The sequence below is a fragment of the Humulus lupulus genome, chromosome 4, assembly GCF_963169125.1.
Source record: "Humulus lupulus chromosome 4, drHumLupu1.1, whole genome shotgun sequence".
Taxonomy (NCBI): Eukaryota; Viridiplantae; Streptophyta; class Magnoliopsida; order Rosales; family Cannabaceae; genus Humulus; species Humulus lupulus.
Window position 1 is genome coordinate 23,354,972 of NC_084796.1, and position 72,089 is coordinate 23,427,060.

A 72,089-nucleotide genomic window follows, 5' to 3' on the forward strand; every position below is an offset into this window, starting at 1 on the left:
TTCATTTTCTCATTTTTCAACAAGTTTTATGAAATTTTTCTGGTGTTTTTGCCTTATCTTATATTTGTATGTGTTTAGTGTGGGTTTTTGTTAGGCCAAAAAAATAGCACTAAATCCGACTAGAAATAATACATAAAAAATGGGTCATTTTCTGGGTTTAAAGGACGAATGTTTGAATTACTGTGTTTGAAGATTCAAGGGTTTTAGGTTAAATTTTGGGTACCTTAAGGGCTACTTTAATGGGGCAGTTTTGCATTAAATCGCCCTTCAAAACCACTACGTCTGACATGCAAATCCCAAAATTTTAGCACCTTCCCGAGATTCAGACGCGTGAAGTAGAGATGCACGTGAGAACACACACTGAGACACCACAGCCGCTCTTGAATCATAAGAGGTCTTAGGTCGACTAATGAGGCCTTAGAACTTTAGGTCACCATTTCTGCTATTAGAGTTAGGCTATATTCCTAAGTCGCCTCTAATGAATCATTTTATAATCAGGCTAGCTAAAATCTTTGTCATGGCCCCTAAGAAAAAGATTGTGACAAGCTCTTCTTCTCGAGGTAAGAAGAAGATGGTCGCCCCAGAGACCCCCATTCCCCACTTCAGCCCAATGGTGGAGAAGGAAGCTGAGGTAAGACCTAATAGCTTCTATGAGGCCAAGTTGATCGTGTCTCGAATAACAACCCAGGACAAGGTCAACAAGATTATGCTGAGTCATAGGATAGAGATGACCCGCGAGTTTTATGCCTGACCTCCCTTGGAAGGCAAACGAAGTTGCGCCCGGTTGGAAGATGACTTCAAGGCCTGGAATGACGAGAACCTGAAAGCAGGTGCCTTCCTCGTGCTGGACTAGTACCTCATAGATTTCCTCAACTATGTTGAGCTCACTCCATTCCATCTCCCCCCAAATTGATATTGCCTATTCGTGGGATTAAAATATTTATTCCTCAAGAACAAGTGGGAGGTCCTAACTCCAGAGGACATTATGTATTTTTTTTCTGAAAGCCAACCCATACACTAAAACATGATGTGAAGGTTTTTACTACCTCACCCATTTCCTAAATCTGACGTCATCGACCTCCCCAGCCACCTGAATGACTATAAAGACCAATTCTTTATGTCAAACGGGTTCAAGAATTGCACTCACCGATACTTCAATCGTCCTCATAAGTTTCTCAGCATTTTGAACTTGGTACTTGAGTTCTTTATCTTAACCAAGCTAAAACTTATTCTAATCAAGTTGTTACCTTGTGTAGCTATATACAAGAGAGCGAGCCGGTCTGAGACCCTTGGAGGTCAATACTAGACTCTGGCCAATGCTTCTGCCAAGGAGAAAGATTTCGGGATGGTGGTGAATGACGCCACCATGGTGGCATGTAAGCTTATGAGAAAGGATCAGAATTGGAAATCAGGGCATGAGGTCCCCTATCAGAGCTCCCTCCTCCCTAGGAGCTCCTTCTAGTTGCTAAGAAGGTTTAGGAAGAAGATGAGGTCGAACCATTGCTGCGTAAAAGAAAATTTTTTGAAGATAGGCAAGATTCTTGTCAAGGCCATACTGAATCGGGGGTAGCAGCCAACACCTCCAACCAAGGTAATCCATATAAATAAATAAATCGATGTGCTGCCAGTTTTAGGCTAGTCTGATTCAACCCGAGGCAGCTCGTAATCCAACATCCGGTTGATCCGAACCTGGATGTGACCCTACTCTAGTGTGCTGACTAGCTAGTCTTACACCATGATTATGGTTATCCCATATGTACTGTAGTTGTAGATAATACCTTGCATTTTAGGTTCACCATGTTTTATCAGTATGGTACGAACCTTTTGTCATGGCCTTCCCTATGTCATGGTATATTTACTCCGAGTATTAGGTAGGCCGAGCACGAGTCTAGTCCAGATGAAGAGCCTAAACCCCGTAGGTCCCACAATGTAGTAATGCTAGAATCTTCCCCTCCTCCAATAGTCCAAGTGTTAGAGGTTTTACCCAGCCTGGTCTATAACCCGGAACTGATCATAAAAATTTTCTCCTCTAGTTTAGAGGATAGGGATCTTGTTATGTTACTCTTTGCTTTGTGTTATCTTGACTAACATTTCCTAGTTTTGAATTTTTTGTTCACTCTTTTGCAGACGAAGACATGAATCTAAAGGACGCTCTCAAAACCGAAAAAAACGTAAAGAGGCAGAGGATTTTGAAGAAAACCACTCCCAGAGCTGGAGCCACCACTGGGTCTCCTGCTAAAGACAAGGGTGCCAGCTCCATACAGAAGCAGTAGTAGCCTCAGCCCCACAGTAGTCATGAACCTACTAGCTCCTCGCGATCCCACTCCTATCCCACAGGTCACCCAAACCAAGGCCCCGACAGGCACTATCCTAGTTCCCCTCCTCGAGGTGGAGAAATATCTAGAACCTCTATGCGGTTCATACCAGGAAATCATGAGCCACATGATGAAGCACACGAGTGTGGTCAACGTCAAAGAGTTGCAGGCTATTGAGTTGAAACCATCAATGACCATCCTCGACTCTGCGTTGGGATGACTTTGACGGTTATTATTATACTAACCCTCTTCTTCTAGTCCTATGCCTTCAGAAGCTGACCCCTCTTTATTCATTGTTTGTAGTTCTGCATGGCTCAAATTAGTGGCATCACTCGGGTCCGAGCTAAGGTTGATGAGGCCAGGGCCGCCTTAGGGGAAGCAAAATCCACGAAGGTTGTCATGGACGAGGCTAACAATGCCCTGGAGACACCCCATGAGAATGAGCAGATTACAAAAGTACAAGCCTTGGAGGTAATCCAACAGTGTTACTAGCTTTAGCTGGAGGTTAATGTTCTTAAATAGAGGCTTGCGGAGGTTGACGGTCCCAAGAAGAGGCTTTAGAGGCCGAAGCCAAGGCCAAGGAGGACGTTGCTGAAGCGGATAACTATTTAGAAGAAATTTTTTATTGGGTCTAGGCGTATAACCAGAAAGGGTATCTCTCGTTACTGAACGCAGATCTTTGGGGGCACTACCCCACCAAGTTCCAGCATCGGTTATCGAAGGATCTCGAAGATGCAACTGAGGCTTCCGTAGCTGCGACAAAGGCCGAGGAGGAAGAGGTGTCATCCTAGGGGCAAGTTATCGGAGCTAAGGGATGAAGGGGGACCTCTTTCATATATATATATATTATTTTAGTCCATGAGCCTTTTGTATGTGGGCCCTTTAGGCCGAGACAATTGTCATTGGGCCTTTAATTCGAGGTTATTTTAACCCTCGATATAATTCACATATTTTGGTATATCTCTAATCTTTTTCTTTACCCCCCTTTTCTATCAAGTATTTATGTTTGTGAACCTTCAACATCATTATACATCCAAATAGTTATTGGAAGTAATTTTATATCAAGGTATTGTTTCCCGATGGCTCGTCCAGTTAATTTTTGGTTGATGACCTGGTTATTTCCCTGAGTTTAATCGCTTATTCGCGTATACCCTTTAGGGATCAGTCCTAGGACCTGATTTAGTTCTAGGATTTTTTGTACCTAGTTATGTTCTAGGATTTTGCTTATGCTTTGAATATTATTAACTTAGTTCGTATTAAGAATTTCTTTGAAAACTCAAGCTTTAAGAAGTCGTAGAGTGACTAATTTTCCAAATTCTAAGTTACAAAAAATTTTCCAAAATTTTTGAGGGTTTTATACCCCAATTGATCAGAATTTATAAATATTCTTTATCATTTTTACATAATTAACTCACGCTGAATTGCGAGAATAAAGTGAAATAACGTTAAAAATACGTAGCAACCCTTTATTATTCAAATTTGACCAAAATGAAATGGCTTTTATAACTAAGCCTTACAAATAAAGATGTCCTTTCATTGATAATACTTTTTTAGATGTAGAGCGTTCCAAGTTCGTCGAACCAATTCTCCACCTAATCGAGCTAGTTTGGAGGTTCCTTCCCATAAGATCTCCATGATCTGATATGGTCCTTCTCAGTTCGATCCCAATACACCTTCTTTAGGATCTTTGTTAGCCATAAATACAATTCAGAGCACCAAATCCCCCAGCTTGAGTCTACGCCTTCTGACTTTTGAATTAAAATATTGAGCTACCCTTTGGTGGTAATGGGCAAGCTGCAACTGAGACTATTCTCTTTGCTCTTCAATTAGATCCAGGGATCCATAAGCAGATCATGATTCTGATCCTGGTTGTAGTTCCTTTCCCTATGTGTCATCACTAGAGCCTTTACTAGGAGCATAACCTCACTTAAAAAGGCCAAAGAGAAGGGAGTATGCCTAGTAGAGGTGCGATGTGATATCCTATAGTCCCAGAGCACTTGCAGGAGCTGTTCAGGCCACAACCCTTTAACATCTTTTAGTAGCTTCTTTAAGCTTTCCTTTAGGGTTTTGTTTACTACCTCGACCTACCCATTAGCCTAAAGGTATGCTATGGAATATAAACTCTTCACTATGCTATATTTCTCACAAAAGATGGTGAATTGGTCGCTGTCAAATTTAGTTATGTTATCAGACACCATCTTTTTTGGGAGTCCAAAATGGCATACGTTGTTTTTTACGCCGAATTATAGCACTCTTTTTGAAGTTATAGTCACACGGGTTTGACCTTAACCCACTCATTAGGCAACAATTGCATAGCGAACTCCTCCTTTTTCCAGTGGGCAACAAGCCGATTAAGTTGATCCCTCATACAACAAATGGCCAAGTTCTGACATTTATCGCACTTTTCGACATACGAGGCCGAGTCTTTCTTGAGTGTAGGCAAGAAATAGCCTTGCCTTAATACCTTTAGAGCAAGTTTTTCCCCCCAGCGTGGTCTCCACAAAAACCTTCGTGTATCTCTCAAAGGATGGTTTGTGCTTCCTTGGGCAGAACACACCGTAGACGGGGTAAAAAATGAGCTTGTCTATAGAGAATTCCATCGACCATAACATACCGCGAGACTTGATACAACAACTTTCATGCATTCTTTCGATCTTCTGGCAGTTTTCCAGTCGTGAGATATTCAGCAATGGGAGTCATGCAGATCAATTTTTCACAAATCATTCCAACCTCAGTTGTCTCTTCATTGATGCTTGGTATATCCAAGAATTCTACGTGGACCATATTTAATTTGTCCTCTTCTTTGGTTGTGGCGAGTTGGGCTAAAGTATTTGCATTCGTATTCTGCTCGTGGGGAACTTGTTCGATGGAATAAAACTCAAATTGTGATAGTTAACTTTTAGCCTTAGCAAGATAAGCTGCCATTTTTATTCCTCAAGCTTGTACTCCCCTAATACTTGATTAACCACGAGCTGAGAATCGCTAAAGCATTCAATTGCTCTTGCTTTTAGCTATTTTGCTACCCGAACTCCAGCCAATAATGCCTCTTACTTCGCTTCATTGTTGGAAGCATCAAAACCAAATATGAGAGTCGTATAAAAGCGATGTCCTTCAGGTGAAATTAAAATTGTTCCAGCTCCAAACCCATTCTCGTTTCATGATCCATCGACGAAGAGTTCCCACAACTCTCATACAGGTTCTCTCATAGGTTCGTTCTAGAACCTTGTACATTCAGCCACAAAGTTAGTGAGCGCTTGGCCTTTGATTGTTGTTCACAGTTTGTATAATATCTCGAATTGACTGAATGTGATAGCCCACTTTAACAAACATCCTGATGTCTCAGGTTTTTGTAAGACCTGCCATAAAGGTTGATCAGTTAAGACGTGTACAATGTGGGACTAGAAATACAACTTGAGTTTTCTCGAGGCTAGGGTCAAACATAATGTGAGTTTTTCAATAAGAGGATATTTGGATTTAGCTCCCATAAGTATCTTGCTCACATAGTACACTAATTTCTATGTTTTGTTTTCCTCTCGAACTAACACAGTTCTGGCCGCATTTTCTGTTATGGCTAGGTATAAGTATAAACGTTCCTTAGCACCTGGTTTGGACAACACAAGGGCTTAGTCAGTTGAGTCTTCTGATCCTGAAATTCCTGTTTGCATTCTTCTGTCAATTCAAAGCGTCTATTTCCCCTAAGAAAGTTGTAGAAGGGAAGACATTTGTCTGTGGAATTTGATACAAATCGGATCAAGACAGGGACCTTTCTAGTTAAGCTCTATACATCTTTTTGCGACCTTGGTGAAGGCATTTCTAATCGCGACCTGATCTTCTCGGGATTTGCTTTGATTCCCCTTGTGTTGACTATGAAGCTTAAGAACTTCCCCGATGATACCTCAAAGGTACATTTCCAAGGGTTCAACTTCATGTTGTATTTTCTCATCACACCAAAACATTCTTCCATATTGGATACTTGGTCATTGGCAGTCTTTGACTTGACAAGCATGTCATCAACATACATCTCCATGTTTTTCTCGATTTGGTTAACGAACATCTTATTGACCAGCTGAAGCACACCATTTTTTTTATTAATTTGCGTGCTATATTTTATTATTAATTGTTAAGTGTTAGGAATTTACTTTTAAATTGTTTAGAAGAAATTATGTGAATTAAAATTTTTTAATTGTTTTATTTATTTTATTTTATGAGTTCTAGAGATTTGATTATGTGCAAGGAGGTGCATGCTTAATAGTGATGGACTAAAGCGCTTGTGTTTGTGCATGTGCGTGGTATGTATGGTGAGCATGCATTAGTTTCCATGCATAGTGTATATTTTCCTATTGATTAATTATTTGTTTTTTTATTTAGTTAATTTAGAAAAAAATGAAATAATAGGTAAAGGGATTTTCTCTTATTTATATTAATTTGATACAGAAATATTGGTGATATGGCTATTAGTTGTCTTCTAGCTATTTTTGGTAAGTAGACTTGTAAGGAATTGATGGTGTGTGTGCTATTCAAGCAGAGAGAGATAGGGAAAGAGGGCGGGGTGGGGGAGGGGGTGAGTGTGGCCTTAGTTTCCCTTTTTTAGTTTATTGACACATCTCTTTGATTTATTACCTTTATTCCCATTTAATCCCAAGAAAAAAATTAAGGAAATTTGAATTTTGGCCACTAGGGCCTTTATAAAAACAAAGAGAACTAGAGGGTTCTCATTTTGTTGGTTGTCTAGCATAGAGAGAAAGCATAAGAAAGGGAGAAAGAAATAGAGAAAATGAGAAGGAGAATTGGATTTTGAAAGTCCCTAGGTAAGAACCTTTCTTTGTGTTATGAATCCTGTAAGTTCATCATCCCATCTTCTTGGTTCTAAAAATATATTTTTCTTTTATGTGGTGTGTTTCGAAATCCCTAGGGTGCCAAATGATTGATCAATCTTGTGTTTGTGATCACAATTAAAGGAAGTAAGGAATTTCTAGCCTTTTTGTTGTATTGATGTTGTTATATTCTTCTTTATGACTTTGAAAGGTTGTTTGTTGTTTTAAGAGGGCATGTTTATGATGTATGACGATATATTGCTTTTGGTATTCTTGATGGGCTTGTTTTGATGATGGGTTTCGACTAAGCATGTGTAGAGGTTCTAGTGTATATTTTTATAAGGTTGCTATGTTGAATACATGTTTTAGGGTTCTTGTGATTTCTTTTGAATTTTGATAATCATGCTTTATGGATTTGAGTGGTGGTTATATTTTAGAAGCACGATAAGTTTTGTGGTATATTTTTGTTATTAGCACTAAGCATGTTTCAGTTTATGCATGTTATTCGTACTAATTCTCTTAATACTCTGAATAAATAATCATGGTGAGTATGAATGATAAACCTTGCTATTGAACTCTATGTGTATTTTTGCCATGACATACATTAGGCTTTAGGTTCCTTTGTTTTATTTAGATTATGAGTATGAAAAGTTGTTGTAATAAGGAGCATGTCAGGATTTCCATTGATATTATATTGTTGATTATATTGTAATGCTTTAGTCTTGAATATATTAAGGTGTATGTTTGAGTTAGGAAGGATGGTAGTAATGTCTTAATCTGTTTTGCATTTTCATTTATGCTTGTTAATGTGTCTTGGACAAGGCATCTCATGTAACTTTCTAATTTCTCATAGATTACCAAGAACACATCGTTGGATCATAATTCATAAATATTGCTCTTTTATTGATTAAAAAGTTTAAAATAAATATATGGATCCATAGTTTTACAAAAATAAAATAATTGTCTTTAACATAAAAATGAGCAACATTTAAATAAAAATTTAAAATAAACATGCTTTAATAAAAAATAAATAGGCTCGCTGGATCTTCCTCGACTATATGATCCCCATGAGTACATCACGAAGCTTCTAGGTCCCACTTGCCACCGCCAATTTTATCATCAATTTTCTACACAACAACATCATAAGGAGTGAGCTTCTAAGCCCAGTAAGGAAAATACAAACAATAGTTAATCATATAATCAAACACATCATAAATTTCACAAAGGTCATAACAATACTTATCTATACTAATCATACAATATCATAAAACCCTAGGTCATATCATAGTCTAAGTCATAATCTTAAATCATAATCTAAGTCATAAGTCATAATCATCATAAGTCATAGGTCATAGGTCATAAATCATAATAAAAAGTTAGATATAATAAAAAGATAAGTGCTTATACTAGGGGTTGAAACTAAGCCCCGGACATAAATTCGTCATACACTGGACATCAACTTAGGTCCATCATAAAGTTTTAGCCACCAAGCCTACCAGACATAGGTCCGTCATACATCATTGGACACCTTAGGTCCAGGCACACTTACCCCTTTATTGTACTTGAAATGTTAGGTCATACAAAACATAAACTAGATCATAAACTAAACTACCTAACTTTCCTTACCAAAAACTAGAATATTGGAGACAAGAGTGGGATTGGAAACTCCTAAAACCAAACATAAAATCCATAAGTTTCTAAAGAAATGAAATTTAAGAGAAGATACAAACCATCAGAATAAAGACTTACCAAAAATCTTAAGTTTTAAAGAAATTGAACACCTAACCAAAAGTCATAATAACAAGTTAAGTTTTGAAATAAAAGGAAAGAATATGAAGAATGGAAATGGACTAGACCTCAAGATTAATGATACCTTAGATAGCTTAGAGCTTCGATTTATACCTCAAACACCAAAATCACACAAAAGCTTACTTCCCAAGTGTTTATAAAAGCTTAGATTGAAAAGCTTTTAAACCAAAAACCCTAGTGTTTCTCTCTAGAATGAACTTAGCAGCTTGAAGGCTCATAACTATGCTTGAATGATAAAGAAAATGGCTGAGTGATGGGTCCTATTTATAGAGTTAAAGGAGTGAAACTGACTCCCATTTCAATGAATAAATAAATTATTAAAAATGAATTTTTCGCTCAACAGATGCCCAAAACTTGGTCAAAAACGTTCAGGAACGAGTCAAAGTTGTTGACGGTGGTTTCTAGTTCAGAATTCTATGAAAATGCAAAAATGGCCACTGGAGCCGATATATCACCTCATATAGGCGATATATCGCCTACACCATAATCCCAAGGGTCCGTTGTTTCGTTCGTGCAAAGTCGACATGTTTTTCGTATCAATCATTGGCGATATATCGACCCTTATAGTTGCGATATATCGGCATGCGATAATATTTCAAACACGTTTTTGCACACCTTCAGCATACTTGAAGTTTGTTTAAACCACTTTGACTGAGTAAAACGTAATCCTAACAGCTGAATGAAGTTTCTAGACTTCCTAGACTTATCCATGATTATTTTTATTCACCAAAAACCTTAAATCTTTATTAAACATACATGTGACAAGTGTCACGCTCTTATTTAGTCTATCTAAACCTTAGGTTATAATAAATAATATTCTTAGGACTATATTCATTAATCAAACCTTATGATAAAATTAATATTTCTAAACTATAGGCTAAATTTATAAAATCCATAATTATTTCTACGAGTTTCCAACTAAATCCCGATTTGAACCAATAACCACGAAAACTAAAATACTAAGCTGCTACTACTACTACTATCTAGCTAAGTAAAATTCTGGGATGCTACAGTAACAAGCTGAGTCGTTGCTGCATCATCCGTCACCACTCCAGCGGGATGAACGAGGGTCTGGGTGATTCCTGTGACAACAGATTCTGCCTCTTCTAGGTTTATCCACTCTTGTGCTCTAGCCAAGAATTCATCTACACTTTGCACTCATTTTCTTTGGAGCTCCTTCCATAAATTTCTTCCTACAGTGATTCTTGTTATCATGGCCATGAACTTGTCATTGTGATCCGCGTCTCTAGCTCGTGCCACTACATTAGTAAACCGGTTGAGTTAGGCCATTAGGGATTCACCGGGTTGTTGCTTAATGTTGGTCAGTGAGTCCGCCTCCACTCAAACCTCTTTAGTAGCTCGGAACTATTTCTTGAACTTAGAGGATAGGTTTGTCCATGAGGTGATTGAGTGTTCTTTTACTTGTTGAACCACAGCTTAGCTGGTTCGGTTAAAGTAGCCGGGAATAGATCACACCGTAGGTTGAGGCTCACATTGTGGGCCATCATCAGAGTCTTGAAGGTCCGAATGTGGTTGGACGAAAAAGTGGTTCTATTATATGTGGGCATAGTTGCCATCCTGAAACCAACAGGATACGGAGTTGCTGTAGTATGAGGAGAAAAAAGCTCAAGCTCCTCATCGGAATCGCAATCATCTATATTTTTTCTAGACAAGAGCCTCTTCATAGGCTTCTGTGTTAGGGCCAGTCGATCTAGGTTTGAATCCTTCGTCTCTAGGTTATTTGGGAGTTGGCTACCAACTCCCATCCTATTGTGCGTGTTTGCTAGGTTATTGTCCCTCCAAGCTTGAGCTCGGTTAGGCGGGACGTTCCCTTTGTCACATACGATAGACCAATCTCCCACATTGTTGTAGTTGACTGTCCTCTCTATGTGTTTAGATGATCACGCAGGTCGGTCGGTGAATTGGAGCGCAAGCTTTGAGCTAAGCTCAATTGATTTTTCAGATCGCTTTCATGTTTGGGAATTTGTGTTTGCATTACGGGCATTCCCAGACCAGCCCTGGACTGGCTCTTTGTCCAATAGCTCCCATCCGCAAAATTTACAGCTTGTGGTTGGGGTCGAGGAGCTGAATTATTGGCGCGAGAATGTGGGAAATAAATGTCTTCTGAGGGAGCAAGATTTCTCCCGCTGTTTCCTCATCCTGGAGCATTCCTTTGTGGGTGTGGTGGTGTTGGATGACGAATGGGCGATGGAGGGTGCCTTATCAATGAGGCAATATGTGTCCTATCTGAATGGACCAGATTAGCACACCCGTTATCTACTCCAACTTCCCGACTTTGCGACACCACATAGTTATTTTTTGGTGCCCGAGTGGCTGGTTTAGGTGCTAGTGGATTCATGGGGATGTCTCCTCTCCTTGAGACGGCTTCAACTCGCCCTGCCTGGCCAAGCTGATTCTTGGGAGTGTGAATTGAATTATTATTCCTGGGAGGATTGGAAAATTGAGTATTTTACGAAGTTTCGTTCAGAAGATACGGAACTTGGAGTTGCAGTTCAGACAGAACAACTGATGTTAGGTTGATTATTCTTGTGGGACCCACTTTGCCTCCTTCTGACATTAACATCGGTTGCAGGAGGGGGTAATCAAGATAAAATCTCCTCAATTTGCTTATTGGGCAAAGTGGTTCCTTAGCTGGGCATTTTCTATCTCGATGGCTGTCAGGTACTCAAGAATGGGATTCAATGGGCGTGAAACCGAACTTCCAGCATCGTCCTGTTCCACATGTTGTTGCTCAGGGCGATGTTGTGCAAATGTACCTTCTCCTATGGGGATGGTTGTTTGGTGACATCCCTGATCATGAGGTTGTTTCGTTTCACTGCATAGAACAGGTGACCTCCATGATGATTGTTTGGATGAAACTTGTGTGAGAATTCAATCCTAATATGCTCTCGACGAAGGCACCAATCTGTGTGACACAATTTTTCATCAACATGGAATTTAGAAATCCAAGATAGAGATTAGGTTTTTTGTAAACTGAATGTATTAGAAAATAACAAAAAAAAAACAAGAACACGAAGCACTCACATGATTTTACGTGGTTCAGTGGTTCAAATTTACCTAGTCCACGATTCACTCTTATTGATTTGATTATGAACTCTTGATGAAATTGTTTATGACTTCAGCAGAGTTTTGGCATTCAAAATATCAGTCCTTTTTACAATCCATTCATGTTATATTTATAAGGAAAAAATGGTGGAAAATATTGGGTAATCATTCATCAATATGGTAACTGACAAAAACGGGTAACCTCCTAATTACATAAATACATACCTGCCTAATAATTCTATATTTGTTACATTGGGTAATAAATGCATAGTAAAGTCTGGGAATTTATCAGGCGTTTAAGGAACCTCAAAGTCTTTTGGGATCCTTCACTGTGTGTCATAGTCAGGCTCCTGTGACCTGAACATGTTCCTCGAGGTAGATGTTGTAAGACTAGTGCGAACTGACGTGTGACACGTCCGGAGTTTCACAAGGGCGATTTGAACGTTATGTACCTCGAACTAAGTTGTTGGTGTAAGAGGCGATCTATAAACTTGGGTTGTCACAGATAGTCAAGTAAGCTCGAGCTACTCACACCAAAGTTGAGAAAATACTTTATATGTATATTTTCTTCATGTGCTTGTCTGTCAGTTGTACCTCGTGCTGAGTAATTCAGCCCGTATTTTTAGAGTACAACGTTTCATTTATAATAAAATGATATAGTGTAATAATAAATAAAAATTCATTTATAAATATAGTAAAATTTAATTTAGGGTGTGTTGACCCATAATTTGTTCAACGACATTGAGTCAAATTTACGATATAGAATAAGAAGTAAACTTAAGAATAAGAAACGACACACAAAATTATAGTGGTTCGGCCCTGCCGATCAGTAATGATCTACGTCCACTTAATACTCTTATCTATGTAAATTCACAAAACATGTGATCAGATGAGCTGAAGTCAACTGAGTTTCACAAGCTGAGAGAGATGATTCAAAACGTGGATAATAGATTTAGATCCTTAGAATTATCTGAAAATAAGAATTACTGGGAGAAAAACAAATGAATCTTGAGTCTTCTATTTACAGACTCAAGAATGTACATAGATGGGCCATGGGCCTTGCGTAACTTATGCAACAAGTAAATATAAAATAACAAGTAAATAATACACTAAATACAAATATCTCACAAATATCTACATATTATTAAACTAACTTTGAACTTTAACTATATTTAACCGAGCAACTATGGTTGTATGTCTTTTGTCAACTTCTTTTCTCGTTGCTCCGTATAAGTTCTGAATTCATCTGATAGCATGTTTTCTTGTCTTATCTAGTCGTGAGTCGATGAGTCCTCTATAAATGTCTTTTCACGTGTTCCGCATGTGCCTTAAGCTTGGGTCACGTCATCATGCTAATTTTTTGGCAAACATAGTGCAATATGATTTCCTTAAATAATAATATGATTTATAATATAATATATTATTTTAGACGGTTAGGTTATATATAAATATTAAAACAAATAATTATCGAAACAAAATATTAATAGTTTCAAAACATATAAAAATTTATTTATAAAAGATAATGTTTTTCACTTTTTAAAATAATTTTATTTTAAGCTGATTAATTTTTTTTAATATTTGATTTTTAATTATTTTAACATTTTTTTACTTCAATAATAAAATTTCTTTTAAAAAGTAAAATAGCATATATTTTTTTACAATTTTATTTTATTTAAATAAACTCCTCGAAATATTTCTATAAAATATTTCAAAATATATAAATTAAATAATATTTCGATTATAAAAATATTATTATGTTAGAATTAGTTATGTTTTAGTGTTATTTAAAAATTATTGAATTAATGTTCTAAATTGTAAATAAAAGTTAAAATTTACAAAAAATAAATAAATAAATAATATATCATTAAAAATAATGTGTAATGTAAAAAGCCGTAAAGAATCACAAACTTCAACAAAAGAGGACAAAAAAAGTACTTGTTTAATGTTTTGAAACAATAGAATAGACACGTAGTAGGAGAAATGACACATAAAAAAACAACAAAAAGTAAAAAATTACTAAATAAATCTGATTTAATTTAAAAATTAAAAGAGAAATATAATAAAGAAGAAAGACAAAAATGGTACGTAAAATATCCTCCAGTTATCCTGCTTCAATATATTATAGTTGATATATATATATAAGACAATTTTCTTATTGGGACTTCACTTACTCTTCAGTGTTCTCGACTTGTATATTGTAGTTGTTTAGAGCATCCTGCAAATTTTCAGAAAACTCTGAATAGTTTACAGTACCGAAAACTAGGTTTAAACATGTTGCTTTCCACGCGCATAAAAAAAATTAGCCACATGTGCAACAACATGTTTGAAGCTAGTTTTCGGTACTGTACACTATTCGGAATTTTCTAAAAATTGTACTGATGCTCTAAATAGCTACAATATACACGGTCATAAAAAATATCGCGCTTAAAATTGTTCAAAGGTCGAGAACACTGAGAGTCTCACCAGTAGGGCTTAAAGTGAAGCCCCTATAGAAGAATTGTCATATATATATATATTATTTTATATTTTAAAAATGCTAGTTTCATCACTACTCACTACACCATTAATGCAGCTTAGGCCTCTATGACTGAACTGATATGATGTTGCCACATAATTACTATTGCTACACCCAGATTTTGAGAATGAAGATTTTTTATCTCAAAACTCAGGCTCGTAAGATGTAAGCTCGAAATAAGCATACTTGTCATGTAATCAGCATTAATGAGAAATTCAAGGACAGTCTCACTGGGCAATAAATGTGACAATATCATAATTGGTGAGCTCGGAAACTACGTAGTCTTGGAGGTGTTCCGAGGTTATAAGTCAGGCTCGAAGCTCATGATGGCAATAGTTCAACACTTGTAAAAATCTCCTAATTCATTTCCTGCCATCAGACAGGACAGTTCGAGCTCAAGGATTGCGAGCTTGAAAATGATGATATCGACAACATTACTTGTTGAAAACCTAGGCGAACCGAGGTATCGAGCTCGCGATGGGTGAACGATCTCAAAGGTGTGTGATTCTAGTCCAAGCTCGTAGGTTGTGTGTTAACATGTTTATTGTTGTAAAATCCCTATGTTTACGGGATTAGATGTAATATGTTATTAAATCCCAAATATCATGGGATATATACGCGTACGTAGTAACTGTATGCGTTTAATTGCATGTATTTTAATTGATTTGTATCATATCTCCCTGAATTTGTGGGAATATATTCGGTAAACCACTCTATAAATAGAGTGGAACCATTCATTTGTATGGACGGAGAAATTTGTATTGGGAAGACTCTGTGTAATTGCTTCCAGAAAGTTTTGAGAGAATTACAAAAGGTGAATAACACAGACTCGTGGACTAGGCCGATTTGAACTGCTGAACCACGTAAAAAATCGTGTCTATATTGTTTATTTCCTCTGGTATTTTTGTTTAATTGCTCTTGATTTCTAAGTTGACGAAAAACGGCGTCAATAGTTTGGTGCTTTCATTGAGAGACATTAAACAAGACGTGAGCCTGTTTAATCAGAAAGCCTCCTGAATCATCAATGGTCGCTGCAAGTAACCCGAGTACTGGCGAGCGACCATTGCCATAGATACTTGAGGAGCAGACTCCTCATGCTGAAAATTACCCTCGACGGCGTAGAAAACAACCCATGGTGGATCCAGGTCCTGAAGAGTGGAGTGATTCGTCCAAATCTCGTCGACCACCTGCCCCTAAGCCTGACGAGGATTTGTATTACAATCCTGAAAGATATGTTCCTATTGTGGAACTTGAAAATCGCCAACTGCACAAACAGTTGGCAGAGGCAACAAAACGCAATGAAGAATTAGCCTGACAGGCTACTAACGCCCAGGCACCTCCTCGAGGCCTAGGGGACGTCCCCGTGGGAGCACGACCGCGAGGAGGGTGGAGCAAGAGTCGCAGCCAAGTCAGGGAAGGCCCCAGAGGAGTAACCGGACTGAGGACTACCAACCAAACTACATAAGTACCAATAGGAACAGGTAATAACCAAGCCCCCCTGACGACTTGAAACCCGAATCCTGATGTTGCGCAAAACAACCCAGAGCCTGACCGAGCAAACTCTGGACCATCCAAGCCCGACAATGGGAGACAGCCACCATAACCGATAAGGCACCCACCATCACCAATAAGGCACCCCTCACCAGTCCAATAGGTCCCACGAACTACACATCAGAGACCATCTCGCGGCGGCAGTCGGGATGGAAACCGACAGGCTGGGCCTGGACAGGGGAACAAAAGAGTGGCTACTCGAGATCGCATGGCTCCTCAGCCTTTGGGAAGCCAAGTGTCCAGGTCACAAACTGCTAGAACAAGGAGGATAGCATGCGACCCACCTCGTAATCATCGAGGCACACATCCAGAAAGAGATGTGCGTTACATAAATGAAATCTCGGACTACACTTGTTCCGTGAGCATTTATAACACTGAGCCAAGGAATACATGGAATCGAGGGGATCACCCTAATCTGTGAGATCATCTAAACCATAATCGGGGTCGAGATAATCCCCTGAACCCTGATCTACATGACTGTCTGAATGGTCGTAAACAACAAGCCTAGAACCCAGTACTGAGAGAAGAAGCTAGAGCATTCAGACTCCTACAGAACGAGCGTAGGAGGGACAAGGTTGAAGAGTCCGATGAAGAGCTCTAGTCATTTGCCCCGCATATCTCTAGCACTCCGTTTCCTCAAGGATTCAGGATACCTCATGTCCCGCCATTTGATGGAAACTCAGACTCATATAGTCATTTAAGCAATTTCAACACCATCATGTGAGCCAACAATGTTGCCTACAAGCGCAGATGTATGATGTTCCTAGCCACACTTACAGGACCATCAAAAACTAGTTTGAGAAGTTTAAAAGGCATTCGATCTCGTCCAGGGATCAATTATCTATAGACTTTAAGAAGAAATTTAAGGCAATGATTGGCATCAGGCCCGAGGCCTCAGCCTTAACCAACGTCCGATAATAGCATAATGAGTCATTAAAGAGTTACCTCATGAGGTTTAACTTAGAAGTGGCCTGAGCTCGAGATGTCGATGATAGCAGGCACCTAGTGGCTATTAGAGCGGGTATACTGCGAGGAAGTCCCCTCTGGGAAGACTTACAAAGGAAACCTATAAGGTCGCTATCTGAGTTCAATCGGAGGGCCCAGAGGTTTGTCAATGTAGAAGAGGCGAGGTTAGCACTGAACATGACCTCTCAGGCCGTAACTACAACAACAAACGTAAACCCTTCTTTAACCTCGACGACCCGATCACCTTCAAAACCCTCTGGGGATAACCCTTCTAAAAGGAAGAAGAACGAAGGGAATAATCCCGATGCTGATGGAGGAAAGAAGATGAAATGGGACAGATATTTCTCCGTATACAAAGTGTATACCGAGCTCAACGAGTCTCGGGAGAATATCTACCTGGCAAATGAAAACTAGGTCCCGTTCAGACAACCTGACCCCATGAGGAACCAAAAGGCAAAGATAGATTCAAATAAATACTGTAGATTCAAAAGAGATATCAGACAGACAACTGATGAATGTCGACAACTGAAAGATGAGATCGAAGGTTTGATCTCGAGGGGTTATTTCAGACAATACGTCAGGAACCAAAATCCCAATCAAACTTCGACAAGCCAAAGGGTAGCAGCTGCACAACCTGCCCAAAATAATAACTCCCGAGCTTGGGAGGATGAGCGACCCCATCTGATTGATGGAGAAGATGTAATAACCATCTCGGGGGTCCTCATATCCCAGATTCGGCCAGGAACGCCCAAAAGAGATACGTGAATGAGCTCAACACAGGGGACGGTTCTCCCTATGAAGTTGAACCACGAGCTCCAAAACAACAGAGGGTTGAGACTCAACCCATAATGTTTACTGAAAAGGACGCATCACACATCCAGTTTCCCCATAACAACCCCCTGGTCATAACCCTCGAACTTGCGAACAAGAGGGTACGCCGAGTCCTGATAGATAATGGAATCTCGGTGAATATCCTTTATAAATCCACTCTAGAAAAGATGGGACTCGCGCTTCATGATATGAAAACATGTGTAACAACATTGTAAGGTTTTTCAGGAGAAGGGATTGCCTGTATGGGATCCATTGAACTCCCCGTGACCTTGGGAGACTATCCAGTCTCAGTAACCAAGATGATGGAGTTTGCCGTGGTGGACCTCCCATTGGCCTACAATGTACTGCTCAGGAGACCCAGCCTGATTGGGTTGGGGGCAGTGTCATTTGTTAGGCACTTGGCCATCAAGTTCTCGACTTCTAGTGGCATTGGGACATTAAAAGGGGACCAGCTCGCGGGAAGGGAGTGATACAACATCTCCATGAAGGGAAAGAAGCAAACAAGTGCACAGGCACTTGTACTTATTCAGAACAAGGATGGGACGGTCTTCGAGATAGAGGAAGAGATCGACCCCAGAATAAAAGAAAGAGGTGACCTCGAACCTCTAGAAGAGCTCGAGGAGGTCAAGCTCGAAGAAGTGGATGCCATGAAGATGGTAAAAGTGGGAAAGAATCTTTCAAAAGAAGCGAGATAGCGATGAATCAGTCCGAATGTCATGAGTCATACACTTAACATTGACAGCCGAAGCAGCAAAAGCGAAGACTCCTGGACGATGGTAGAAAGAAGGCCCTCAATGAAGAATTCGACAAGTTAAAGGCAAACTGATTCATACAAGATGCCTTCTATCCTGATTGGATTGCCATTCCAGTGTTGGTTCCAAAACCCAACACCAAATGGCGAACTTGTATCGACTACTCAGACCTTAACAAGGCATGCCCTAAAGACTGTTTCCCCTTACCTCAGATAGATCAGCTCATAGATGGCACAATAGGTCACGTCATCATGTCATTCATGGATGCTTATTCTGGATATAACCATATTTCCATGCACGCACCGGACCAAGAACATACAAGCTTTGTAACTGATAAAGGGTTGTACTGCTACAATGTCATGCCTTTCGGGCTCAAGAACGCTGGAGCCACGTACCAAAGACTGGTGAACAAGATGTTCTCTGAGCAGATAGGGAATAGCGTGGAAGTTTATGTTGACGACGTGCTAGTCAAGTCCAAACGTAACAATAACCATGTGGATGATCTCGCAGAATGATTTACTGTACTACAAAAGTATAACTTGACACTTAACCCACAAAGTGCTCTTTCCGAGTGTCTTCGAGAAAGTTTCTGGGATTTATAGTAAGTGCTCAAGGAATAAAGGTTAATCCAGACAAGATCAAGGCATTGATTGATATGCCCTCACCTCGAAAGCATAAGGATGTCCATAGCTTAATTGGACGGATGGCGGCACTAAGTAGGTTTATCTTGAAATCTACAGACCGTTGTCTTCCCTTTTTCAATCTTTTAAGAGGGGGCAAAAAATTCGAGTGGTCAGAGGAGTGCAAGCTTGCATTCCAAAACCTAAAGAAGCACATTGCTGAACAACCAATCTTTTCGAAATCTATCACAGGAGAAGTCTTGTATTTATACCTCGCTACAATCGAGCACGCCATTAGTGTCGTGCTCATCCGAGAAAAGAAGGTACAAAAACCAGTATACTATGTTAGCAAAACGTTACTGGGGAAGAATAGAGATACCAGTTAATGGAAAAATTGGCTCTCAGCCTAATCCACTCATCTCGAAAGCTCCGACCTTATTTCCAAGCACACCCTATTCATGTGCTAACTAACCAGCCACTGCAACCTTATTTACAAGCACACTTATTTCCATGTGCTAACTGACCAACCACTGCAACCAGTTAATGGAAAAATTGGCTCTCAACCTGATCCACTCATCTCGAAAGCTCTGACCTTATTTCCAAGCACACCCTATTCATGTGCTAACTGACCAACCACTGCGACAAGTTTTATCTAAACCAGAAGCTTCTAGAAGATTGTTAAAGTGGGTTGTCGAACTTGGAAAATTTGAGATCACATACCACCCGAGAACGACCATCAAGGGACAGGCCCTGGCGGGTTTCATTGTAGAATGTACTAGAGTGTCTAACGATGATGTTGTAACCCCAGCCCACGAGCTGTGGAAACTTTATGTCAACGGATCCTCTAACGAAAATGGATCGGGGGCAGGCATTATACTGATCACCCCAGCAGGAAATCGATTCCATTTCACTTTAGATTCAACTTCGAAGCATCGAATAACGAGGATGAATACAAAGCATTACTGGCAGGACATCGAATAGTCAAGGAACTCAAAGCAAAGGCTACACACTGCTATAGTGACTCACAGCTGGTGGTGAACCAAGTATTAGGGGAATATCAAGCTCGTGGCATAAAAATGGTCGCGTAGTAAGAGAAAGCCAAGAATGCGCTCGGACAGTTCGAATTCTACGCTATAGAGAAAGTTCCACGAGAACAAAATTCAAATGCAGACGCGTTGGCCAGGCTCGTTACAACCAGCGAGGCCGATACATTGAACGTTGTTCCGGTAGAGTTTCTATCCACCCTGATTATCAGCGAACCTGACGAAGAGGGCGTATGCATGATCAATTCTCAACCTACCAGTTTGACCCCAATAGTCGATTACCTCAAAACTGGAATTCTCCCAGCCAAACGGAACGAGGCTCAAAAACTGATATATCAGATCCCGAGGTACACTATTGTGGAAGGAAGGTTGTATCGAAGAGGGTATTCTATGCCATTACTTCAATGTGTAACTCCACCCGAGGTGAAGAAAATTTTGGAAGAAATTCATGAAGGATTTTGTGGAGATCACACTGGGGGCATAGTCTATCAAAAAAGTTGATAAGACAGGGGTACTTCTAGCCCACAGTCAAGGCAGACGCGTTCGAATATGTCAAAAGATGTGATAAGTGCGAGCGATTTGCCTTGATTCCACAAGCTCCACCTACCGAGCTTACCATGCTGACCTCCCCATGGCCATTTGTAGTGTGGGGAATCGATCTTATAGGCTCCCTACCAACATGGAAAGGTGGAGTAAAGTACGTTGTGGTTGTGGTCGATTATTTGACGAAATGGACTAAGTTCGAACCCCTGGCCACAATTACCTCAAAAAAAAATTTAGACTTTGTGGTAAAATATATCATCTGCCGATATGCGATACTCAGAAAGATAGTTTCAGACAATGGTACCCAGTTCGACAGTGACATGTTCACCCATTTTTTAGAAAAGAATGGGATAATAAAAAGCTTCTCTTCCGTCGCCCATCCCCAATCAAATGGCAGTCAACAAAACCCTAAAAAGCTCCATAAAGAAAAGGTTAGAGGAGGGTAAAGGAAGGTGGCCCGAGGAGTTACCTTAGGTCTTGTGGGCTTATCGAACCACAGCTCGAACTTCAACAGGGCATACTCCCTTCTCATTAGCATATGGATGCAAATCCATGTTGTCGATTGAAGTCGAAATACCTACAATCAGGCCTCAAACCAGTCCCAGCTCGAAGAGAGTCTAGACCTCATTGAAGAAAAATGAGTTGAAGCTCAATAGAAAAATGTTATATACCAGCAACAAGCTACTAGGTATTTCAATAATAGGGTTCAAGATAGAAAATTTGGTTGGGAGATTTGGTATTAAGACGTGTATTTTTTGCTACACGAGACCCGTCTGCTGGGGTACTCGAACATAACTGGGAAAGACCTTACCAGATCAAGTCTATCATCCAACCTGGGGTGTATAAATTGGCGAGATTGAACAGAGAGTTGGTACCACGAGCTTCGAATGGTGAACATCTACGACCTTATTATCAATAATGTAGGAGAGGTGTTTTATTGTAACCGAGCTTGCTTGTTTTGTAGACTTTTGTAAATAAAGTGTTAAGCTTTCCTCAAAAGTTATTTTCTAAATGTTGTATTTTTTGTAAACTCTATTAATTCAATAACCTATGGTCCCACTCCTAGGATATTAAGGGGGCATTAGTGGTATACAATCATACCATAAGTTTGAAAAAATAAATAACATAGAATAAAAATGTCTGGATCATTAACCCGACATAAAAGTGTTAAGTATACACATAAACTAATAAAAATTTATGGATCATTACCCCAACATATAAGTTATAAGTGTATACGCGAGCTAAAGTTGTCTGGACATAACCAGATTCGCAAGTTAAGATAGTCTGGACATAACCATATTATAAAAATTATAAGTGTATGGATTAATAACCACACACGCGAGTTGAGATAGTCTGGACATAACCAGATTATAAAAATTATAAGTGTATGGATTAATAACCTAGCACGCGAGCTAAATAAGTTTGGAACAAACCAACTAAAACTAATCGACCGAAAGTTGTAATGTAAATAAACCTACTTCGAGTTAAGTCGAGACCGAGGATGGAATATTTTTCAAAAGTGAGTTTCGACCTCACAACCTTGAGGAACTACTCGAGGAGGAGAAAAAGTGACTAGAAAAGCAAGATATAACTAAACTACTAAACTTACATGCCATATAAGTACTTTCGAATGCATGGTAAAAGTAAGGTCCGACCTTGACAAATAACAAGATCGGAGATGCATATCCCGAGTAAAAATTGTTAGGAAAATATAAATTGCCTCAATGGAAATTGATAATAATATGTTACAAATATATGCAAAATATTACAATAGACAAGGATTGATTAAATAAAGTGTTACAACTCTATAACTGAAGATACAAATAAAAGGAGAAGGAGATGTAAGATGATAGAAATAGAAAGTACAACTCTATTACAAAAAGATACAAGTAAACTAGAAGTGTTTGAACAAAGGAAATAAAAAGGATTACAACTCTTAAACAAAAGTACAAGTAAATAGAATAAGAAGAAAAGAAGAAAGAGCAATAGAAGAAAATAAGAACAAGAAGATAAGAACAAGAATCAAAACAATAAACTCTCACTCCCACAACCAAAGTGAAGAGTGTTGGGGATCACCAACTTGAACAAGGTTTGAAACCTTTGTCCAAAAGCTTATTTCCCCCTAACTCAAGCACTAAGGGATCTCTCTCAGATATTGGAAAAGCTTTATGGAATTATCAACCCTCAAGGTGTTTCTAGCCAAGTGCTCTAATGGATAGAAATGTTGTGTCTTACAAGTGAGCTATAGGCTCCTATTTATAGAGTTTAGAGACACCCTTTGAATTTCAAATTCCACCAACCCCCATGGCTGTTACCAATATTTAATTGGATTAATATGGAATTAAAAATAAGATTTGGGAGTTATTTGGGTTTTTTGAGCCATTCAACAAAGATTGAAAAAACTGAAAATTTGGTCAGTTTTGGCCTATGGTCGCGACCACTGACCAATTTCAGCACAAAAAATGTGTTTTTTTTCCAAACGGTTCCAAACCCTCCCAAATGATTTTGTAACTCCCAAAACACATTATTGGGGTTAAAATCATATCCTTAACAGCCATATCACATATGGCTTTATGAAATTCATCTCAATATTGTGTAACAACAATTTTACACAATAAAGGGTAATATTTGGAAGTTACATATTTGTAACACCAAATATGTTACATTATTTGGATATATCTCATATATCTAAGTATTGTAACTCTCTATTATATGTTACAATATGTGACACACTTTGTCACATTTATTTAATCTAAAACATTATATTATAATATAATATAATATTACATTATATTATAAAATAATATAACAAAAATGTGCATGAATGCATTGAAATTCGAGCTTAAATCCAAAAAATGTGTTTATACGAATAAACAAACATAAAAGCAATCCTTTAGTATGACATGCTCAAAATATTTCGACCCAGAAATGTAAAGCAAAACTATTAAAGCAAAAGCTGAATGTAAAATCAAATGCATAAAGGTTTTTGAGCAAGAAAATCATGTGCATAAAGATTAAAATTACTGTTTAAATAATAATGAAATAGCCCTAAAATAAGCTATGTATTGTCTTTGCCTCAAGAGCATAAATATAAAAAAGTGTTACAAAAAATATTTACAGGATGCAGCCCATGACCTCGCTCTCACGAAGCAGGTACATCCCCCTCAGCAGCATCGGGCATCTCCAGCGTCTCTTCAGCCTCATCTCTAGCATCCTCCTCGTCAAGCCGAGCTTGCCACCTCTTAAGGAACTCATCTTTAAGGTTGTCTAGAAATCTGGTGTCGAGATCAACGTTGTTGGCCAAGATGCGGTACATGGCCATGTCAACGGCGTGATCCTTCTTCTTCTTAAACTCCTCGAGAAGGTGAGCCTTCTCACCCTCGATCATATCGAAGGTGGCCTTCTTCTCCTCCTCGAGTTCCTTGATTCTGGAGTCTCTCTCCTTGATTTCAAAATCCCTGGCTTCCAATTTTGACACAAGTTCAGACATTGTTGACTTCACAGCCTTGAGCTCGTCTGAGAGCTTTATCTGGAGGTTCTTCGCCTCCTGAGCATAGGACTGGCTCACATAGACTTTATTGTTCAACTTGTAATTAAGCTGAGCAAACGCGACGAAGGCCTATACACATAAACAAATATAGGTTAGTAAACATACAGGATAAGTCCATAGAAGCATAATGACAAAGTAAAAGGACTTACCAAGGTGAAGAGCTCGCTCCCCTTGTCAAAAATTGTATTGGTGTCGCAGCAGGAGGTGAGAAACTGGCATTGAGGAGTACCAAGATTGCTGAGACTTTGGCCAACTCATGATAGTACATCCGAGCCTAGACTGACTCCATGTGTCCCCACAGCGTTATCGATCACATACTCGGGGACGTGGGTCGAGGCTGACAACAAACGTTCCTGTGTGGGGACCGACTTCTTTGGGGCTGGAGAAGTCTGTCGGGAGACTTGGACTTTAGGAGGAGGCAGGGGAAGTGAGACCTCGGTGGAAAATATGACCTCGGGGTTCTGGTCGACAGGTAGGCTCGGGCCGTTAGTGTACGAGGCAGGAGGTGTCGCCTCAATATTTTTCAAGATTTGGAGGGGCGCCCCGATCTCTGCGATGTCCTCGGGCGCTTGCTCTACTTAGCTCCTAAGCGGCGGTTGAGCACATTGTCTAGATCAGATTCCATGTCGCCTGCACATACATAATTTACACATTAGTCAACAGGCCTAAACAACAAAAATAAACAAGGCTAAAGTGAAAAGAAACCTAGCTTGTACTCTCCCCCGATCTTGTGCTCGGCAACCAAGTAATCCCCCTATCGTCAGAAGATGCTGGGGGAGTCCCTTCCCTATATGTAGGAGACAGCCTCGAAAGGTCTCTATAGACATTGGTCCCGTATTGAACGGCGACCCCATCGCAAACTTCGTTTAAACTATACATGGTTTGGAATTGACCTAACCAGCTATCAAACCTATGCACCCTATGATATATCCAGACCAAACATGAAAGTTATCCCTAGAATTTGGGAATAGGATTAGAGTATCAGACTTGTGCTTAAGCAAGGAAAGGGACCACATAGCAGAACTGAGTATTATTTTACCTCCACCACCCAAGCCCGAGGCCTCATCTTGGGCTTCATTTCCCGAGCTGGGCCGAACATGACGGCGAGCCACAGGAGGACGGGCCCGTGAGCTTGAAGACCTCTGTCTCGAGGGAAGTCTTTCAGCGGGAAGAGACACGTGTTCCAACTTGAAATACTTATGGTAGGCAGCATCGTGTATCGATTGGTCTTGCTCCAAGAGGCCATAGCTCGGAGCCGTTCTTCATGGAGAAGGTAGGATAGGGAGCGCCGACCATATGGAAGTTGGAGCACAGCTGTCTTGTGCTCCACCATCGACTCTGAGGAGTAGGAAGGTGATAATTGGCTGAAGAAAAGGTTATATGTTAGTATTCTGAGCCTATTCATTAAACGAAAAGGAAAAGGATAAGTGTGAGTACTTACAGGTTCGTTGGAATGAATCGAATTTGGAAGGGGCGAGGCCATCCGTTCAGAAGAATGCCAGCTTGAAGTTTGGAGGATCATTTGGCATCTCCTCAAAAATCTTCTTCTCCTTCGGATAGCTTGATAGATAATAGAAGCCATCCCCTCCCCGAGCTCGAGAGGGGTTGCTTTTCAAACAGAAGAGAAACAAAATCTCTTGTGGAGAGGGTCCTTCCCACTTCAGCTCGTGGTACAAGGACTTAAGGGAGGAGAGAACCCTATAAGAATTGGTATGGAGTTGAAATGCGGCAAGCCCAACAAAATCTAGAAAATCCTTAAAAAAGGATTTCAGGGGAAGTAAGGCCCCTGCCTTCATATGCACGCGACTCCAGGCCGCGAGCTTAATCTTACTGTTGGGATTGCCATCACCCGGGTCGTAGTAGCTCCGCTCGTTCGGAGTCGCAAGCCGACACATCAGTGCGCCAGAGAGTTTCAGGTCATGGCGAGCTAGGATCTCAGAGATTTGGCCTGTTGAAGTGACTGAGCTCTAATAATGCTCAGCCTCGAAGAAGTCCTCCCTAGAGGAAGGAATGGATGCAGCTTGAGAAGTAGAGGGGTGGTATGAAAGGTCCTCCATCAGTGAGAAGGAAAGTGCACTAGGCTCGTAAGCAATGGTGACTATGAGCTTGGGATCGAGCGGGATAGGTCTGAGCTCAGGGTCCGGATCTGGATAAATCACGACCCGGAGTTTCTTCCTTTTTCTTTCCTGGACCTCGTCAATCTAATGTCGGAAATGGTCTCGGATGTCCTCTTGTTCGCACCTCGCGTGGTGCTCACATATCAGTCGCTGGTTCCGAGTGAAGGGAGACTCTGGACGAGGAGTTGATGGAGAGTAAGGAATTGCGAGCACTGACCCCCACCAATTCTCAGAGTTTTGTGACATCTAAGAAGAAAAAATAGGGTGAGGGCCAGGTATGCAAAGAATTACAGAATACGATTTTGGTGATTCGAGCTCAAAAGCCCGTGTAACGCCCTAGATAGCCAAGACCGTTACACTCTGTGTTTACAAAGGTGCAAGACTCGCTAATCAAGCCATTTAATCAAAACGTGTTACCAAAACTATAATTGACCTAGGGTTAAAATATTTTGGTCTCAAAGTTTCCTTTCTTTTAAATAAACATTCTTTTTACATGGGAACCCAAAAGTAATAAGTTAGAGACTGTTTACAAAAGATTCAAGATTTAGTTACAATAATTAGCCACTCTAAGGAAAAATAGACGGTTAAGCATTTCTCGTCCTGTTCCACTCCTCGGCCGTGGCGGCCGAACAGCTGACTATGTACATTCAGCCCCACAGCTCTCCATCTCAGGATTGGTCCAACTTCCCTTTTCCTTTACCTGCACCATGTAGCACCTGTGAGCCAAGGCCCAGCAAGAAAACATAATAATAGTGCATAAACATTCAAAAGACAATCAGATAACTCATACCGCATAAGCATGTACTCAATAGTCTAAGCATTCATGTTAATCAAGTATTCATCATACTAAGTTGTGGATGCTCAAAATTTCATGCTTGGAGAAGAACCAAAACAAGTGCCAAGGTCCCATAAGGGCCTAATTATGTGATTGAGTCGCAACGCCCTCGAACCACCATTGTCTCGCACCTGCCGCACACCTAGCGAGGCCACGCCTTGCGTGTACCTGACGGCCTCGCGAATGGAGGCGTCTCGCGCGACGTCCAGTGCACCTAAGCGCCTCGTGCCACACACGGTATCCAGCATTCGCCTCGCGTCTCATGCACCTAAGCACCTCGCGAGGCATGGCCTCGCGCCACTATGGGCCTCGTGAGGAAAGACGCGTACCACCAGAGCTGCGCCTTCAAGGGCCTCGCGAGACATGGCAATGTCTTGCCTCGCCAAAGCTGTGCCACGAAGGCCTCGCGAGAGACGGCCTCGCCTAGCCTCGCCATGGCTGCGCCCTAAGGGCCTCGCAAGAGACGGCCTCGCCTAGCCTCGCCATGGCCGCGCCACGAGAGCCTCGCGAGAGAAGGCCTCACGAGAGACGGTCTCGCCTAGCCTCACCACGGCTGCGCCACGAGGGCCTCGCGAGGGAGCATCTCGCACCTTTCACCTCGAGATGGCATCTCCTATGGAGAACTATGGAAACCCGGCCGTCTGAAAGTGAAAGGCCAAGTATGATTCAGAAAGGTCATGCTAGTACAATCTTGTATAGGGTACGACTTTTAAGACCCCGTACGCCTGACCATAGCACTCATGCTAGACAAGTAGTTGGAGCACTAGGAGAGAAGACATGGCCTGCATGCTCCCAACCAGATGTCAGAGTCGACACCACTACCACTTGCACCACTCCTCTGACATTCGTACGGTCAAGTAGTGGAGACATCCTGATGGTACCTAGCCATGTACTAGTGTCAACACCACTACCTCTAAAACCACTCTCCTGACAGTGTACCTATGTACCGCTTGGTCCCCTGGACCACCATGTATCCAGGGCCATTAGAGCCTACTATAAAATGAACCCTAATTCCACATGGAAAGGGGTTGGAAAAATTACTGTAGCAGTGCACCTTAGTGAAAACAAACTGATTTCACCATTTTTCTTTTGCAATTGTTCTGAGAGTTTATACTTAGAATACTAAAGTTTTTCTTTTGATAATCTCTACTTTGTAATTTTTCTAACTTAACTTAGTTAACGAGTTCTCACCGTCAACATTTTGGCACCGTCTGTGGGAAGCTAAGTACCAAGCTACTGTTCTACCATTACTCCCAGCAAGAAGAAATGCCAAGACGTTCAAAGCGACTCAGGGAGCCACGAGAGGTGGAAGTCCACCCTATCGGAGTTCAGCTGAAGGCCTCCATGAACGATCCTCCCCCACCCAGGGATATGGAGCCCCCAAGGGACCCTGAGGTTCACGAGGATGATAGGGAGGTCTCATCACCGGCCATCCCGCCCGGTGAGAATCCTCCAAGGACAACAACCGCACCACCCGGGAATGCCAATGAGTTCCCGCCTCCCAAACCACCACAAGTACCGAACTGCGGTCGGCAGGACCCGGGCCCCTCGACGCGTAGACATGATAAACATCCCCGGGTCCATTCCGTGAGCTCGAGTTCTAAATCTCGGTTCTACGAAGAGGAAATACGTGAGCTGCACCGTAGGAACCAAAGGTTAGAGACCCTGGAGAATATGCAAAAGGTGCTGAATGGCTTGTTGCAAGGGAAGTCAAGCGTGACCCTGCCCAAGAGAAAAGAGAAGGGTCAGGAGGGGGTAGAGACCACCGTTCCGGTAGACGATGGGAGGACTCGACACTCTACCAGTAACACCCCCCAAACGAAGCAATGCGAACATCCTGAAGCACCGAAGCAGGCCCAGAAACCAGAGCCGAAGACCAACGCTGCCCCTCGCAATGAGGACGAGGTCACCTCTAAGAGAGCACCCTCAGATTTACGGGAGGAGCTCAACAAAAAGAGGGCGGGTAAAGGGACCACGCCCCCTATGGCGCCCCAAGAGGGCAAAGGAAAGGGGGATCTTAACCCGCCCGCTTTAAGGGACTCCTTAAGCAAGAGGAGGCAGGACCTGGACACAGAAATAAGGAGCCTGCGAAGCAAGATCATCACCGCCTCTGGCGGTCAGGCTTTTGAGGAAGAGTTCGACCATGACTCACCTTTAGTGAGGGAGATCCAAGCCATACGGCTCCCTGCCAACTTTAAGGAACCCAATATGACCCCCTACGAAGGAAACACAGATCCAAAGTACCACCTGGACGGATTCAACGACCTGATGAAGCTGAGGGGAATTAGTAGCGGAGCCAAATGCCACTGCTTTGCTGTCACATTGAAAGGACCCGCATACAAATGGTTCAAAAGACTAAGGTCGGGGTCCATCAGATCCTGGCAGCAGTTTTCTGATGAATTCCTCCAACAGCACCACGCCGTGCGGGACTACACGATGCCAGGCACCAGCCTTGCCAATGTGAAGCAAGGAGAAAAGGAGAGTCTAAAGAGCTACATTCACAGGTTCAACATGGAGGCCCCTAAAGTGGGGAGCCTGACCCGCCGGGAGTTAAAATGGCCATTACAGCTGGGGTGCGCCCGGGAAGCAAATTGTGGGACAACATGCTGAAGAGGGAAGTCACCGACCTAGATGACTTCTACGAGAGGGCGCAGAAGTACATTCGTGTGGAGGATGGCCACGCAAACTTAAAGGCAGGAAAGGAGGAGTCCAACACGAAGCCCCCAGCTAATGAAGGGTCGAATGGAACAAAGAAGAAGAGGGCGTATGAAGGGTCAAGGGATGATCAACAGAGAAAGACCAAGAGGGGAGCGGTCATAGGGAGACAGCTTACACTTTCTATACGAACCTAACAGATTCCAGGGAGCATATCTACCTCACCAACAAAGATCGAGTTCCCTTCAAAAAGTCCCCACCAATGAGAAAGGACCGGTCCAAAAGGGATATACTCCCAGTACCAATAGGATATCGATCACACCACAGCAGAGTGCATCCATTTAAAGGATGAAATTGAGGAGCTCATCCGCAGGGGGAACCTCGGCCGATATGTCAGGAGAGAAAGGCCGAAGCCGGAGGATGAGCCTACGACACCCCAGGTGCAAGGGCGAGCCTCAGAGATACAGAGGGAAGTCCCAACCATTTTCGGAGGTCCAGGATTTAGGGGAGATTCTCGGAAGGGATGAGATAGGTATGCTAGGGAAGCCAGGCGAAGTCCACCACCCTGCGTCGTGAGCTTGGAGCAACGACCCCCGAAAAGCTTCAAGGGAGAAAACGACTCTAGCACATTCACTGAGGAGGATGTACGGAGGGTGCATTTTCCCCATAACGACCCACTGGTGTTGACAGTTCAGTTGGCAAATATGCGTGTGCATCGGGTCCTGGTGGACAATGGGAGCTTAGTGGACATCCTGTATCGCCCTGTCTTGGAGAAGATAGGACTGGGCCTTTGTCACCTGAAGCCCTGCCAATCTTCCCTATATGGATTCACGAGGGACTTGGTGCAACCCCTAGGGATGATTGAATTGGCACTCACCATGGGGGAGCAACCCCGGCAGACTACAGTCATGGCTAACTTTGTCGTAGTAAATTGTGCTTCTGCTTTCAATGCGGTATTGGGGAGAGCATCCCTTAGAGAATTGAAAGCCATAACTTCTATATATCACTTGGTCGTCAAGTTCCTAACTCCAGGATGGGTCGCTAGCATGAAAGGAGAACAGAGAGAAGCGAGGGAGTGTTACAACACCTCCCTCCGTGTGCTTGTGAAACTGCGGGAACCAATGGCCATGGTGATACACGAGGCGCTACGTGTGCCCGCGGGGAGCCTGTAGGAGCTAGACCCCCGAATCATGGAGGAGTCAGGAGCAGAACCCATGGAGGAAGTAGAGGAGGTTATAGTAGTGGAGGAACCGTTGAGAAAATTGAAGGTAGGAAAAAGCCTGCAAAGTGACGTGAAGGAGGAGTTGATAAGGTTTTGGAAGGATAATCTGGATGTATTTGCGTGGAGTCACGAAGATATGGTGGGTATAGATCCCAGTGTTATGTGCCACCATTTGAATATCTCCCCTGAAGTGAGGCCCATTAGGCAGAAGAGGCGGGCGCTAGACCCAGAGAGGTACGCAGCCTTAAAGGAGGAGGTCGACAAGCTGAAGACTAATGGGTTTATCCGCGAGTCATTTTACCCTGTATGGGTGTCGAATCCAGTACTAGTCCCAAAACCGAATGGAAAATGGAGGACCGGCGTCGACTTCTCAAACCTGAATAAAGCTTGTCCTAAGGACAGCTTCCCACTCCCGAGGATAGATCAGTTGGTAGATGCGACGGCAGGGCATGAATTACTGAGCTTCATGGATGCCTACTCTGGATACAACCAGATTCCTATGAACCCAGCTGATGAAGAGCATACGTCATTTATAACGGATAAAGGACTCTACTGCTATAAGGTGATGCCCTTCGGGTTGAAGAACGCGGGTGCCACCTATCAAAGGTTGGTCAATAAGAAGTTCTCCAACCAGATAGGGAGGAACATGGAGGTATATGTTGACGATATGCTAGTAAAAACCAAGAATGCTGCAGAGCTCAACAGGGACCTTGGTGAGATGTTTGACACACTCAGGAAGTATCGAATGAAGTTGAATCCCCTTAAGTGCACTTTCGGTGTATCCTCAGGAAAATTCTTGGGCTTCATGGTCAACTCTAGAGGCATCGAGGCTAATCCTGATAAGATAAAGGCCCTGATAGAAATGGGCCCACCTAAGAACAAGAAGGAAGTGCAATGCCTAACGGGAAGGGTAGCGGCCCTTAATAGATTTATTTCGAGGTCAACCGACAAGTGCCTCCCCGTCTTTAACATCCTAAAAGGGAGCAAAAAGTTCGCTTGGGATGGGGAATGTGAAGAGGCATTTATTAAGCTGAAGGAGCACTTGGGGAAGCCACCCCTATTGGAAAAACCTAAAAAAGGTGAGAAGCTATACTTATACTTGGCAGTGTCTGAACATGCCATAAGCGCGACCTTCGTTAGAGGGGAGAAGAAATAGCAACAACCCATGTACTATATCAGCAAGCAGTTGGTGGATGCGAAGAACCGGTACCCAGAAATTGAAAAGTTGGCCTATCCTTTAGTTGTGGCCTCGAGGAAGTTGAGACCCTACTTCCATGCTCATGCAATCGAAGTTCTCACGGATAGTCCTTTGAGGCAGGTCTTGCATAAACCTGAGGCCTCAGGGAGGTTGATGAAATGGTCGATCGAGTTAAGCCAATTGGATATTGTGTATACCCCAAGAGCTTCCATCAATGGACAGGTGCTGGCAGTCAGCCGAATGGAGGAAGAAGTGAAGAAGGGGAGCGGTCTGTCATAGAGGAAGAATGAAGGGGTCTAGAGGAATGGAGCCTGCATGTGGACAGGGCGTCCAATGAAGGAGGGTCTGGAGCAGGTATCATGATGACGGGACCTAAAGGACACAAGACGTACTGCACAATCCGGTTTGGGTTTGAGGCCTCCAACAACGAGGGGGAGTACAAAGCGCTCCTGGCAGGCTTGCGTTTAACCCAGGAGCTAAAGGTGACATGCCTTCGTATTTTTAGCGACTCACAATTGGTGGTGTACTAGGTGAAAGGAGAATATCAGGCGAGAGGTCCCAAGATGGCTGCATACTTGGAAAGGGTGAAAGGCTATCTGGGACGATTGGTGGCATACAGCATAGAGCAGATCCCAAGAGAGAGGAATTCCCATGCTGATGCCCTCGCAAAACTGGCTTCCACTAAGGATGGGGATATCTTGGAATCGATACCCGTGGAGTACTTACCTAGACCCAGCATCATAAGGGCGGACATACACATGGTTAGTGTTCCAAAGGAGTCGTGGGCTTAGCCGATTAAGAGATACCTGGAGGAAGGAACCTTGCCTATGGACAAGAAAGAGGCCCGAATGTTGGTGTATAAGGCAGCTAGGTACACCTTGGTAGATGGGGTTCTATACAAGAGAGGGTTATCGATGCCACTTCTGCGATGTGTAGAGGAGGAGGAGGCGCTAAAAGTACTATATGAGATACATGAGGGTGAGTGTGGTAACCATGAGAGCGGACCCTCCACGGCTAGGAAGGCCATAAGACAAGGGTACTACTGGCCCTCCATGGAGAAAGATGCAAATGACTTTGCCAAGAAATGTGACAAATTCCAGAGGCATGCAAACTACACTCGGAGGCCCCTAAATGAGTTAACTAGCATGACCAGCCCCTGGCCCTTCGCTATCTGGGGGATAGACTTGATCAGCGCCCTTCCCGCTGGTAGGGGAGGAGCGAAGTACGCGGTGGTAGCTGTGGACTACTTCACCAAGTGGGTTGAAGCGGAACCCCTCGTGAATATAACAGCCAAGCATGTCACCTCATTCGTCAACAAATTCATTATCTGTAGATACGGAGTGCACTACAAAATTATCTCTGACAACGGCACCCAGTTTGAGGGGGGAGCCTTTGAGGAATATTGTAGGGGAATAGGGATAAAGAGAAGTTTCTCAGCAATAGTGCACCCACATGCCAATGGGCAGGTGGAGGCCATTAACAGAGTTCTTCAAAAGAACTTGAAAACCAAACTAGAGAAGATGAAGGGAGCCTGGGTGAAGGAGCTGCCAAATGTGCAATGGGCCTACAGAACCACCCCGCGCACGACCACTGGAGAGTCCTCATTCTCCTTAGCATATGGGTGCGAGGCCGTCCACCCAGTTGAGATGCAGGTTAGTTCCTTCAGGATACAGGCGTACGGGGACGAGGCCAACTGCGTAGCTCTGGCTGAGAGCTTGGACATGCTAGAAGAAAAAAGGGAAAAAGCACATATGAGAATGGCGGTATACTAGCAGCGCGTAGCAAGGTATTACAACTCGAGGGTGCAAGAGAGAACTTTCAGAGTTGGCGACCTAGTGCTAAGAAAGGTACTCCCCAACACGCAAGACCCAGGGGCGGGGGTGCTAGGGGCGAACTGGGAGGGACCCTACCAAGTCGCTCAGTGCATACCCCAAAACACTTATAAGCTGGCGCGCATGGACAACACTGTCATACCTCGAGCATGGAATGCGGAGCACCTTAGGAAGTACTACCAGTGAGGCGCCCACACCCAATGCTAGAAGTATCGGTTTTCAATGTGTTGCATGTTATCTTAGCTTGGTAGACAAAAATCAAAGAGGTTTCTTAGATAACCTCCCAAGTATTTGTAAGTTCCTTTTTTATGTAAGTCTTATATGTATCGTTGTAACCTGAATTCTATGAATGAAACTGGTCACATCTTCGCACGCTATTTTTTCTACCTTATGTGGGCATCAATCAAAGTGCCTGCCGAAGTAAACTTCACCAGACACTTGGGGGGGCAATAGTGGCCCGTGAAGATAAAGCATACAACTGACAGGAGGATCAAAAAAAAGAAAAGGACCCCTTGCACCAGGATCCTGAAAAGGACCCTCTATCAGGAGGATCCTAAAACAGACCCTATGCACCAGGAGGGTCCTAAAAAGGACCCTCTATCAAGAGGACCCTAAAAGGGACCATGATCCTAAAAAGGACCCTCTAACAGGGGATCCTAAAAAGGATCTTCTAACAGGGAATCCCAAAAGGACCCCTTGTATCAGGGCCTTAAGCGAAGTTCTTATATATATAAAACAGGGAGAGGACCTTACAAGGCATCCCTTGGGTTCACAAGGATTAGCTACCCTTGTGAACATCAAGGAGGCCAAAGGGTCTTACAAAAAAAAAAAAAAACAACAACAACAACACACTTCCAAATAAAGGCAGATGCTCCCACAAGAGGACAGACCTTAGAGAGAGCACCCACCAATAAGCCTAGAGCGGCCACCAAGCCGTCTAGCCAAAAAGGGTCCTAAAAGAGACCCTTGCAAAAATAGTACTATGAATAATGACGAGAAGGATGCTTCTCGCAAAAAATAATAAGCGCGCGCAAGAATATATAAAAAGATAGCTAGAACCCAAGGGGTCAAAATATCCTTATAGAAGTAATCAAGAGGCACCAAAAAAGGTCCCAGTGAACCCTTTCGCATGGGCTCCAAAGGACCTCTAGCCTGGTAAATAAAAAAGGGGAACCTGCCAAACCCCATCATACATGTATATATATATATTGAAAAAGGAGTCTTGATAACATGAAAAGATTCACAAAATAAAAATAATAACAATAATATTACAAAGGCTCAAGGTGAGCATACGCCCACAGCGGGATAGTTGACAGAAATGAGCATATGACGACCTCAGGGCTTCCTGCCACGGGCGCTCCACACGGGCGCTCGAGCAACGGCGTGCTCACTGAAAGAAGAAAAATCAAAGTGGGGATCCTGCCTCCACACACTGTAAAGGGCACGGTCTATGGACCTGTACTCGATAGCTATCTTATCCGCCTCTAAGGAAGCAATTCTCTCCTACGACGTGGCTACATCGGCCCTAACAGCCTGGAGTTCGGCCCTAGCAGACTCGAGTTCGGCCCTAGTAGCCTCGAGTTCAGCCTCTAAATAAGTGACTCTCTCCTGCGATGCAGCCGCGATAGCCTTGGTCCACTAGAGTTCGCTCTCTAGGCCGGTGACCTTGTCCTGCAGCGTCGTGGCTTTGGCAACCGCCTTCAGCTTCCTTTTTGACGAGACAGAAAGTTTGGTCCAAACCCTTTTTAGTTCAGTTTGGGTGTCCTCAAGCTCTTTCTCGAGCTCCTCGACCCGGGCCGTGAGACGGTCCCTCTCATCACTTGATGCAGAGAGATTGTTAGCCGAGTCGGCAAACCGCTGAGCCACAATATGGGCCTGCACAAGAAAGTTAACAACAGAAATAATAAGTAACAAAAAAATCATATGTACATCTATATATAATAAGGCCGACACAAGATGCATGAACTCACCCAAGCAGTGGTGCGCCTTAGAGTTTCCCCAAGGTCTGACAGAGCAAAACTCCCAAGACTGTTCCAGTCTGATTCAGCGAGGTCCGAGGTGATTTGGATCAACCACCGCCCGTAAGAGGTTGCCATACGATTCACCCAGGGCGCCCTATCCAAGCCAGGGGCACCTGGCTGGGTATGGACAGACGACCCGCTCGCTGAAATGGGAGGGGGCGCAGGAAAAGTGGAAAAGTGAGGCCCTGGTAGATCAGAGGGGGGTGCTGGAAGATTGGCAAAGTAAGCCCCCGATGGACCAGGGTCGAGGGGAGCCTGAGTGAAAGCGTCATAGCCCTCAGGGTCGGGGCAAACAAAACACTCCGGTACGGCATGCTGGTCTTGAGGTTGGGAGGCTATGTCCATGTCATAAGAGGCATAAGGAGGGCATCCCCCAGGAGACGAAGACAGCTGGTGAGGTCCCCTGCATTAAAGGGGGGCTTCCTCCGGCTCATCCTCAGCCTCACCTTCATCTCGGCAAGGCTCGGCCGACACCGCCTTCATCTTCTTGGACCCAGGGATGGTCCACAGCAACTTGGGGTCTGAGACTGGGGACAGTTTCGGAAGGTTCAAATTTTCCACGATGAATAAGAACACAGCCTTTTTCAGGGCGGGGTCAGCATTAATGAGGTCCATCACGGCGTCCGCCTCCGACCCAACGACCACGGGAACGGAAAATTGCTCTGCATGACCCATGCCATTGTCAAAACAAACATAATTATAAAATAGTAAGTTCCAATAAAAAGAAAAGGAGGCTCAGGGTACTTACTGGGGGTGGCACGGAAGTCCTCACGGACAGAGAGAGGGCCCTTTACGAAGAAAAATTCCCGCTTCCAGGACCCCGGATTGGATACTGAGCCCTCTATCAAAGGGACCTCGTTATTGGCCTTTTGCAGATAGTAGAAGCCCTTGGACTTGGGAGAGGGCATGAGGTTATACAGGAAGTGCACCTTTAGCGCCGTAGAGGCACGTTTGGCAAGTACCGCGAACGCAATGAAAAGGCAGCTCAAAGTCAGCCAGCCACTGGGTGCCAGCTGAAGTGAAACAAGGTCAAAGTAATTGAGGACCGCAACAAAGAACGGGTGTAACGGGATGGTACCACCCGCCTTCAGGATGTGCTCACTAAGGGCCACGAAACCGGTCCTAGGGTGGTTAGCCCGGCATGTCTCCAAAGGAGCGTATAAAGAGTACTCCGGAGGAACGCGATAGTGCTTCACAATTTATCTCAGTTTATTTTCTGACACATGTGACACCAGTTTGGATGCCAGTAAAGGAGCATCGTTCGGTTCATTGGTAGATACTTTTTGTCGTGCCCTCGGCATATCTGCAAAACCAAAAGAAAAAGGTGAGGAAGAGACAAAACACTTAACCCTCCATTTTCTCTTCCTAGCAAGAGTCTTCCACCGGGGGACCGGCTGCGGAAGCACTAAGCTAGGGAAGATCGAAATTAAGGGCTGAGGGGAAGCAGAAGCGGCCCCATGACAGTCATCAGGCGAGGATGGGCTAGAGGGCTCAGGCGAAAGGTGTCCCTCCATAAATTCCAACTCCCTCTGCAACTCTAAAAGGGTCACCCTAAGGCTCGCTACGTTGTCACTAAGGTCAGGGGGAAAAGGTGCTCTGTCTCCTCTCAACACTGAGTCAATTTCACTCTCCACCACCCAAATTTTACGCCTAAGTTCAGCCATGTGCTCAAGGTGACGGATACGGGCCTGCCTTAAGGAGTCATAGTCTTGGTGAGGGTTTTCCTCAGGGGACTCTGAGTCTGAGGACAGGTCAACAAACTCAACCCGCGGAGGTATGTCGAATGGACCGTCACTGGCCATGAGACCTCGTCCCAAAAGCAATAAGGGGTTCACATATAAATGAGGGGATAGCTACAAAACACAAAGGAATGGGCTTAAAACCTCTACATGAAAACGCCTTAAATGATCCACTACAGGGTATAAAAAAGAGAGGCATGCAACTGGGCAAACTCATGGCAAGCTCAGGCCAAGGTACCCCATCCCGAGTAATGCTAATTTGGACCCAATGAACATGAGCGAAAAAGAAAATATACCTCAAGCAGGTAAAATAGAGCGATGTCGTGGTCTAAAGGAGGTCCAGGGCCAAAAGCACCGTCACGGTCAAAAAGAGCTAAGTGGTCGAAAGCACGCGTCTGCAAAAATAAGCAAAAAAAAAAAAAAAGTGTTAGCCTCCAAATAGACATACCAAAAATTAGCACATTTAAAAAAAAAATTTAGCAAAAGTGGGGTTGTGGGGGGTTGAACCCCTTACCTCTTGAAAGGAGTAAGGGTCTAGGTACCACTAAGCTAAGGAAGTAAGGTGTAAATAATAAGCCTTGCCTGAAAGCCTATTTATAAGGATTAAAGAGAAAAGTCTACCAAAGCACCCAAAGGTCCTCTCCTAGACTGGGGGGCAAGTGTGGATGCTCAAAATTTCATGCTTGGAGAAGACCCAAAACAAGTGCCAAGGTCCCATAAGCGCCTAATTACGTGATTGAGCCGCGATGCCCTCGAACCACCATTGTCTCGCACCTGCCGCACACCTAGCGAGGCCACGCCTTGCGTGCACCTGACGGCCTCGCGAATGGAGGCGTCTCGCGCGACGTCCAGCGCACCTAAGCACCTCGTGCCACACACGGTGTCCAGCATTCACCTTGCGTCTCATGCCCCTAAGCACCTCACGAGGCATGGTCTCGCGCCACTATGGGTCTCGCGAGGGAAGTCGCGCACCACAAGAGCTGCGCCTTCAAGGGTCTCGCGAGACATGGCAATGTCTTGCCTCGCCACAGCTGCGCCATGAAGGCCTCGCGAGAGATGGCCTTGCCTAGCCTCGCCATGGCTGCGCCCCGAAGGCCTCGCGAGAGACGGCCTCGCCTAGCCTCGCCATGACCGCGCCACGAGGGCCTCACGAGAGACAGCCTCGCCTAGCCTCGCCATGGTCGCGCCACGAGGGCCTCGTGAGAGACGGCCTCGCCTAGCCTCGCCATGGCCGCGCCACGAGGGCCTCGCGAGAGACGGCCTCGCCTAGCCTCACCACGGCCACGCCACGAGGGCCTCGCGAGAGACGGCCTCCCCTAGCCTCACCACAGCCGTGCCACGAGGGCCTCGCGAGAGACGAACTCACCTAGCCTTGCCACGGCCGCGCCCCGAGGGCCTCGCGAGAGACTGCTTCGCCTAGCCTCGCCACGGCTGGGCCACGAGGGCCTCGCGAGGGAGTATCTCGCACCTTTCACCTCGAGATGGCATCTCCTATGGAGAACTATGGAAACCCCACCGTCTAAAAGTGAAAGCCCAAGTATGATTCAGAAAGGTCATGCTAGTACAATCTTGTACGGGGTACGACTTTTAAGACCCCGTACGCCTGACCATAGCACTCATGCTAGACAAGTAGTTTGAGCACTAGGAGAGAAGACATGGCCTGCATGCTCCCAACCAGATGTCAGAGTTGACACCACTACCACTTGCACCACTCCTGTGACATTCGTACGGTCAAGTAATGGAGACATCCTGATGGTACCTAGCCATGTACTAGTGTCAACACCACTACCTCTGAAACCACTCTCCTGACAGTGTACCTGTGTACCGCTTTGTCCCCTGGACCACCATGTATCCAGGGCCATTAGAGCCTACTATAAAATGAACCCTAATTCCACATGGAAAGGGGTTGGAAAAATTACTATAGCAGTGCACCTTAGTGAATACAAACTCATTTCACCATTTTTCTTCTTCAATTGTTCTTGGAGTTTATACTTAGATTTCTAAAGCTTTTCTTTTGATAATCTCTACTTTTCAATTTTTCTAACTTAACTTAGTTGACGAGTTCTCACCGTCAACACAAGTATATCACTTTATATCAACAATAAATCCACATATGATAACTAAGGTTAACGCACTTAGGCCCCACCCTCTATTTATCCCACTGACTCCGGCCCACTTAAACCGAGCTCAGTGAATATTAAGCTGTCCTCAGCTACCAGTGGCCGAGCCGCGCCCTATGCGAAAGTATAATTTACGGCACCCTTAGGTCATTTATCACATGTCCCATGGCATTATACCATCTATGAAACCACACAAACATAGGGAGCTCTTAGTCCCATCACAAACACATAACCGGGTGCAATTTTCTTACCTTTAGATTCGCTAGCTTTGTTCAATTTGATCCTCAAGCACGATCCCATCCAAGCCCTAGCGTACACCTAGTCACAGCCATAGATCAGAATCATCACCAAACCTCAAGTCCAAAACCTAGCCTAGGGACCAATCCCAAGCCCTCGGGATGCCCCAATTCCACCAATCGGGGTGGTGGAATCAAACCCCGAACCCCCGAGCAAAAACCCTTGAAAATAACCCAGAAACCCCATTCTGGAAACATGGTAGTGCTACAGCGCTCTAAGGAGAGTGCTACAGCGCTACAAACAGAGCCTAAAATGCCCCAGAACACATGGCCTAGCGCTACATCGCCCAGTGACTAGCGCTGTAGCACTAGTCACAGCACAACCCTGCACAACATTTTCTCCTTCGAATTTTCCCGAGCCAAACAAACTCAAAACCCAACCAAACCTCAAACAAACTTCAAAGCAAGCCTCCCAACATCCTCCACTCATCCCAAACATCCCAACCACACATAACTCAATCACATGCACCCCTAATCAAAGGAATCACCGAATGGGTGAAGATATGGCCTCTATTTTCCTTTGTTTTTCTTCTTCTTTGTATTTCTTCTTCTTTCCTTTAACTTCCTTCAGACTCTAGACTTTCCACTAAGGCATAAAGAAATTTAACTCTTATCCCTTATAAGCCAAATGACCAGAATACCCTCCCATTATCTCTAAGCCTTTAAATCAACCTAGGGGCACTTTGGTCATTACACCCAATTCCGGCTAATTCCTCGAGTGTCTCTAATATTTTCTGCTTACTTCCCAACACCTAACTAATCACCAATTATATTCCTCAATATCAAAATAGACTCCAATATATTCTCTAAATTCCCAGAAATATTCCCAAGCTCACCCCGAGCCGGGTATAAATCCACGCTGCGACTCTTTCACTAAACCGCTCACTAAGATAGTCTCGAGTCATAGATAACAAATATATCCACACAATAATGTGGTCTCGACAATTTATCACAAATATATACAGTTATACCCTCAACGGGCCAAAATTACGTTTATGCCCTTCTAACCTAGTCAGGTCCTACATGCATACTAATACACATAGTCATGCATCTCTGATATTCAAATAATCATATAACATGCTTTTAATCATTAAATTACATATAATCTAGTTATGCCCTCCCGGCACACTAATCAAGGCCCTTAAGCCTTATCAGTAAATTTGGGTCGTTACAGCCCGAGATCACGGAGTAAACTTAATCGAGACCGAGGTCTTGAAAGGATAGATCGAATTCGAAGTGGAGTCCCGAACTATTGTAAAGTTTGGGCTTCGAGCGTGTATTTAACACGAGAGTGGGAAAGTTTGGATTCATTTTAAGAATCCCAGATTTTCAGGAATAAAGTTGACGATTACCCAAAAAGGTGATAATTTTGGGATATGTGCAATTAAAAACCCTAATTCAGAACCCCCATTTCTTGGCTTACACGATACACTACCCTTGATCTGAAAGTACCCTATGTTTCCATTTTTTACACTAAATCTGGGTTTTAGAACTATGTTGTCAAAGACTTTGAATCAAAAGTTTGTGCTAAGCAATATTGCTAAGACTACTAATTACAACATATATTCATAGGGAAATGAAAAACGTAAAAATGCATGAAGACATAAAAGTACGAGGGTCAAGAACAAGAAACGTACACATAGAAGCTTGCGGGTATAGTGAAATCGACGACTATAGGAGCGGTTGCAAGAAAGATTTCACTGAGTCGAAAATGCCAAGATTGCTTTGTCTCTTCGGTTTGGAGAACATGCAAAGAGGAAAAGACAGTTTTTCGGCTCTAGTTTTTTTTCTCTGAAAACTAAAACGTAAAAATGAAGAGAGTGAAGAGGAGGAAGATGATACACCTATATATATATTTATATATGCATCCCCAAAATGAGGTCAGGGTTCGAGCTAATTTGGGCCTTTAATTAGATTTTGTACTCAATCAGATGGACGAGTGCAAGCGTGACAATGGCGACAAAAAGCTTAAATGTGAAACGACGTGGGCGTGTTGAAAAGTACTCAAGTACTCTCACTGAGCAGTCCGTGGCTGACGTGTGTCCACACTCGAGTGTGGCAGGTGGCTCAATTTTTGAAGGTGGCAGTTCAAATGTTTCCTTCTCATAGGATTCGAACTAATACTTTTGAGGGGGCAAAATGTTACACCTAAATTTTATAGAATGGAGATTTTTTATCTTGAAACTCAGGCACGTAAGATGTAAGCTCGAAATAAGCATACTCATCATGTAATCAGCATTAATGAGAAAGTCAAGGACAGTCTCGCCGAGCAGTAAATGCGACAACATCGGATTTGGTGAGCTTGGAAACTATGCAGTCTCGGAGGTATTCTGAGTTTATAAGTCAGGCTCGAAGCTCATGATGGCAATAGTTCAACACTTGTAAAAATCTCCTGATTCATTACTTGCCATCAGACAGGACGATTCGAGCTCGAGGATTGCGAACTCGAAAAGGATGATATCGACAACGTTACTTGTTGAAAACCTAGGTGAATCGAGGTATCGAGCTCGCGATGGGTGAATGATCTTATAGGCGTGTGAGTCTAGTGTCCAAGCTCGTAGGGTGTGTGTGAACATGTTTATTGTTGTAAAATCCCTATGTTTAAGGGATCAGGTGTAATCTATTATTAAATCCCAAATATCATGGGATATATACGCGTACGTAGTAACTGTATGCATTTAATTACATTTATTTTAATTGATTTGTATCATATATCTCCCCAAAATCTGTGGGAAGATATTCGGTAAACCACTCTATAATTAGAGTGGAACCATTCATTTGTATGGACAGAGAAATTTGTATTGGGAATACTCTGCATAATTGCTTCCATAAAACTTTGAGAGAATTCCAAAAAGTAAATAAGACAGACTCGTGGACTAGACAGATGTTAACTACTGAACCACATAAAAAATCGTGTCTATATTGTTTGTTTCTTCTGGTATTTTTGTTTAATTGCTCTTCATTTCTAAGTTGACGAAAAAATAACGTCAACAACTATATAATTATTTTAAATTAAAGACTCATATAATATTTTTCTTTTAAATACATAATATTTTATTATAAAAAATAATATATTAATTTATAATATTAATAAAACCTTCAAAAATAATGAATTCTCATTAGTAATAATAAATAATCATTAGAACTGATCTACACTACCATCAACTTTAAAACTAATAAGTTGGTTAAAAAATAGATAGAAAGAAAACAGTAAATACTAAGTTTATACTAATACTTAGAGATTGTTCTTACTTCTCAATAGCTGTAATATAACTTTGAAAAAGTGAAAAAGACAAAAAATTAAAATAATAGAAAATAAGTAGAGGAAAGAAGGATAGATGAATGACTCGTTAACACTTAACAATTGTGTTGAATGAAAACGAAAAATAAATAAATAAATAAAGGGTTAATCATTTGGTATCTTCTATTTTTTTCAAATTATTATTTTGGTATTATGTTTTTACAATAATACTTATTTAGTATTTTATATTTTAAAATTGTATATATTTAGTACCCTATATTATAAAATCGTATATATTTAATACCCATAGTTTAAATTTAATTAATAAAATTTTACAAATTTAATCAAAATATTATCAATTATACAAGTTCCAAATTTATATTTAATTACTTAATTAGATATAACTGATGACAACTTAGTCATATTGACAAAATTTTATTTATTAAATTCAATAATACTAAATATATATGAATTTAAAATATAAAGTACTATATAAACATTATTAAAAATAAAGAGTATCAAATGATACTTTACAAAATCGCATAGTATCCCATAAATAAATAAATAATAGCTGCAGGTTATTCACAATTATATATTGTATAGATATATTTATATCAAACTTAATCGGTCAAAGTTTCAACTCAATTATTGATATATATGTTACATATGCATGCACCTTACCTATTCCATATGGATAGTGGACTAAATATATTAATTATAGCAATGCTCAAATAATAAAACTCAACCAATTAACAAATGCCAAACTAGCTTCTCATCCTATCTTTCATAAATGGTGTGTGAGTATGTATATATGTTTACAAAAATAATATAAATTTTTTTTGTTTAGGTTTATTTATAAAATTTATTAATTTTTTATTAAATTTATATTATTATCATATAAATTTTAAATAAAAAAATATAAATATATTAAATAAATTATTTAATCAAAATATTATTTATAATTTTTAAAGATATATATAATATGATAATCTTTTTAAAGACAAATAATAATTTTTTTAATAAAAATTAAGATTATATATTATATATTATTATACTGATATTTTATAATATTTAAATTTATATTAATATACGTATTAAATATTTATTTTTGTATTAAATATTATTATAATAATAATATTTAAATTCATATTAATATAATTAGTAAAAATTTATGATTATATATTATTATAATAATATTTTACAATATTTAAATTTATATTAATATAATTATTAAATATCTAGTTATATATTTTATAACAACTGAATTTAAATTTATATTATAATATTTAAATTTATATTAATACTATTAATAAATATATATTGTTAATTAATTTTAAAGATATATTCTATTAAAAATTTAAAACATTCCGTTAAATTAACCTAACAAAAAAATTTCTTCATATACCCACATATATTACAAGCAAAAGCTTATTATTATAGAGGTTACCGGTCACGACTATTTTTCTTTCTATATCCACCAGCAATAATTTCTCCATGGCTACCTCTCTTCCTTCCTTAATCCAAATAATATTCCTTTCTCTAATACTCTTTGCCTCAGTATACACATGTTTTTTCAAACAGAGGAGGCTAAAGCTTCCTCCCGGTCCTATGAGATTACCCATCATTGGAAACCTCCACCAGTTGCTAGGCATAGGCAACACGTTGCCCCATCAAACATTAGGGCGACTTTCTCACCAATATGGACCACTCATGTTCTTGCAACTCGGGTGCATTCCAACTTTGGTGGTCTCCTCTGCTGAAGTGGCTAAAGAAATCTTCAAAACTCAAGATATTATCTTCTCCGGAAGACCGGTCTTGTACGCTGCAAACAAGCTCGGCTACAACGGCTCTACTGTCTCATTCGCTCCTTATGGCGATTACTGGCGAGAGATGAGAAAGATCGTTATCTTAGAACTTCTTGGTCAAAAGAGAGTTCGAGCATTTCAGGCTGTGAGGGAAAAAGAGGTCAGAACTTTGATTAATACTATAACTGCTACTGCTACTTCTTCGAGTTCTGGTATCGTTAATCTCAGTGAACTCACGTTTACTTTGACGAATAACGTTGTTTGTGGAGTTGCTTTTGGAAAGAAGTACGATGGTTCTGATGATCATCGTGAAAATGGGAGGAGTGGATTTCGTGAGTTACTTTTTGAAACGCAGAATGTACTTGGTGGTTTTTGCATGGCTGACTTTTATCCACGGTGGTTAACTTGGGTCAACAAGTTCAATGGTCTTGAACGAAGGGTTAACAAGTGTTTTAGAGACTTGGATAACTTTTATGATAAAGTGATTGAAGAGCATCATCATTTTGATCCCGATCAAACTAAACATGAAGATGTTGTTCATGTTCTACTTCAACTTCAGAATGATCCCAACCAAGCCTTAAAAATCAACAACGACCAAATCAAGGGTGTTATAACTGTATGTCTCTACACATTTTGTCTTAATATTTGTGTGATTCAATTCTATCAAATTTATTAACAAAGTGTTTCTTTAACATCACATATCTATACAGGACTTATTCAATGCTGGGACTGATACAACATCAGCAGCACTAGTATGGATAATGGCAGAGCTTATTCTGAATCCGAAAGCCATGAAAAGAGCACAAAAAGAGGTGAGGGAAGTGGCTGAGGGAAAAGCATTTGTAGAGGAAAGCCAACTTTCGAAACTAAACTACATAAAATTAGTCAAGAAGGGTGGGTTCAGACTCCACCCTCCTGCACCATTACTAGCTCCAAGAGAAACCACAGAGTTTTGCAGAGTAAGAGGGTATGACATTCCATCAGGAACAAGGGTGTTTGTCAACGCTGGAGAGATTGGGAGGGACTCGAAGTACTGGGAGAAGCCTAACGAGTTCTTGCCTGAGAGGTTCATGGAGAGCTCAGTTGACTATAGAGGAAAACACTTTGAGTTGTTGCCGTTTGGTGTTGGAAGGAGAGGGTGTCCTGGGATTAACTTTGCTACGGTGTTGATTGAGCTTGCACTTGCTAATCTGTTGTGTCGTTTTAATTGGGAGCTTCCCAATGGGTTGGAAAGAGAGGATTTGGATATGGAAGAAGTGTTTGGTCTTACGATGAATAAGAAAATTCCTCTATGCCTAGTTGCCAAGGTTGTTGATCTTTGAGTATATAGTATGCCTTATAAGATGCTGGGGAAAAATAGTACTAGCCGTGTCGGTATGCTATTTTCAATTGACTTTTCTACGATGGCAGGTAGTTTTTGTCTCGTCTAATTTAATTAGATAATGTTATGATAATGATTTAAGTTACAAGACATTGTGCTATTGGTATATTGATAGGTCACATATGTGATGTGTACCTGGGGAAAAATAGTACTAGCCGTGTCGGTATGCTATTTTCAATTGACTTTTCTACGATGGCAGGTAGTTTTTGTCTCGTCTAATTTAATTAGATAATGTTATGATAATGATTTAAGTTACAAGACATTGTGCTATTGGTATATTGATAGGTCACATATGTGATGTGTACCTGTCGTCGTGTATATGATTATAATAGTTGGATTAACTATAGATGAATGGTTAGTGTTACACTATAATTGTTGCATATTGTTAATTCAAATTTAGAACTTGAGATTTTGTCAAAATAAAAAAATTAGTACTTGTGATTAATTCAAATATTTAAATATTTTTTAACACCTATTTGAATTTTAAATTATTTCCTAACTCGTAATAATTTAGTATCAAAATAGAAATCTGGTTGGCTAGGATATAGATATTACATTGTAAAGTAAAAAGAATAATGCTTCAGACACGATAAATGTAGTATTAGGCATATGTGGGTTGGAAAACTCCACAATATATCACATGACCAATTATATTTCCACCCAAAAAATTATAAAAGACTATTTTATAAAAAATACTTTCTTATTATATATACATGGCACGCTACAATTAATGGTGCATTCTTTTGTATATTACCCTAGTGAATCTTACATTTTAACAGACGTTGTTACACCATGATGTTCATTCTAGTCATAGCGAATCTCTTATAAATTTTCAAGAAAATCTAAAATAATTTAAAATATTGAAAATAATCTAAAATAATATTTGTGCGCGTATGATACTAAAAGTTTAAAACCCTATTTTGACACCCTAAATTATTAAATCTGCAAGAAGTCATTGTGACTACAATGAATATTGTCTTATAAAAAAGTTGGGATCTTAACTTATGTACATGTGTAAGTTTTGTATGATTCACCATGGTATTGCATAAAAAATGTGCACTATTCTAGTTGTGCCTATATTTCCTTAAGTGAAATCACTGATGCATATGCCACTTTAAATCTCAAATACCATTCATAACATTTTAATTTAATTATTAGTGAGTACTCCCCATTTCTTATCATATTAAAATTCTATTTTTTTCTTAAATAATTGAGACAATTTAATATCTTAAAATTATATTCATTGTTATTATAACATAACAATAAAATTTTCAAATTAAAACAAAATATCATATAATATAAAATTAAGTTTATTGTATTTTTAAAATTATTTTTCATCAAATTATATTTGAGATTTTATAAAAAAAAATTTGTTATTTTTACTAAGAAAAATTCTAATTTATCATTTTAAAAATATTAATTTCCAAATAATAAATAACATGCACAGTTTTATTTTACTTTTATTGTGTGAAAAGGAGTATAAAACTACAAATTAAGGTCTAATATAGGAAATATACGGGATGCAATTATATATAAATATATTTATTAAGTTATGAAATGAGGTGTATTTAGTATGGGAGTGTATGTGTAAATATAACTCATCTAACCCATATACTTAGTAATTCTAATCATATCCCCCTTAGTTGTAACCAAGCTTGTATTTCCTTACACACTTTTTTTCCTTCTTGAGATTTTCCCATAGAATTTGCTCTTGTTCGACACAAAACCCACCTCTACTATATTCAAAACCCATAAAAGGAGCAATTTTTAACCATATTTACCTTATACAAACATATTTTCATCCCTAAATATCTTAGGAAACATACCAAAATACCTATTTTCCTCATAAATCCCTAGGAACAAAATCAAGAATGCCTAAAAAAAACATGCATAACAAAGAGAAAATCAGAATCTTACACGTTGGAAGTTGATGACAAAACTGGAGTATCGACTAGTAATATTTGTACAAGGAAATTCTCGAGAACTCATTTTCGAATGGAGATTGAGTGGGAAATTGAGGGATTTTGAAGATATCTTTCTTTTTTCTTTAAGGAAGCATGCAATAAAATGCTCTGCTTTGTTTGAAACATTGAGAATGAAAGTGAGGAAAGGGAAGGAAAGAGAAGGATATATATATATATAGGCTGGGAAATGGGAAATCAGTAAGAGGATCAGGGTTGTTAAAATTAAGTTGGCATATTTGATCCGAGGGCTATCATTCAACCTCGAAAACTGGCAGCAAAAAGGGGCTAATGAAAAGACGTGGGTAGAAGAAGAGTACTTGAGTACTCTCGGTATCCATCCGTGTATTGACACGTTTTCACACTCGAGTGTGGTAAGTGGGCACATTTTTCGAAAGAGAAGTTCAGAAATTTCCTTCTCACGGAGCTCGAAAAGATACTTTTGAGGGGGAAATTTTTACACCCCAAATTTCGAGATATAAAAAGCCGCCTCAAAACGTAGGCTCGTAGTGTGAAGATTAAAAATGAAAAGGCTAATCGGCATGTGACTACTTATGCTAATAGTCAGTCGCATTAAGGCGCCACATCATTCGTACCCGAGCCTGTAAGGTGTGCTCGAGGGCAAAGGATTCTTTCAAAGAGTAGTCCCGGAAACCTGACAGTTTACATTGGAGTCACGTTGAGCTCGATACATGAAGCAGACTCGGAAGCATGTATGCAGTTGCAAAATCCCTACAATGATGGGATTTAATTGAAACCGTTTAATCAACCTTATTATTTATGGATATATAGTTATAATTAATGCAATTAGTTGTATTTTAATGTATAGATTTGTATTTCAAATTCAAATATGATATTGTTACACCAAGATTTCGAGACCAGAAGTTATGACCTCGAAAACTGGACTCGTCATGTGTGAGCTCGAAATGTATAAAAATATTGTATGGTCCAGCTGTAAGATCTCTGAAGTAAAATAACGACATCAAAGATGTGTAACCTCGGGATGCTTTCTGAGTTCGAAATGACATGACGTCGGGATACATCCATCATCGATTGTCTTCGAATGAAACAGTCCAAGCTTGGGAAGTGCAGGCTCAAGTATGATAGCTTCGATAGTGTCAATCTACTCCAAGCATGTCCTGAAGTAGAGTGGCAAGCTCGTAGCAGTATTATAAGTCTTGACAGCCACACGTTCGATCGCTGATCTCGATGACCCGATGAGTCATCTCGAATAGCCCGTTACGTATGAACATATTTATTGTTGTATAATCCCAACATTTAAGGGATATTATTTAGTCTGTTATCCGTTCCCGATTCTTATGGGACGTTTCCTTATATGTAGGAGATATTGCATTTAATGTCATTATTTAAATTGATATACAGAATATCTTCCCAAGATATGTGGGAATGAACTCTGTAACCTCCCCTATAAATAGAGGAGGAATGACCACTTGTAAATGATCGATTTCTTTTGACCTGAGAGAAAGCTCTGGGTAATTCATCTCTAAAGAATTTCCAGAAATCTCTAAGTCTTAACAACATAGGCTCGTTGACTAGGTAGAGTTAACTGCTGAACCACGTAAAAACCCTCTTGCTTTTCTTTTTTATTCATTTACTCCATAATTTACGTTGTTTAATTTCTCTACGATTTAAGTTGACGAAAAACGGTGTCAACAGATATATTGTAACTTCCTTAAAATTAAGGGAGGATATTTTGGTGTACCAGACCTATAAATGGTCTGGACGATGGTCTTTAAAGGACACACTCAATTCTTTTATGCAAAAACTCTGTGAAATTACTTTGAAAGCTTTAACACAGAAAGATAAATAAAAGTGTCTCGTGGACTAGATAGATTTAACTATCGAATCACATAAAAATCTTTTTTATTCTTTTCTTTCTGAATTATACATTTGCTTAATTTCTCTTGTTTTTAGTTGGCGAAAAACGTCAGTAACAACACCAAAACATTACACCAACTAACGTGGCTTTATATCTTAAAATGGCAGGTCCTGCCTGAAATTAATTTGATTAGTTGAATGATGCTGCCACGTCAGTTTGTGTAATGTTTTGGTGCACATATCATTACTCATATTATTATTCATAAGTTTTGGTTTTATTATAAAATAGTTTACACTACAAGAAAAATATACAGTAACAACATTGAAATTGCACATTTTTTAAAACACGGAATAAAAAGGTCTTAAAAAAAGCCGCGGATGGTGTAAAATTAAAAAGTGCGTAAGTTCCAAAAAATTTGGGAAAAGCTCGCCCATTTGGTTATTGAAAATATAAGCCCTGATTAAAATAATTTCCCCTCTCCACCATTTTGCCTATTCACACCATTCTCCACCCTATCACTCTCTCTACTATGATTTTCTTTTCTCAGCCCCCTTTTCTCCTCAGTGAATCCCTCTTGAATGAGAAAACCATTGAATAACAACCTCCTCTCATTCTCTCTCAATGTCACTTTGAACACACCATTGATGGCCTCCAAGCTCCAACTCTCTCCTTGCGATTCGATTTCAATGGAGCTTGAACTCCATCAAAGTCTACGAAAGAACAAACTTTGAGTAAAATCAGGTATGCAGTATTTAAACAATTGAAAATGCTATTGTGGGCAAGCATTTGTGATTTACACATATGATTCTATAATAGGGCAGTATCATATTTTACAAATGCTATGAACTGGTTGGAACTTTTAATAACATGGGATGTCATAGCATTAGATTTAATGCTATCTGTTTTAAAAGATAGTGTTTTTGAAACACTATTGAGAGGTCTTTTTCTTGTAGTGTTATATGTATTTTTTTTGATATTATAGGCTGAAAAGAAAAGAAATTGATATTAAAAAATATATGAATTTAGCATACTTATCGTTTTTCTATGGGAAAATATCATTGTGGCCCTTATGTTTTTTCCAAATATGCGATCGACCCTTGTGTTTTGTTAAATGACAATTTAAACCTTGTGTTTTACAAAATGGATCAAAATAGTACCTTGGACTCGATTTTGGTCAAAATATTTTTAATTATAAGATCAATTCTCAGGTCATTAGTGATGTGATATGTAACTCCCTACTACCCTAAATTCGTTACCATGTGGTTTTAAAATGTGTATTTGACTCGCTAATCGAGGTGTTAGATCCAAACGTGTGATTAAACTAAAGTAAAGACTCATTTAATAAAATTTCCATAGAAATGTTTAACCATTCATTAAGGTCATACAAAAGTTACAGTGGGATCCCAAAATGTTGTTTAAGACATATTTACAACTCCAAAGTCATTGTACAGTCGACCTAGGCGATAAAATCAGACATTTACACTGCGTTCCTCAAAACTACCCCAGTCGTGGTGGCCAGGTAGGCCAAACATGTACGCACCGCTCCATGCCTTCCAACTCATGCTTGGTCGGCATTTCCCTTGCCCTTACTTGCACCATAGAGCACCTGTGAGTCAAGGCCTAGCAAGAAAACTTCACCAGCATAACATATAACAATTCACTTCAATAAGTGCATAACTAAACAAACACAATAGACAATTCACATGCATCCATTATAATTCACAACAGTGGCCTAAGCTGATCAAGGTGCATTACTAGACACCAAGTTCACTATCCTAACCTAGCAAGCGAGTACAACACCCTAAAGATGGCCATGCCATGGCAGCCTGCATTCAGCATGCTTATTGCCGATTCCGACCCTTGCCGATCCCGGCCCTTGTCGCTCAGTCACAACACACACACACACACACATATATACATATATATATATATATAACATAATAGTTGCAAACATCTACACATAACACTAAGCACAATACAAGCACAGATAATCGGGCCATGCTTTGCTCTACGTGCACAGACAGTTTTCTAATCCTGAGACTTAGCGGTATGACCTAGTCACAACGTAATAATAAATAATAATCATAAACTAAACCAATTAAAAGCTTCATAATAATATACTAGCCTCCGAGACCTCGAATTCTGCTAAACCTGGTAGTATAATCCCTCCCGAGCCCTTAAGTTTGAGTTCCTGAGCTTAAAAACCTGTTTTGGCTATTTTTCTTAATTAGATACGCGGCTCAGCCCATAAAGTTGCGGTGTGCTACAAGTTAGAGAGCTTGGGTCTCTATCCTGGGGGACATAGGCTATAGCGCGCCCTAACCCGTGTCGCAGCGCTTATCCAATTTTAGAGAATCGCCAAGCGCCACGGCTCGAGCTTGAAACCTAGACATGCACTAACGCTTGAAGTACAGCGCCCCTGTGTTTTCCCAAGCCATATTCACCAAAATACATTCTAAACAATCACTAACGCCATAATTGAGTCTAGAAGTTACATTAACACAACATGGGCATCTCAATTACCCCAAAAACAATTCATACATCCTATCCTAACTCTACAACTCAAGCTGAAACTAAACTCAGCTCACAACCTAACTTAACCACAGAATTCCACGAAGAAAACATGTTTTAAACCTTACCTCAATAAGGATTTCAACCCTCAGCTGTCTCTAATCTTGCTCCTTAAGAGAAAGAGAAAGATGAATGAGAGAGAGAGTGTGTTAAGAGAGTGCTCTCGTTTTCCTTCTGTTTCTCCTTAGATTCTTGGATCCTTTAGCAATTATGTTTATCAAAAGATTAGAGAATGATCAAAATGTCCCTCATCCTAAAGGTTCAATGCAAAGCCCCCAAGGGCGAATTCGTCATTTGCCACATTTCCCGCAAATCCTTAAATAGTCCTATAAATTCCCAATTAATCGTGACATACCCAAATAATAACCAAATGATTACCCGTTACCCGAAAAATCTCGAATATATGCTCTACGATCCCAAAATAACCCTAGGCTCACCCGAGCCGGGTATTTGACCCCGTTGTGACTATTCCGCTGATCTGCTCACTAGGATTGCTTTGAGTTGAATATCATGAATATACCCACATAACAATGTGGCCTCAATCGTTTAACACACATAATTTGTAACGTCCTGGGTAACCAAGACCGTTACATTGTGTGTTTGTAAAGGTGCAAGACTTGCTAATCAAGTCATTTCGTTAGAAACGTGTTATTGAAGCTATAGTTGAACTAGGGTTAAAAGATTTTGGTCATAAAAGACACATTTAATTTAAATAAACATTTCATACATGGGATCCCAAAAGAAATAGAGTTTAAGGATAGTTTACAAAATTTCAAGAAATATACAACTACTTGCCACTCTAAGGGAAAAATAGAAATTTTAGGTCCTCCTGTCCCTGCACCAATCCTCGGCCGTGGCGGCCGATCAGCTGACTATGTACATTTAGCCCCAGAGCTCTCCTACTCAGGACTGGTCCACCTTGCCCTTGCCTTTACCTGCACTATGTAGCACCCATGAGCCAATGCCCAACAAGAAAACTATAATGTATAGCATAAGCGACAACCAACAGACAGATAATTCACAAATCATCAATCTGATATACAACAGGTCATACTGCTCACATAAATAATGATACCAACCTCCAAGTCATTAATCAGTTATCCAGATAACAAACTCGTCACAATCATCAGTTTAAACACCAATAAACATAACACACCCAAATCCAGGTTCGACGCCCTTAGGCTGCACCATCTGATTATCCCGCTGACTCCAGCTCGCTTACGCCGAGCTCAATGATTATGTACTTAACCTCAGCAATACCATATCATGACATCACATAAAAATATAGGGAACTCTTAGTCCCAACATAATCACATAACTGGGTGCAGTTTCTTACCTTTGATTCCGAGCGCTTTAAGTTATTTGAAATGATCCTCAAGCACGATCCCAACCGAGACCTAGCGTACACCTATTCACAAATGTAACATAGAACCCACATTAACATTCAATTCTGTAACCTAACCTTGGGACCAATCCCGGGCCCTCAGGAAGCCCCAATTCCACCAAACGGGGTGGTAGAATCGACCCCCGAGCCTCCAAGCCAAAAACCCTAAGAAAATACCCAACACCCACTTCTGGAGGTAGGGTAGCGCTACAATGCCACAAGGTCGGCACTACAACGCTACAGACAGAGACATAAACCCCCAGAAAAGCTAGGCCCAGCACTGTAGCGCCCTAAAGCTAGCGTTACTAACAGCACCAGAAACTCCTTCGAATTTCCACGAGCTAAAACTCCCTAAAACCCCTCCAAACCTCAACCACACTTCAAATCGAGCCTACCATCCACTAGATCTCATCCCACATGGCCCAAAAACATCAATCTTGGCCACATGCATCATTAAACACAGAAAAACAAGAATTGAGTTTGTAACTCAAGAACTCATCAGAAAACCAGAAACAACCCAGCAACTCAAATGATCAAGCTCAAAAATCCTTACCTTTAATAGAGAAGCCGACCCTAGGTTGCCCTTAGTACCCTTCTAGCCTCTACCTCCTCAATTCCCAAAGCTCCAATCCTTGAATTCCCATCCAAAAACTCAAATTCAGAAACAACTTATCAAAGTCAAAAAATTCAGACCAAACTCTTTAAGCTTTACCTTAATTGAACTTTAATTCCAGCAGAACTTCCTTGCTTCACCAAGGACCCAAGTTCCAAGCCCTAACCTAAGCCGCCTCTGAGTTACAGCTTCAAATTCCAGAAGAAATGGTGAAGGGAGAGGAAATCGTGAGAGAGAATGGGATATAGGTTAGGAACTCTGTTTTTGCTTCTTTCTTTTTTTCCTTTTCTTTCCTTTAGCTTCTCACACATTCTACAAATCCCTCTAAGTCTAAAAAGACAGAAAGACCCTTATCCCGTTTTAACCATCAAATGACTATTCTGCCCTCCCATTAAAACCTAAGCCTTTAAACATTTTAAGGGCATTTTGGTCATTTGTTCCCAATTCCCGCTAATTCCTCACGTGTCGCTAATAATTACCGCTTAAGTCCCGTCACCTAACTAATCACCACTTATTTTTTCCAATGTCAAATAGTCTTCAATATATTTCCCAAGTTCCCAGAAAATATCCTCAGGCTCCCCCTGAGTTGGGTATAAATCCCCACCATGACTTTTTCGCTAAACCGCTCACTAGGATCGCCTCAACTCACTAGCTGCAAATATATCCACATAATAATGTGGTCTCAACAATTTATCACAAATAATTACATTTATCCCCTTAACTGGCCAAAATTACAAATATGCCCCTATAAGTTAAGTAGGGCACACATGCATACTAATACTCATAATCATGCATCTCATATATCCATATAATCATATAAGCATGCTTATCACATAATCACACATTTAACCTTTTAAATCACACATAAACCAATTATGCCCTCCCAGCACACTAATCAAGGCCCTTAAGCCTTATTAGTAATTTTGGGTCGTTACAACTATCTCCTCCTACTGAGAATTTCATCCTCAAAATTTACTTGAATAACTCAGGATATTGATACTGCATCGCTGGCTCAAGCTCCCAGGTCACCTCCTCGGCCCTACTATTCCTCCATAATACTTTAACCAGAGGAATTGTTTTATTCCGTAGGACTTTATCCTTCCGATCCAAAATCTGAACCGGTCGCTCCTCATAGGATAAATCTGTCTGCAATTCCAAGTCTTCATACTTCAACACATGTGTTGTATCTGAGACGTACTTCCGGAGCACAGAAACATGGAATACGTCATGAACTCCCGACAACGACGGTGGCAAAGCTAACATGTAAGCCACCTGTTCGATCCTTTCTAGGATCTCAAAAGGTCCAATGAATCTAGGGCTCAGCTTGCCCTTCTTCCCAAATCTTCTCACCCCTCGCAGCGGTGAAACTCGCAGAAACACGTGGTCCCCAACCTGGAACTCCACGTCTCTACACTTAGGATCAGCGTAGCTTTTCTGTCTTCTTTGTGAGGTGAGCATTCGAACTCGGATCTTCTCAATAGCCTCACTGGTCTTCTGAACCATGTCCGGCCCCAAATACTTCCTCTCACCCATCTAATCCCATTGAATGGATGATCTACATCTCCTCCCATATAACATCTCATAGGGAGCCACTCTTATCGTTGATTGGTAACTATTGTTGTATGAAAACTCTATCAACGGGAGATACTTACTCCATGATCCCTCAAAATCGATCATACACGCTCTAAGCATATCTTCCAATACCTGAATCGTCCTCTTAGACTGTCCATCAGTATGAGGATGAAAGGCTTTGCTGAACTTCTACTGAGTCCCCATAGCCTTTTGCAAACTACCCCAAAACTTGGAGGTAAAGATAGGATCCCGGTCTGACACTATGGACTTAGGAACCCCATGGAGACGTATGATCTCCCTCACGTATAACTCTGCATACTGATCCACTGTATATGTCGTCTTCACTGGAAGAAAATGAGCTGACTTGGTGTATCTGTCCACTATCACCCACACCAAGTCATGAAGCCCTACAGTCCTGCGTAAACCTCCCACAAAGTCCATCGTAATATCCTCCCATTTCCACTCGGGAATACCCAAAGGCTGAAGCAACCCTGCCGGTCGCTAATGCTCAACTTTCACTTGTTGACAGGTCAAACATTTGGCTACGTACTCCACCACCTCCTTCTTCATCCCAGGCCACCAATATAATGTTCGTAGATCTTGATACATCTTCGTGGTATCCGGATGAAGTGAGTATGGCGTAGTATGTGATTCATCCAATACCTCTTGTCTAATTCCCCCATTAGTCGGGACATAAATCCGACTCTGATACCGTAGCAAACCAACCTCAAAAATGGAATAGTCCTTAGCTACTCTCGCTAAGACATTCTCTCTAACCTCCTGTAACTGAGCATCTACCAATTGACCTTCCTTAATTCGCTCTAGCAAGGTCGACTGCAAAGTAATGTTGGCCAACCGACCCACCACCAATAATATCCCTGCCCTGGCCATCTCATCAGCTAACTCTCTTGAAATCTGGGTGGAACTATATAACTGATCCGGGCCCAACCGGCTCAATGCATCTGCCACTACGTTGGCTTTCCCTGGGTGATAAAGAATATCACAGTCATAATCTTTTACCAACTCTAGCCAACGCCTCTGCCTCATGTTCAAGTCCTTCTGTGTGAAGAAGTACTTCAAACTCTTATGATCAATGTATATCTCGCACTTCTCCCCGTACAGATAATGCCACCAAAGCTTCAGTGTTAATAGCACCGCTGCTAACTCCAAATCATGGGTAGGATACCGTTTCTCGTACTCCTTCAGTTGCCGTGACGCATAAGTTATAACTTTCTCGTTCTGCATCAACACACAGCCCAAACCCAACCTTGACGCATTGCAATAAACCATAAACTTTTCTTCCTCCGAAGGAAGACTCAACATAGGTGCAGTAATAAGACGCTGCTTTAATTCTTGAAAACTGCTCTCACACTTGTCTGACCAGACGAACTTCAAATTCTTCTGTGTTAATTCCGTCATCGGTGCCGCAATCTTCGAGAAACCTTTCACAAACCGTCTTTAGTAACCCGCTAAACCGAGAAAACTCCAAACCTCTGAGGCGTTCCTTGGCCTCGGCCAATCTCTAACTGTTAGGAAAAATTAGATTGCCTCAATGGAAATAGGTAAGAATATTACAACTCTATGGAAAATATTACAATAGACAAGGATTGATTAAATAAAGTGTTACAACTCTATAACTGAAAATACAAATAAACTAAAGAACAAGAAGAATAGAATAGTGAAAAATACAAATCAAAGAAAAATATTACAAGTAGAGTAAAAGTGTTTGAAATAAAGAAAAGAAGATTACAACTCAAAACAGGACATACTAATAAACAAAAGAAAAGAATATGAAGATGAAAAGAAATAGAATAGAAAGATAGAACAAACAAACTAAATAGAAACAACTCTCACTCACACTACCAAAGTGAAGAGTGATGGGGATCACCAACTTGAACAAGGTTTGAAACCATTGTCCAAAAGCTTATTTCCCCCTAACTCAAGCACTAAGGGATCTCTCACAGATTATAGGAAATACTTTCTGGAATTATCAAGCCTCAAGGTGTTTCTAGCCAAGTGTTGTAATGGATAGAAATGTTGTATCTTTCAAGTGAGCTATAGGCTCCTATTTATAGAGTTTAGAAACACCCTTTGAATTTCAAATTCCACCAACCCCCATGGCTGTTACCAATGTTTAATTAGATTAATATGGAATTAAAAATGAGATTTGGGAGTTATTTGGGTTTTTTGAGCCGTTCAACAAAGATTTAAAAAACTTAAAAAATGGTCAGTTTTTGGCCTGTGGCCGTGGCCACTACTCTCTGTCCAACTGACCGCGGCCACCAACATTCAGTGGTCGCAGCCAATAACCATTTTCAGCACAAAATTTTGTGGTGTTTTTCCAAACAGTTCCAAACCCTCCCAAATGATTTTATAACCCCCAAAACATATTATTGGGGTTAAAATCATATCTCTAACAGCTATATCTCAAATGGCTTTATGAAATTCATATCAATATTGTGTAACACCAAATTTACACAATAAAGGGTAATATTTGGAAGTTACAAATTTGTAACACCAAATATGTTACATTATTTGGATATATCTCATATATCTAAATATTGTAACTCTCTATTATATGTTACAATATGTGACACTCTTTGTCACATTTATTTAATCTAAAATATTATATTATAAAATAATATAACACTAACTCCCTCCACCTTAGATGGATCCACCTTAATCCCATCTTCGCCAACAATATGTCCAAGGAATGTCACTTCTGGTAGCCAAAACTCACACTTCTTAAACTTGGCGTACAACTGGTGTTCTCTTAACCTCTGCAAGACATGTCAAAGATGTAAATCGTGTTCTGTCTTTGATCTGGAGTACACTAAAATGTCGTCGATAAAGACAATAACGAACTGATCCAAAAATTCCTTGAACACCCGGTTCATTAAGTCCATGAAGGTAGCTGGGGCATTGGTCAAACCAAACGACATGACCAGAAACTCATAGTGCCCATACCTCATTCGGAAGGTCGTCTTCAGTATATCCTCGTCCTTGATCCTCAGCTGGTGATAACCAAATCTAAGATCAATCTTCGAGAATACCGTCTTTCCCTGCAGCTGATCGAACAAGTCGTCAATCCTTGGTAGATGATACTTATTCTTAATAATTAACTTGTTCAATTCCCTGTAGTCTATACACATCCTCAGAGTCCCATCTTTCTTCTTCACATACAAGAATGGAGCACCCCATGGCGAGTAGCTAGGCCTGATGAACCCCAAATCCAGAGATTCCTGTAATTGTATCTTCAATTCCTTCAGGTATGCCGGTTCCATTCTATATGGTGCCCTCGACACTGGCTCTGTCCCTAGCTCTAATTCAATAACAAACTGAATCTCCATGTGCGGCGGCAACCCTGGTAAATCCTCAGGAAATACATCCAAGAACTCACAAACTAATCTGGTCTCCACCGACCCTGTTGGCAAAACCCTAGTGGTATCCACTACACTAGCTAGAAAAGCCTATACATCCTCCCTGTAATAAATATCTGTCTCTCAGCGCTGATATCATGGGTACGCGGGGTCCATATACCGCTCCAACGAAAACAAAGGGATCATCGCCCTTCGGCTCCAAAAGTCACCATCTTCTTTCTACAATAAATAGTAGCTCCATATCTAACCAGCCAATCCATCCCCAAGATCATGTCAAAGTCCTCCATACCCAACTCAATTAAGTCTACTGATAACTCCCTACCATCAACCACTACCGGCAATGCTCTAATCCACCTCCTAGAAACTACAAGTTCCCTTGTAGGCAATATAGTCCCAAACCCCGCAGTATAATACTCACTAGGTCTACACAGTCTATCAATCACCTTATTAGAAACAAATGAACGTGTAGCACAAGAGTTAATCAATACAGTAAAAGGAGAGCCAACACTAGAAAGTTGACATGTCACCACTGAGGGACTAGCCTCGGCCTCGGCCTGCGTTAGGATGAACACTCAAGCTAGAGTCAAGCTTTCCACCTTCCCTGCTTCCCCTTTCATAATTGTTGGGCAGTCTTTCTTGAGGTGTCCTACCACCCCGCACACATAACAGGCCTTAGCCTGACATTCGCCCGGATGGCGTCTTCTGCACCTCGTGCACTCAGGATTGCTCCTCCATGTATCACCGCCTCCCTGACGGCCACCCTGAGTACCCCGACCTCTCCTATCAGGACCAGGAGTGGTCGAAGCATCAGGGGTCTTCCTCTTCAGATCACTGGGGCCTCCGCCCCTACCAGATCCAGAGTATGGAGGCACTGCCCTGCGGCCCTCCCGTCTTGCCGCACTCTCCCTCCAGATCTTGTTCTCCGCTTCCTCAGCGGTAAGAGCCTTCTCAACAGCCTGGGCATAAGTTTTCCCCCAAGGAACTGTTGTAATCCTCACATCCCGGGCTATCGTAGCATTAAGGCCTCTGATAAATTTGTCTTGCCTAGCTGCATCAGTAGGCACAAGATCCGATGCGAACTTCACGCGTCTATCAAACTTCAGGGCATATTCTGTCATCGACATGTTGCCCTAAACCAAACCCACAAATTCATTAACCTTCGCTACCCTGATGGCAACATTGTAATACTTATGGCTGAAAAAATCCTTAAATCCTTCCCAACTCAAAGTAGTAACATCCCTGGTCTGTGATGCCACTTCCCACCAGATGCGGGCATCCTCTCTCAACATAAATGCAGCACAAGCCACTCTGTCATGACCCTCTACCCTCATGAAATCCAGAATAGCAGTGATCATACTCATCAAATGTTCAACATTTAGTGGATCTGGTCCCCCCTCAAAAGTTGGAGGATGTTGTTTCTTGAATCGCTCATACAAGGACTCCCATTTATTCCCAACTTCTACTGGTTGTACAACCAGTACCACTGCAGATGGCACAATAAGGGCATCACTCCCTGACAGAGCCTACAGTCACAGAAGTCGGATCTGCTCATCCTGGCTCTGTAGCCGTGCTTGCATGTCTGCCATTTCCTGCTGCCAGTTCTCAGGGACTGGTGGAGGGGTCTGGCCCTGATCAACATCCCTTGCCTCAGACCTACTTCCGGTAAGTCGTACAGATCGTCTTAGGCGCATGGCTATCCAAGTTAATCTACAATCAACGACTCGACGGTCAGAATATGATGACCGGGTAATAATCCTTCCATAATCTACCATTGAAACTCGATCATTCACAAGCAATCAGGATATAACAGTTTATTCAAATATTCATTCACATATACAGCAATGCTAATAAGCATGCCTTGATATCATCACACATCAGTCAAGGGCCAAGCCCTATCAGTATCTCATGCTTCCTATTAATCAAACAGATATCAGCATTCATATTCCTCTCCAATAATATAAGCATATAATCATGTATACACAATTACCAAACCCTGAGTCGAGCTTGTCTTTAGCGGAGAATGTACATGCCTAACCAGTATTCACGAACCCTTAAACCTAGGATGCTCTGATACCAAGTTGTAACGCCCTGGGTAACCAAGGTCGTTACATTGTGTGTTTGTAAAGGTGCAAGACTTGCTAATTAAGTTATTTAGTTAGAAACGTGTTACTGAAGCTATAGTTGAACTAGGGTTAAAATAGTTTTGTCATAAAAGATACATTTCATTTAAAAAATCATTTCATACATTGGATCAGAAAAGAAATAGAGTTTAAGGATAGTTTACAAAATTTCAAGAAATATACAACTACTTGCCACTCTAAGGGAAAAATAGAAATTTTAGGTCCTCCTATCCCTGCACCAATCCTCGGCCGTGGCGGCCGATTAGCTTACTATGTACATTAAGCCCCAGAGCTCTCCTACTCAGGACTGGTCCACCTTGCCCTTGCCTTTACCTGCACCACGTAGCACCCGTGAGCCAAGGCCCAGCAAGAAAACTATGATGCATAACATAAGCGAGAACCAACAGACAGATAATTCACAAATCATCAATCAGATATACAATAGGTCATACTGCTCACATAAACAATGATACCAACCTATAAGTCATTAATCAGTTATTTAGATAACAAACTCATCACAATCATCATTTTAAACAACAATAAACATAACACACCCAAATCCAGGGTCGACGCCCTTATGCCGCACCCTCTAATTATCCCACTGACTCCGGCTCGCTTAGGCCGAGCTCAGTGATTATGTATTGAACCTCAGCTACCAGTGGCCGAGCCGCACCGTGTGCGCAAATATTGATTCCGGCATTCTTAGGTCGTTTATCACATGTCCCCATGACATAATACCATATCATGACATCACATACAAATATAGGGAACTCTTAGTCCTAACATAATCGCATAATTGGGTGCAGTTTCTTACCTTTGATTCCGAGCGCTTTAAGTTATTTGAAATGATCCTCGAGCACGATCCCAACTGAGACCTAGCGTACACCTAGTCACAAATGGAACATGGAACCCTCATTAACATTCAATTCTGTAACCTAACCTCAGGACCAATCCCGAGCCCTCGGGAAGCCCCAATTCCACCAAACGGGGCGGTAGAATCGACCCCCGAGCCTCCAAGCCAAAAACCCTAAGAAAATACCCAAAACCCACTTCTAGAGGCAGGGTAGCGCTACAGCGCCACAAGGTGGGCGCTACAGCGTTACATACAAAGACATAAACCCCCAAAAAAGCCAGGCCTAGCGTTGTAGCGCCCTAAAGCTAGCGCTACTAATAGCACTAGAAACTCCCCTAACTTTTTCCTTCGAATTTCCCCAAGCCAAAACTCCCTAACCCTTCCAAACCTCAACCACACTTCAAATCGAGCCTACCATCCACTACATCTCATCTCACATGGCCCAACATCATCAAACTTGGCCACATGCATCACTAAACACAGGAAAAAAAAAGAATTGAGTTTGAAACTCAAGAACTCATCAGAAAACTAGAAACAACCCAACAACTCAAATGATCGAGCTCAGAAATCCTTACCTTTAATGGAGAATCCGACCCTGGGTTGCCCTTAGTAACCTTCTAGCCTCTAGCTCCTCAATTCCCAAAGCTCAAATCCTTGAATTCCCATCCAAAAACTAAAATTCAAAAACAACTTATCAAAGTCAAAAAATTCAGACCAAACTCTTTAAGCTTTACCTTAATTGAACTTTAATTCTAGTAGAACTTCCTAGCTTCACCAAGGACCCAAGTTCCAAGCCCTAGCTTAAGCCTCCTCCAAGTTACAGCTTCAAATTCCAGAAGAAATGGTGAAGGGAGAGGAAATCGTGAGAGAGAATGGGATATAGGTTAGGAACTCTGTTTTTCCTTTTTTCTTTTTTTCCTTTTCTTTCCTTCAGCTTCTCACACATTCTACAAATCCCTCTAAGTCTGAAAAGGAAGAAAGACCCTTATCCTCTTTTAACCATCAAATGAACATTCTACAGTCCCATTAAAACCTAAGCCTTTAAACATTTTAAGGGCATTTTAGTCATTTGTTCCCAATTCCCGCTAATTCCTCACGTGTCCCTAATAATTACCTCTTAAATCCTGTCACCTAACTAATCACCAATTATTTTTCCCAATGTCAAATAGTCTCCAATATATTTCCCAAGTTCCCATAAATATCCGCAGGCTCCCCCTAAGCCGGGTATAACTCCCCACCGTGACTTTTTCGCTAAACCGCTCACTAGGATCGCCTCGAGTCACCAGCTGCAAATATATCCACATAATAATGTGGTCTCAACAATTTATCACAAATGATTACATTTATGCCCTCAACGAACCAAAATTACAAATATGACCCTATAAGCTAAGCAGGGCCCACATGCATACTAATGCTCATAAGCATGCATCTCATATATCCATATAATCATATAAGAATGCTTATCACATAATCATGCATTTAACCATTTAAATCACACATAAACCAATTATGCCCTCCTGACACACTAATCAAGGCCCTTAAGCCTTATTAGTAATTTTGGGTTGTTACATAATTACATTTATACCCTCAATGGGTCAAATTACAAATACGCCTTTATAATGATAAACGGGCCCACATGCATATTTAATACACCTAAAAAATGCAAATCTAGCATATTATAATGTAACTCATGCAATCAAATAGTGATACACATATGTCATAATTAAATCACGTAATAATGCAATTAAATCAATTATTCCCCTCCCAACACACTAATCAAGGCACCAAGCCTTATTAGCAAATTTGGGACGTTACAATTATCCTCTCCTTACAGAAATTTTGTCCTCGAAATTTTACCTTAATAGCTCGGGATACCGATCCTGCATATCTGACTTGAGCTCCCAGGTTGCCTCTTCTACCTTGTTGTTTCTCCACAACACTTTCACTAAGTCAATGGTCTTGTTCTGCAAGACTTTATCCTTTCTGTCTAAATTCTGAACTGGTTTCTCCTCATAAGATAAATCCTGATCCAATTCTAGGTTTTCATAACTCAACACATGTGTCGGATCTGATACGTACTTTCAAAGCATAGACACATGAAACACGTTGTGAACCTCTGATAAAGCTAGAGGTGTAGCTAATCTGTAAGCCACCTCTGCAACTTGCTCCAGCATGTCAAATGGGCCAACAAACCTAGGACTTAATCTGCCTTTTACTCCAAATCGGTTCACTCCTGCCAAAGGAGAAACTCTAAGGAACACATAGTCACCTACTTGAAACTCTACGCTTCTACGTTTCAAGTCTGAGTAACTCTTCTGTCTACTCTGGGAGGTGAGCATTCGATCTCTAATCTTCTCAGTTACCTCATTAGTCCTCTAAACTTCCTCAATACCTAAATACTTTCTCTCACCCATTTCATCCCAATAAATGGGAGATATGCATTTCCTCCCATACAACATTTTGTACAGAGCCACCCCAATAGTTGCATGATAACTGTTATTATAAGAAAATTCAATCAAAGGGAGATACTTACTCCAAGATCCCCAAAAACCTAACACACATGTCCACAAAATATCTTTTAGTATTTGAATCGTCCTATCAGATTGCCCATCCGTCTAAGGATGATAGGCCATGCTGAATTTCAACTGCGTGCCCAAAGCCTTCTGCAGGCTATCCCAAAACTTAGGGGTGAATGTTAGGTCCTTGTTTGACACTATCGATTTCGGAGCCCCATGGAAACGCACCATTTCCTTTACGTACAATTCAGCATACTGCTCCACCGTATAATTTGTTCTAACTAGCAAAAAGTGGGCTGATTTGGTGTACCTATCTACAGTCACCCACATAAAATCATGTTGCCCCAATGTTCTCGGCAATCCAACCACGAAGTCCATGGTAATATCTTCCCACTTCCACTCAGGAATCCCTAAAGGTTGCAGCAGCCCTGCTGGCCTTTGGTGTTTAGCCTTCACCTGCTATCAGGTTAAACACTTGGCCACATAATAAACACGTCTTTCTTCATTACTGGCCACCAATACAGAGCCTTTAGATCTTGGTACGTCTTCATCGTACCCGGATATAGGGAATAAGGAGTGGTATGAGACTCATCCAGAATCTCTCGCCTAATACCAAAATCCATTGGAACGCAAATCCGATTTTTATACCTCAACAGACCTGCCTCTGAAATAGAAAAGTCTCTAGCCAATCCAGCTAAGACATTTTCTATGTGTTTCTTCAACTAAGGATCCTCCTTCTACACTTCTTTGATTCTTTCAAGAAGTGTGGACTGAAGGGTAATGTTTTCTACTTGACCAATTACCAGTTCAATTCTCGCTCTCATCATTTCTTTAGCTAACTTTTCAAATATCTGTTTTGAATTGAACAACGGTTATGCACCCTTCCGAATCAATGCGTCGGCCACCACATTGGCCTTCCCTGGATGGTAAAAAATCTCACAATTGTATACTTTTACCAACTCCAGCCAACGACTTTGGCACATGTTCAAGTCTCTTTGATTGAAGAAGTACGTCAAACTTTTATGGTCAGTGTATAATTCACACTTTTCTGCATACAAGTGGTGCCTCCATACCTTCAGTGCGAATACCACTGCTGCTAGTTCCAGGTCATGAGTGGGATACCTCTCTTCATACTCCTTTTGTCTAGAAGCATAGGCTATCACCTTTCCATCTTGCATTAGTACACAACCCAATCCCTACCTCGAAGCATCACAGTAGACCACAAACCTTTCCTTGTCTAATGGAAGACTCAGTACCAGAGCAGTAATTAGTCGTCGCTTTAACACCTTGAAACTATTCTTACACCTATCTCTCTAGATAAACTTTTTCTTCTTATGCGTCAACTCGGTCAATGATGATGCCAATCTAGAGAATCCCTCAATGAATCGTCGATAGTACACTTCTAACCCCAAGAAGCTTCTAACCTCTGGTACACTACTTGGTCTTGGCCAACCTCTTACTGCCTCTATTTTAGTTGGGTCCACCAGAGTCCCCTCCTTATTCACAATATGGCCCATAAATGTTACTTAGGGTAACCGAAATTCACACTTACTAAACTTAGCACAGAACTTATGCTCCATCAACTTCTGTAATACCAAACAAAGATGTTGCTCGTGTTCTCCTTCTGATTGGGAGTACACCAGTATATCATCAATGAATACAATTACAAACTTATCCAAATAATCTCGGAATACCATATTCATCAATTCCATGAAGGTTGCTGGGGCATTGGTTAACTGTAGAGTCCAAGAACTTTACTTAGCTAGTTAGATAGTAGTATTATAGTATTAATAGTATTATCTTTATGACTGTGGATTTTTGGTTCAGACCGGGATTTATTTGGACACTCATAGTAGTACTTGTAGATTTTCTAAGTTTAACCTATAGTTTAAGAATATTAATTTTAACCTAAGGTTTGATTAATATGACTGATATTGAGGATAATATTTATTATACTATAATTTTTAGATAAGAACCAATAGGATTTTAAGCACATGTTATGTATGGGTTATTAATGATTAAGTATTTTGAGGATTAAATTTATTAAGGGTAAAATTTGAATGCTCTAAGGTCAGTCAGCAGCTTTGAAAACGTAAAAGGGCTTAGTCAAGGTTGTTTACTCAATTTGAATTAAGCTAAAAATGTGTAATTTCGTGTTTAAATAATCAGCGTATGCCGATATATCGCAGCTATAGGGGGCGATATATCGCAGTACGAAGATACGGAAAACAAAAAACGATGCACGTTTGCCTCGGGCATAATGGTCCAGGCGATATATCGCCTCCTTTAGCATATTTTGAATGTTTTCAAAATTGTTTCTCATTCAAACCTTCAACCTCTTGATAAGTCCAGCACCTTTCTGAACGAGTCTTCAGCCTCTGGTGAACGATAATTCAAATTATTTTCACTTAAAAAGCCATTATTTTTATTCAAGTTAAATTAAGATCCTTTCATTCCTAAACTCTATAAATAGGACCTAGTACCCATCCATTATTCATCTTTTACTCTAAGTTCAGAGGCTGCAAGTTGCTAGGTGAGTGTGAGAGTGTAAACACTTGGGTTGGGAATCATAAGCTTGATCATCATAAGCTTATCAAACATTTGGGAAGTAAGATTTTATAGCATTTCGGTTCAAGGTTTAGATTGGTCTTACAAGTCTTCAAGGTAACCCAAACTCTAGTTCGTTTCTGTAATTTTTCTTTAAAAGTTCTCATAGTCTTCTACTCATTCTAACCTTATTCTTATTTTGGTTAGGAAATCTAAGTTCTTGAGCAAAAGGTTTTGGTAAGTATATTTTAAAAGTATAGTTCCTTCATCTCTTTCATCTCTTTTTCTTCATTAGACTCACCCCTTTCATAAATGGTTTTTAGGAGTGTTCCAAAGTCCCAACTCTGTCCTCATATCCCGGTTTTTTTTTTTTGGTAAGGAAAATAGGATAGAATTTATATGTTATATGCTTTTTATATGTTATCTTATGTTTTTATGTTATGAAATATGTTATGTTATGTATGTTTGTAGGCTTGGGCATATGACCCATATGACTAACAAGCCCCAAATAGATTATGGGCATATGACCTACTTAGCTAGTAGGACCCCACTATTCTAATGGGCATATGACTTGTTTAGTCTATGGGACCCCAAGTAATAATGGCCATTATAGTATGTGTATGATATAAGTGTTATGTTATGTTTTTATGTTTCTTATAAAATTTATGTATATGAACTATGTGTTAGATTTTCCTTGCTGGGCATTAGGCTCATTCCTTTTGTGTCTTAGTGGCGGGAAAGGTTCTTGGAAGCTTGGAGAATGTGTATTGAGGCGAAATGGATTCAAGAGCCGAGCGTTTCGATTCGAGGATGTAGTTTCGTCTTTATGGTTTTTACATGTATTTTTCCACACTTGCTATGTAATTCCTTTTTATTTTAAATTATGTTTTGTTTTTAAAACAATGGGATCCCATATCCTACTTGAGATTTTATGTAAGTTTAACTCTTATTTTTACAAGTTTCTTAATAAAGTTATGGTATTTTCACTTGTAAGTTTTATTAAGGATTAGTGTTTATGTATAGTTTTCATTAATGGTCCAAAAGTCTAGAGTAGTTGGGTCATTACATTAACCCAAAAGATATGACCTAGAATTCATAATGTCCATACCTCATACAGAACGTGGTTTTGGTATATCCTCTTCCTTAATCCTCAACTGATGATAGCCAGGTCGAACGTCAATATTAGAAAACACTATCTTTCCTAGTGACTGATTAAAAAAATGGTCAATCCTGGGCAGTGGGTACTTATTCTTAATAGTCAACTTATTTAGCTCTCGATAATCGATGCACATTTTTAATGACCCATCCTTCTTCTTCAAAAACAATACTAGACCACCCCACGGTGAAAAGATGGATCTAATGAATCCTAGATCTAGTAATTCCTGCAACTGAATCTTCAGTTCCTTTAACTCTGCTAGAGCCATTCTATAAGGTGCCCTCAATACTAGTTCTACTCCTGGTGCAAATTCTATGACAAATTCAATCTCTCGATGTGGTGGCAATCTTGGCAAGTCTTCTGGAAACTCACACACCAACCTGGTCTCCCATGGTCCAACTGAAACAACCTTAGAGGTATCTACTATGTTTTCTAGGAATCCTATGCAACCTTCTTGCAACAGGTCTCTAGCCCTCAATGCAGAAATAATAGGTAATCATGGTCCACTCACCGTCCCCACAAACACAAAGGATTCCTCTCCTTTAGGCTAAAAAGTTACCATCCTTCGCTTGAAGTCTATTGTCACCCCATACTTTGTTAACCAATCCATCCCCAAAATCATATCAAAATCATCCATCACCATCTCAATTAGATCAACAGACAATTCCCTACTTCATATCTCCATTGGTATCACTCTAACCAAACTCCTAGAGACTACCAGTTCCTCAGTTGGCAACAAAGTTCTAAATTCCCTAGCATACAAGGTCGTCCCAAGTCATAGTTACCACATCTCTCCTCTGAGATACAACTTCCCACCAGATGTAGGCATCATCCCTTAACATATAACTAGCACAAGCCACCCTCTCGTATCCTTCCATCCACATAAAATCAAATATAGAAGTAATCATGTTCATCCACTGCTATTCTCGCAATGGGTCCGGACCGCCCTCAAAGGTGGGAGAATGCTGCTTTCTAAACCTCTAATGCAGGGGCTCCCATCTATTCTCCATTACAGGCTGGGCGGGCTAGCACTGGTGCCACAACATATGGAGCCTGTATTCCAATATTCTGAGGAGGAGCCTGTTGTCTCAGCTCTCAAAGTTCATCTTCATTTCTCTGAAGTCTAGCTTGCATTTCTACAAACATCTGTTGAAAGTTTTGTGGGGCAGGTGGAGGGTCCTAACCCTGGTTGTTATCTTCGATCATATTTCCACATAATCAGTTTGGCTGCATAGGCATAACTTCAATATGCCTGCAATCAATGACATCGCACATCAGGCACGATAACAACATCCAAAGAACCCACCCCCCAGTTCAACTGATTAAACACAAATAGTAAACCAACATAATAAATACATAGCATAATCACATAAAAATCAAAGAGGCCATGCCCTATCATTATACACACATCATGATATATATATATATATATATCAACACACAGATAGGCAATGCAGATAAGCAATTAGACAAATATTTAACTTAATACCAACCAACCTTTACTCGAGCTTGTCTTTGGCAATGAGCGTGCATGTTCGGTCAATCTCCAAGAACCATAAACCTTGGCTAGCTCTAATACCAAGTTGTAACGCCCTATTACCCTAGAGTCATTACCATGTGGTTTTAAAATGTGTATTTGGCTCACTAATCGAGGAGTTAGACCCAAAAGTGTGATTAAACTAAATTAAAGACTCATTTAATAAAATTTTCATAAAAAGGTTTAAACATTCATTAAGATCATACAAAAGTTACAGTGGAAACCCAAAACATTGTTTAAAATATATTTATAGCTCCAAAGTAATTGTACAGTCGACCTAGGCGACAAAATCAGACATTTACACTATGTTCCTCAAAACTACCCCAGCCATGGCGGCCGGGTAGGCCAAACATGTACGCACCGCTCCATGCCCTCCAACTCATGCTTGGTCAGCCTTTCCCTTGCGCTTACCTGCACCATAGAGCACCCATGAGCCAAGGACCTGGAAGAAAACTTCACTAGCAAATAATGTAAAAATTCACTTTAATAAGTGCATAACTAAACAAACAAAATAGACAATTGACATGCGTCCATAATAATTCACAACAATGGCCTAAGCTGATCAAGGTGCATTACCAGGCACCAAGTTCCTAACCAAACGGGGAAGTAAAACATCCTTAGATGGCCCATGCCATTGTGGGCTACATTCAACATGCTTATTGCCGATTCCAGCCCTTGCCGATCCCGACCCTTGCCACTCAGTCACAACACATATATAACATAATAGTTGCAAACATCTACATATAACACTAAGCACAATACAAGCATAGGTAATCAGGCCATGCCCTTCTCTATGTGCATAGACAGTTTTCTTACCTTGAGTCCCGAGCTGATAGTATAAGGTGGTCTCGAGCACAATCCCTAATCCTGTCCCATAGTGGTATAACCTAGTCACAATGTAATTATAAATAACCATCAAAACCTAAACCAATTAAAAGTTTTGGAATAATATACTAGCCTCTGGGACCACAAATTCTTCTAAACTGGGTAGTAGAATCCCACCCGAGCCCTTAAGTTTGAGTTCTCGAGAATAAATCATATTTTGGCTATTTTTCATAATTAGAGCCGCTACTTAGCCCATAGGGTCGTGGCGCGCTGCAAGTCAAAGAGCTCGGGGCTCTCTCCTAGGAGACACGGGCCGCAGCGCGCCCCCAACTTGTGCTGCGACACTTAGGCGATTTCAAAGAATCACCAAGGCCCTT

The 72,089-nt window shown here is 41.0% G+C and overlaps 1 protein-coding gene and 1 long non-coding RNA gene across 2 annotated transcripts; one reads left to right on the plus strand and one right to left on the minus strand.

Moving 5' to 3' along the window:
• Window positions 1-34,533: 34,533 nt before the first annotated feature.
• LOC133830188 (uncharacterized) lies at window positions 34,534-39,936 on the minus strand. Its single transcript, XR_009891934.1, has 3 exons — window positions 37,004-39,936; window positions 36,205-36,917; window positions 34,534-36,109 (listed from the first exon to the last, which is right to left on the minus strand). It is a non-coding gene; the product is annotated as an uncharacterized LOC133830188 (long non-coding RNA).
• Window positions 39,937-45,136: 5,200 nt separating this feature from the next.
• On the plus strand, window positions 45,137-47,183 carry LOC133830189 (cytochrome P450 71A9-like). Its single transcript, XM_062260114.1, has 2 exons — window positions 45,137-46,072; window positions 46,167-47,183. Exons 1-2 carry the CDS (start codon window positions 45,146-45,148, stop codon window positions 46,776-46,778), a joined length of 1,539 nt encoding a protein of 512 aa, XP_062116098.1. The 5' UTR covers window positions 45,137-45,145; the 3' UTR covers window positions 46,779-47,183.
• Window positions 47,184-72,089: the final 24,906 nt, after the last annotated feature.

Excerpts from the sequence above, each read along its gene's own strand:
- LOC133830189 (XM_062260114.1), top strand. The coding sequence starts at position 45,146 with ATGGCTACCTCTCTTCCTTCCTTAATCCAAATAATATTCCTTTCTCTA. Across the intron at positions 46,073-46,166 it reads AAATCAAGGGTGTTATAACT|GACTTATTCAATGCTGGGAC; the intron begins GTATGTCTCTAC and ends ATATCTATACAG.